A 72089-nucleotide genomic window follows, 5' to 3' on the forward strand; every position below is an offset into this window, starting at 1 on the left:
CTCAAGTATTTATTTATACATTTACTTTTGACTGGTAGCTTTAGAACAATTGATTTTATACTTTATATTTTGATTCTAAGTAAATTCAGTATGGATATAATGTCTTTGAAGCTATTTTCTTTCAAAAGACTATATTTCTTAAAGCATTTTTGTAACAAAAATCCAATTTTTATATTTTTGAATCATATTTGTTTAGAAGCATAGTAGTTTATTCATTTAACTTGAATAAAATATCTACCAATGTTACATTTTTTTAATTCTTTCTTTTAAAGAAGTTTACCAATATTTTCATATTTATGGTTCCATAGTTTTTGTTTGTCATTTCTAAACATAATACTATCTTATATTCTTATATCTATTGTATAATGCGCTTATATAGAATTATTACATATTGAACAATTATTTTCGAGCTTTTTCATTTTACATTAAACAATTTTTTTTGTTTTCTATAATATATTGCATGCTGGGATATTTTAAAAATTTAACCTTTCTTTTTAACTAGGATAATGCTTTGTGAGGGACACTTTTTTTTTCCATATTTTATAGTGGTCCCTAAATCAATAAATAGGTAAGCAAATAAAGTTTTTATGAATAAAGACTCTTAATTTTTATTAAATATTTTGAATGCATATGAGTTTATTACCATTATTTTTATAGTTATGAATACTAAAAAATCTGTATGCAGATTCTGAAAGTTTTTTGGACACCAGCTAGGTTATGAAAGCTTTAAAGAAATCTTATGATGATATTTAACTTAGTCCAAGTAAAGATTTGATTTTTACTTTTGAAAATTTATAATTCCATTCATATGAGCAATGTATAAATTCATATTTCAATTATTCAAGTTTTGATCATGATGATTATTAAGCACATAAATTTAACTTTGTATTTTATATTGCAACAAATAAAACTCTGGTTTAAATTTGATAAATTATATTTTGCCTATCAAGACATAATTTCCTTAAGATAATAATCCTATTGTAAATGAATAAGCAATAATTAATAAATGTAGTTTCTTTATTTTTTAAAATTGAAATGGTAATTGTATTATTTAAATTTTAAATATAAATATTTTTGATTTCTTTATCATTTAAATTAAATATCATGTTTCTAAAACTATACTGTTGCAAACTAAAAAAAATTGTTTCCAATTTAAATCCTCATGAAGTGAACTTGAAATCATACTTGCTTGGGTTAAAAATATGATAAATCTATAGTAACTTGTTGATAAAGAATTTTAATACTGTCAATCACATGCTTCTTTCTTCTTTCTACTGTTTACTTTCTGTATATTACATTCAAGTATGTGAGAACGATAATAGCAAAATGTTTTGTAGTTCTGCAACAAGACAAATAATCATCATATTGCATAATACTTCAATATCTTAATTTGAAAGTTTAAGAAAAGATTGAAGTCATTGAACATTATTAAGACATGCACAAAAAACTTTGTGTAAACATAACACCAAAATTCTTTTCATTATTTCAAGTTTACTTACTGTGCACCCAGGTATATGTAAACAGTATGAATGCTTTCATTAATGAAGTTGCATATCTCTACTATTAACAAAGGTGAATGTATGTGTGTTGGCATTCTGCAAGCAAGACCATTTGAACCAGAGTTACCAAATATATACTTTAAAAGATGTTTCACTTCAGGGCGATGTTTCTGAGAATTTTAATTAGTTAAAAATTTAACACTTTCTCTATAATTATCCTGCAAAAATATTATAGCACAAAAATTATTTGTATGTCATCTTAATTTTTTTTAAAAAAATGTCTTTTTAATAACACTGATTTTTGCAATATATTTTTTTCCATTTAAAAAATTTTAAATGTTATTTTACAACAATATATTTCAATGTTGTATTGAAACTCAGATTGCTTCCATTGTTGTTACTAATATTTCAGCCTCGTTTTCCCCTGTTGTTGATGATCAAGATATAAAAATTTGGCTTATTTAACCACACTGAGTAGATTTCAGTATAATGTATGCTTTTGATGAAATTTTATAGTGCTTGCTAATAAGATTTAACTTCAGAATCAAGTACTGGTGAAAAAACTTCCCATACAAATTGTTCCCATACAAATCTATAAACATTTTATATATCTTCCCTAAATTCTGCTGTTCTTTCTTATGATATAATTTTATGAAGATTTAGATAGAAAATTAGGGAAATGCAAAGCACAGTGATCAGGACAGTAAAGCTTCTAAAATAGTATAAATTATATACCTATTAAGAAATTAAATGTTTAGAAATATTTTGATGATGAAGCCATTAACCTTGGCAAACCAACTGGGGCAACTAGTCTGTGCTAAATTTTAAATCAAATGAGAATTAACGATTTATCATAAAATCTATTTTTGTGTATGCGAATACAATAGCTTAATTTTGATATATGATATTTACATATAGAAAATCTAGGTCAAATTTTGATGTAAAAGGGAAGAGATCTAAAATGTGTATATATTCTCTTCACTTTACTTCAAAACTTAACACTAAATATGCCATATTATAAAAGTATATATGAAAGTCAAAGAATGGACCACTAGTTACTTTGGAGCCCATTTACATATACTTAAAAAAAAATGTATGTTTAAACAGAAAGCAAGAATACTCATGTACAAAATTAAAATTATTTATTCTACACTTTTATATAATTTATTTTTAACAAATAATTCCCATAAATACAAATAATTTCCGTAATAAGTTTTCAAACATAAGGAATCACAGTAGAAAAATATGTATTATATAATTAAAAGTCTATAAAATCAGAAATATATTATGCTATAATTGTAATTTAGTTCCACACAGCTGTAATAGGGGAAAAAATTAAACTCTGAATTGTTTTTAGACACTGCACAGAAATAGATAATGAGCATCCAATACCCTTTGACTACAATTTTTTCCTCTCTTCATTTTCTATGCAAATGAAGTTAATAGATTCTAAATAAAAAAAATTTGCTCCCCCCTCCCCCACCAAAAAAAAAAACTTTTACTAAAAATTATTTTTAATTAATCTTTTTAAAAATCGCTGGGATTTGTATATCCTGTTAGTAGTCAAAGGGTTAAGATATTTTTATCACATTTCTTTAATATATTAGGAACTGTAATTACAATTTTTATTTAAGAATTTGATAGTAAAAAAATTTTTTAATATAGTTTTCAATCTTTTTCTAAAGATGAAAAATGTTTTTTTGGACTAATTAATATATAACATTAATACATCCTAATACAATTGAAAATATGCATTTGTACTTGGCATGTAAAAAAAATAAATCTATAAACAAGTAAAACATTCTTTAAAACTTTCTTCTTTAAATGAACTTTCTTTGTTTCTTTTAACAGTTTAAAGACTTTGTGAATAAAATATAACAATTACATAACTACTAAAACAGATATTCCAACTTTGCATTCTCAGAATAACAATAATTTTGCTTTGGAAGTGAAAACTCTATTGAAATACTTTACTGAAAATATCACACACCATGTTTCTCTTTCCAATGATGTAACATGTGTTTCTTCAAACTTTGATTGCTTTTGTAGGCTTTGTTACAGAAGTCACATCCAAAAGGCTTCTCTTCTGTATGAGACAAAGAATGCCTTTGCAAATTACGTTTTCTTTTGAAACCTTTCCCGCATATCACACATACAAAAGATCTCTGATTTGAATGTGCAAAAGAATGAGCTTTTAAATAGTACTTACAAGGAAATGCCCTATTGCATATCTTACAAATATAAGGTTTTAAATTTGAATGAGTAGCTCGATGTCTCTGCAAATCATATTTAGCAGAAAATGATTTGCCACAAGTCTCACATGCGTGTGATTTTTGTTTCAGATGAGTGAGGGAATGTTTTCTTACCATATAAATTTTGGAATATGCTTTTCCACACACCTCACATGAATAAGATTTCTCTTCTGTATCAGTTTGTAAATTGCTTTGACAAAGTAATGATGGATTACCTGTTTCATGAACATGGTCATCTTTCATGGAAATATGTCCATTTAACTCGATGAATGTTTTGCACATGCTGTTGTTTTCAGTTGATTGAATTAATAAATATTTTCTTAACATTTCACTTTGCTGAAGTAACTCATTTCCACATGTATTGTCTTTGTGTAGAATATTTACTGCTTCTTTATCATTCATATTTGTCAGACATCCACAAATATTTCAATTTCATTAGCAGTATGTAGTTTCTGCCTGTAAAAAAAAACTTTTCAATAGGTTTTCGTCAAAAAAGTTTTTTAAGGAAATAGGTACAGAATTCAGAAGATTTAATTATTACACAGTTATTCAAACAGCTAAGTAATAATTAAATTATAATGCAAATCATAAATTTAGTGAATCAAATGTGATATTAAATCTTTTATAACATACTTTGATTTCAATATTAAAGTATTTAAAAAAAGAATAAACTCTTAGTCCTCTCTGAAAACTACTAAACATCCTTATCAAGTAAATAATAAATTTACTTACTTTAGGACATCACAGTAAAATAAACGAATTTTCATTATTCTCATGTGTCTTTAGCTTTTCTCACCTATGTATTTGTAATTGAAAATCATCAAACATTATGACACAAGTATTTTGCTTTGATGCAGCTCACTTATAAGCATAAAACTGGTGAGTTTCCAAGGTTTCTTTACCTCTAAATTGTATTGTGATAGAATATTTTATGCACATTACCATATTATGGAGGACTGATCATTTTGAAATGCAACCACTTGATGAAGTTAGTACAAATCAAACCATATTCTTCCAACAGCAGCATCAAAGAAGACATATATTTCAAAAGGTTTAGTATGCATTAGGCTGCCCTTTTGTAGAACATAATCTAGGAAATTCATCTCAAGACATTGTTGCTGCCATTATGTCGAAGCACCTAGAAATCAGAGTGATTATCAGAGATTATCAGACCTAATTATCAGAGTGATATGGAAATTTGTAAAAATGCATTTTGATCATTATAACATATTCAACAAATAAACAACATGTAAGAGTATATATATATATAGAGAGATATATATATCTAGAATAATAATTAATGACATATATATGCTGATAATTTGAAGAAAAATTCTATTATATAGCATTAATCATGCAGTATTGCAGATTAGTATTAATCAATAAATTAGCACAAAAGACATTTTTTTTATATCTTACTTAATTTTTAAATAATTGGATACTTGCTAAGCAATATGTGCTATAATTTCTGATTAGCTGTAAAATAAGAATGGAACTGAGGAAATGCAACATTAAGAGAATTTATCTGTTTATTTACCTGCATTTTTAAGAATGAAAATAAAGTTTATTATAACTGTAAGAATGCAGATTCACACAATAGAGTCGCAACAAAAGTACACTTATTGAAGCTGCTGGATCATAATTATGCCAGCAATCATTTCAGAATCATGTCTTAACCATATTAATCAAAATTTTCTTACTAGAGTTCATGTTTCAGAATGATTGTCAGATCGAGGTTGTATATATTTAATTAAAAGTTTTTTAAACTTGCCTTCAGCAGTGTATTGAAAATTTATTATGAAACCCTGAAATATTTTTTTTCATTAATTCACTACTAGATGGTGGTAGATGATTTGCATGGCATTAAAATATAATCAAATTAGCCGAGAATTAATTTTAGAAATATTAAAGTATTTTATTGTTATTAAGAAACACAAAATGTACAGAATTTCGAAATTCTAATACATCAATAAATCAGAGAAAAAATCAATTTCAATACTGCACCTTTGAAAATATAAAATAAGCCAAGCTAATAGAATAGAAGTATATAAATATTAAAAAGTCATTTATATCCTCACCCTGCCATGCAAGCTGTAAGCATCCCAATTCATTCTACATTATAGAGAAAACCATCAACTAGGTACTTTTTTCAACTCAACTAAGCAGCGTTTTTTAGCCTCATTTTATCGAATTGAGAGATGCATATTATTAAATCTTCAAATTGTTTTTTATTGCAATCAGGAATCTAGTAGGATTTTTTTTTAAGCTAATGAGAGGGAAGTAGTCTCAGAGTGTATAAATATCAAATAAACAGCCTACCTGACCTTAAATATAATCTTTGTATTTTATATTATTTCTAAAGCTCTTTTAAATATTGTTCTGATAATTTTTCAAAGAGCACGATCGACAAAAAATATCAGCTCTAAAGTTATTTAACATAAACGGAGTGTAATAACATATGTCTATTCGGGGGGGGGGGAAATTAAGTATTTCCAGTCGTGTGGAAAATACGAAATACATACTCAAAACAAGACAGAAAGTACACACAAAAATATGATCGAAGATACTGCTTGAAAAATTTATCCATGATCTGTTTAATATTATATATATAACTTATGCATATTGTTCATACCATTATTGTATTGTAACGGAAAATAAATTCAAAGTCTGTCTGGATATATATGCGATGAAAAAAGTTCAATAACAAATAACAATCCTTAATTCTACATGAAAACACGCACACACAGGCAACAAAGACATACACAAGAACAGCATTTGTAACAAATCGGTAATATATAACTGTAAAATTACACAGCGCTCGGAAATTCTTCGCTCAGTTACTCTCGACACTCCTGGAACTCTTAATTGATTCAATACTAACTGACTTCTCTTTTGTCTCCCGCCATTTTTATAATTTCCATGACAAAGCAAAGAATTTTCTAGAAAGAAATCACCGAAACTCCTAATGATGCAATGGCTAAGCTTCTTGTAGTTTCTAGAATCTTCGATTCCGTCGCCAATTCTGGGGTCACTGACTCGTTATCGATCGGTGGTATTTGTAAAGCTATCTTCCTTACCAGAAGACTTGCTGTACTGGGAAGCATTATTACAAATTCGTAACAATATATAGATGTATCTGATTCACGCACACATATACTATGATTTTAAAAGTGAATCCAACTAAGTTATTTCTTCTATTGCTAGTGATTTTTATGTTTTCCCCACTTTTTTTTTATCAGTGATTCTCTTTACATATCTAATAATTAAAATGCCTGAAAAATTATATAAATTAGGTACTCGGGAAAAATAGAGCCAATTTTGCCTTGGATTTCTCGTTTTTTTCCAGATACTTTACAACAAATCTCACACATGATGATTTTCTTTTGAATGAACCAGGAAATGATTCTTCAAAACTTTTTGTTACAGAAGTCACATACATAAGGCATCTCTTTTGTGGGAGGTACACATAATGTATTTCTAAATTACCCTTAACTTTAAAACATTTCTCACAAATTTCACATGCATGTGATTTCTTATTTACATGAATTAAGAAATGAGTTTTTGAATTGTATTTCTTTGAAAATGATTTGTTACATAGCTCACAAACATGAAGTTTTATATTTATTTGTCAAAGTAAATGCCTTAAATTACTTTGAAGCCAATTTTTTCCACTTTTTTCACAAATACGAGATATCGCATTTGTATGCAGATGATAATGCTCTTTCAAACCACTTCTCTGAGAAAATATTTTTTTTTCTTCACAATTTAAAATTTTGTAATTATTGCTTGTTTGGCAAGTTCAATTTTGCGGTTTGTTCTCAGTTGTTACGTTTCCTAATTCCGCTGATAATCAGATTTATTGTATTGTTGAATAAGAGAAAAATATCTCTTCCTTCATCTTTCATTTTATCCCTTCTTTGGTAAAATCAACGCTTCCTGGCGCATGCGCAAAAGCAAAGAGGATTTCTATATCTCAGAAAGAGGATATATGAAACCGATATTAATTTACAAAATTCATTCATTTTTATAAATCATCTTTTTAAAAAAAATGTTCTGCTTCTTTTTTTGTTCAGCTTTAAAAAAAAGTTTTAGGAAATCATCTTTTATGAAATAAAAAGAAAAAATTGATGACAAATTTTAATTTCAAGTGTTTTTTTTTGTATGATACAAATAGGTTAAATATTCTCTAATATATAGTTTTTTTGTTTTATTTTTTTCTATGGTTGACAAGCTATAAATTAATGCAATTTTCCTGTCACTGAATAACTTCTTTTATTTTGATACAATACCACGTTATTTTAGCTTAAAAGAAATATTATTGCTGATATTTTCCATCAGCTATTTTTTACTTTGTGTTCGTAATTAATTCTTTTCTGCTAGTGGAATTATCGTTCAGCTATGTTTTGAGTGTTAGTAAATAATATAAATTGGGAAAATAACATAATAAAAAAGACAGATTATTTCATTCTTAAGCTGTTTACCAATATGCATGTGATTTTACACTCTAAGGGGGGGGGGCTCTCTCAAGTGCACTTCGGAGTAAATTTTTTTAAAATTTTAATTAACTGAAAATTGGACGAGATTATTAAGTTTTTCTGAGATAATTTTCTGAGATAATTTAAATTTAATTTCACAAAAATTATTTTTAAATCTATTACAATTTTTAAAAAATCCTTAATGAAATCAATTAATATGTTATTTAGTTTTTTGTCTAAATTATAAAATATTTAAGAAAATATTATTGCACAATTTTCAACAGTACTTTTTATTGTTGCAATAAAATACAAATGGTTTATATTATTCTATTAAATATTTAATCCCGTGATTTTCTTCCACTGTTAAAAGCTAAAGAAGAAGAAAATGTCTGTTTATTGCCTATCCAGTTCATGTAAATAACTAAGAAGATGAAATTATATTGCAGCGAAAGGCGACATGCAATTAGAGGATAGATCACTCGGGCAGTTATATTTTTCATGACACTTGATTTCATTTGAAACATTCATGTATCGAAGAAATGGTACAAAGCTATTAAAGTAATGTGGCTTTAATGTCAACCATAATTTGATACTTAAAATTATTTCATTGAGAAAATCATGGATATTAAATTATACATAAGATTTTTAATTGAAATGAAACAATTAATATTTTCGAGGTGCAAGCTGATCGCCAACGGCAGATGTTAGTAATAAAACAACTTCATTATTAATTTTTTTTTTTTTTTTTTACATATCCCTTAAACAATTATAAATATTGATTAAACAAAAATGAGATTTTAAGATGGACATTTTTTTAAAAAAAATTGTTCTTAGATAAAAGATTAAGAAATATACAACACAAATGCAATATAGAAAATATATTTTATTTTTAATTATTCAGATAAAAATAAATTTTACTGCCATCTACAAAAAACAATACTTGATAAAAGTAATAAAGTGAAATTGAATCATAAGAATTTAAAATAAGATTACACAAACACGATTGAAATTCTTTATTCTACACTCTTAGGAAAGATGTCATTATTTTAATTAATTCATTTTTAACAACAAATCATTTGCATTAGTTATAACATTGTAAACAGGAGAAGTAATTGTAAAAAAAGACATTGTTGAAAACCATGGATAATTTTGTTGGTTATCTCAGATAGATAATGTGCAATTAGAAGACAGATTAATCGGACAGTTAAGTTCTTTATGATGAGGTAAGATTTAAATTTAATAAAAAGATTCGTTATATTAATTAGAATAAGTGAATGTTGTAACATTCCCCGTTTCCCAGTACTGATAAGACATTTACAGCCAGATGTGTCGTCGCTGTTATTTACTAAACTCCTCGAGATAGCCAGATGGTGGATCTTTTCACCTGGGTGGTCTCGCATCTGTTCATTAGCGACTACAGCGAAAGACCACATGTGGGAATTCCTCGTCCAAGAGATATTGAGAGTACCTTCAAAGAGAAAGGGGTGTCCAAACATCTGGATGCTAAATGCTTCTTATTGTGAAAGTACCTTCCCATGACCCACTGGCGCCGCTGAGGGAGCATTTTTGGCCCGATTGGCCGAAAGAGAGCTCAAATGACCAATGCAAATTAAGAGGCAAAGATTGTCGCCGAAATAAAGTGCGGAGATTTTTTTTTAGGAGAAGAGAAGAAACGAATTGCAGGCGGACTGTTGGACTACGCCCACGAGTTCTGAGTCCGAGAACCAACGGATTTTCAAGAAAGCCTTGACTGTTGTGTCTCCTTCTATAGGTGTAAATAACTATTTATTTAACCAAGATTAGAACAAGTTGTTCTTTTGTATATATAGGGCTGTAAAATAAAGAATTGTCTGGAAATTCTGATTCGTTATTTGATCAGTCTAGATCAAGACATTACAATGTTCTTAAAATAGCATGATCGTAATGTCTATCGCAGTTTGATGCTTTAACCCTTTATTTACCCGACCGGATTTAAAGTACCGTTTAAATCCGGCTGATATCTTCACGATATGGTTATTCTTTCTAACAGTATTTGAAAGAACACGAAGAACGTATTTCTAATAGAAAGCAGTAGATCTCAACTACTAAATAACATTAAAAAATCTTATTATTAGTTTAACTAATTAAATTATTTTAATTAATCAAAAAGTTTTTTTTTCTTTCTTCTTCCTGGGTTTATTCTGTACCAAAACTTACCTAATGGTTCAAAAATAAATTTGAAAAATTGATGGTAAAATAATTTGGTAAATAAAGGGTTAAAAATACTTAGTTGTAGGAATCACAAGGTAGGAGAAATTCTAAAAAATTTAATATTTATTCGTCACATTTAGCTTTAAAGTACTTTTTAAATAATTTTATTTTATTTCTCACCCTCCCCCATTTTAGAAAAAAAGTTAGTACTTGTCGGTTGTAAAGGCGACCAAAAAGCGCCAAGAAATCATTTTGCTAATTTTCAGTCGCCAAACTATATAGCATATTATTCGCACGTGATTTGATCTATATTTATTAACATATTTATTATATATATATTTATACACTTGAGTATATTTTTATAATATGGCGAAATTTTTTCGTCGTGCTTTTTGGTCGCCGTTAAACTGACAAATACCAAAAATGTTTGCATATTCTGGTCAAATATACACAAAAATACAAGTAAATTTTACATGCGATTTGAAATATATTGAACGTTGAATCTGCATCTTTGAAATATATTGAACATTGAATAACTGTACAATAATTAAATTACATTGAAGTGCCAAAAGTCATGGGGATAGCAAAAAGCAACTGGCAATAGCATAGTGTAAGAAACGCATAAATAGGTCGAAAATTAACAGGATTTCCATTTTTATAGCCAGCAAGACTTCCATCTATATTGTCACAACAGGAGATAAATTCCTTCCGGGGCTAGGCGTTCCATCGACTCATTCTTAGCAAGGTTTTCATTTTTACTCAAGATATTCGTATGAGAAATTTTCTAACATGGTATAGCTTCACAACAAGGATTAATTTTTTTGCATTTCGCAGACACCGCTACGGGATGTCGCGTTGGAAACATATTTTAAGCTAAAGAGAAATATAATTTTATATTTAAATAATATAAACAGACCTTTATTGTAATTGTAACAATTAATTTTGATTTCTAATCAAAATACCTGCTTTGTCTTTTAAGGGATTTAACCGGCTAAGGCGATAAACATATTATTCTAAGCATCTAATTAGTTTTTGGATAGCAAAAGAGTGTTAAAGGTTAACAAACTTTGGACAGGGAATGCTAGTTGATGGTAAATACATAGAGCATACCATTTCCGAAATTATCAGGGAATTCAACATTTTTCTATTCACAGTATCAAAAATATGCTATGAATGCATTATGTCAGACATTGCCTCCCACCATAGACAACGCAGAGACCGATCGCGTCTACTTAAGGACCAAGATCAGTGCCAAGGACCATGGATCAAGATCAGTGCGAGGAATGATCAGTGTTAACACATAATAAACACTTGTCAAATAATAATGTGGATCATACGAATACATGTCCTCGAAGATAGATACAGAGAAATTCGGCACTGAGAGGATATCCTGGATTCAAATGACCAACTTGAGTGCTTTTATTAACAACGTGCCATCGGCAACAGCACTCGGGAATATAGAGGGTTAGTCTAAAAAATTAAAAAAAATAAAAAAAAATGGTACTTGATAGATAAGACACGATTAAAATTTTTAAGAGCTAATGGTAGGGTTGGAGTGTCCCAGGTTGCTATGGACCCAAATTGTCAATAAGGCACTGTGCAAGCTCCAGTGGATCCATAATAGTGTGGGCTCTTTTTACGTGCCATAAGTTGGGTTCTCAAATAATCTGAATCACTCATTCGCTGGAAAAAATTTTTTTTAGCTCCTTGAAGACCAGCTGCAGCCATTCATGTACCAAAACAAAGATGGAATTTTTCAGAATCACAGTGCATTATGTCGACGGGCCAAAATCGTTCGTGATTGATTTGTGGGACATTTTGAACTATTCTAGTGAATACTTTACCCTTCTAGGTCACCAGACAAGAATCTCGTCGAATATATATGGGACACAATCGAAAACACAGTTCGTGGCCAAACTTCTGCACCGGCAACATGCTACAATCGTGGACGGTCGTGGGGGCATTATGGCTTAATATTTCTTCAGGTGTCTTCTGGCGACATGCTGAATTAATGCCAAGACAAACTGCGGCATTTCATTGGACAAAAGGAGGACCCATATGATACTAAGAAATATCCTATGATTTTTGGCACTTCAGGATATTTTTTTAAAGCATCAGTAAAACCTGTTCTGCTTATTTGTAAATGTTTTCCTGAACATTTTTAGAAAATAACATCAGATAAAACAGATGCTCCCAAGATATTCAAAATTGACAAACACAAAACACTATCAATCTTGCTTTGGAAATTAAAACTCTCAGAGATATGTCAAAGATATTTTTACACACGATTTTTCTCTTTAGAATGAACCAGGAGATGATTTTTCAAAGTCTGATTGTTTTTGTATGCTTTGGCACAAAAATCGCATCCGTAAGGCTTCTCTTCTGTATGAGACAAAGAATGTCTTTGCAAATTACGTTTTCTTTTAAAACTTTTCCGGCAGATTGCGCATACAAATGACCTCTGATTTGAATGCACAAAAGAATGAGCTTTTAAATATGATTCACGAGGAAATGTCTTGCTGCATATCTTGCATATATATGGTTTTGCATTTGATTTATGCATATCAGATTTCTCATTTGCATGTATCTGCAAATGAACTTGTAAATTAGATTTTTGAAAAAATGATTTTCTGCATATCTCACATATGAAAGTTTTTATATTTTTATGAATAAGTAAGTGTTTATTTAAATTGCTCTTTGAAGTAAAAGCTCTACCACAGCTTTCACATATATAAGGCTTTTCCTTTATATGAATAAGTAAGTGCTGGTCCAAATTCAGCTTTGAAGTGAATGCTTTGCCACAACTTTCACACACATAAGGTTTCTCATTTCTATAAGTAAGTAAGTGTTTATTTAAATTGCTCTTTGAAGTAAATGCTTTGCCACAGCTTTCACACACATAAGGTTTTTCATTTATATGTATAACTAAGTGTTGATCCAAATTCATCTTTGATGTGAATGCTTTGTCACAATTTTCACATATGTAAGGTTTCTCATTTGTATGAATAACTAAGTGTTGACCCAAATTCATCTTTGAAATGAGCACTTTTGTTATACACATGAGATTTTTTTTTATTTGTATGAAGATGATAATGCTCTTTCAAATCACTGCTCTGAGAAAACGTTTTGCTGCATAGTTCACCCACATGTAATTTTATGTTCACATGAATTAAATTTTTTTCTAATTTATATCTAAATTATATTAAAATTGTTTCTAATTTATATCGTTCATTGGCAATAAATGAATAGTATGGTCAGAGATTTTACATCGATGCAGAGCAACAAATTTGATCAACATGAAATTCAAGAATTTTCAGAAACTTTCCATCATCACCAATTAGTTTTTTAGTACGATTTTCTTACATTAATTTCACACCTGATCGAAGTATGATTATGGACAAATTTTCCTACATCACAGTCAGATAACGAAATCTGTATAATAAATATTTCATTCTTCCACCAACAACACTAAACATTACACTTAGCAATTACTAGTTTCTCATTCATAGAAGATCATTTCATGAATCCAAACTTTTTTTTAAAAACCGAGATCAAAGCATTGGAACTCTGCCACTATGTCAAAGTAGTGCTAACCTGCAAATGCGACGTATTATGAGAAGGATACAGATAAGAAAACATATTTACATTCTAATTGCAGAACAATTCGGTTTTAACGGCGACCAAAAAGTGCCTAGAAAAAATATACTCAAGTGCATTATTATATTTGATGAAAAATTTTGAACGTGCGTATCACATGCTTTATAGTTAGACGATTGAAATCGCTAAATTGGCGACATTTTTTCTTGGCGCTTTTTGGTCGCTGTTACAACCGACAAGTTCCCTCGTTACTTTAATTCAGCACATACATAAATAGAAACGACATCAAACACAGTAAGAAAATAATATTAAATAACAAACGTTCCAATTAATTATTTTGAGAAATTTGAAAAAAGTTATACATTTATGATAGGTTATGCAATTTTGTTCGATTAGATACATTCTGTTTGTCTTAACAAATGAATTTCAACGAATTAAGGCACAAAAACTAATAATTAGCTAAATTTATTTATCTTATATTTAGAACAGTCCTATCTTTTTTTTTTTTTTTTTTTTCCCTAAAAAATTAGTCTTTTAGATAGATATTCGATCTCTAGATTGTGTAATACAAAAATTATTCAAAACCGTTTACCGGACAGATTATTAGATCTTGAATTACCAAACTTGACACATAATTTCTTCTTAAGTAGTAAAATTCTCTAAAAAATATTATTTTTAGAGAATAGATATTTAATAAAATCAAAATTAATTGAAATTTAAATGTGTTGCTTATTAACTTTGGAGCGGCCCAAATCAAGCCTAAAATTTCATGCTGCAACTGTTCAGCGTTTTTTTTTTTTCCCCCTCTTTCGGATAAACTTTGATATACAGTCATTTGGTGCCTTGCGAAATTGGCAATTTTTCGGTGGCACTTTTGCTACCGTTATGTTACTACTGCCGCTCGCGCCACATTTGGCTAAATTCGTTAAAATTTGGCGATAAACTATTAGACGAAAATGACTGTATATCATAGATGTTCCTCCCTTTCTTAAACTGGTTACTTGTTTTCAAATTTTTTCCCCCTAGCATAGTCTAAAACTCCTCTAAACAGTAACGTCTTCAAATCTTTCCATATATCCCCATATGAAAAATTCTCTGAAGAGCAGAAATGGAAATATGATTAATAATAATGCCCATTTTAGTGTAAAATGTTCGTTTTCAAAGACCAAAGCAAAGCTAACGTAAACTGGAAAAAATATTATAAATTAGCAATTTGAAACAATTGCATTGCCTCTTATCAGCTTTTTAAAAAGTTTTGACTTACAAATCATTTTTATGTCAAAATGATAATGATTTGTTTTTATGATAATGAGAAGATATTTCTATGATGATGATTTGTTTATGTTTTCAAACCTGCTTCTTCTTTTGTTTAGTCTTCACGTAGAAAAAAAAATATTCTATTAAAAACATTGGGAGAAAGATCTTTATTGAATTATTTATATAGTTAATGTTAATTAGGTACCATGTTTTTCAGGTATTTAGTTAACTGTCTTTTATTTTAGTAGCTAAAAAGTTATAAAAACATAAGAAATTCAATGATGAACTACAAATACATTATAAGGTTGTTAATTTATCAAATATAAATTCAAACTGTCAATAGATTTAAAAAATTTCAGAAAGTTATTCATATAGTTTGAGCTTTGTCCTTTCTCTAACACATATTTTGATAAACTAGTTTTAAAAACAGAATGGCTGTTTTTCAAATCATAATTATATTTTTATAATAACTATTTGCTAAAAACTGTTTACTATAGAATTTAACTCTAGAAATACCCATGAAAATGAAAGGTGAAAAAGGTAATTTTCCTAGTGGTCACAAAACTGATTCTAAAAATAAATACCATTATAAAGAATACCAAGATTAAATCATTTTAATTAATTCCTGCAATGTATTACACTTGGATGTTTGTAACAAATATTATCTCCACAAAACAGTAGGGATATTTAGAAAATTTTTACAATTTATACTGTACTTGTTATAAGTGCTTCAAAGGAATAAATTAATTTATTAGCCAATAAATTTAGGTTCATCAATTTAGAACCATTTAAATAAATTTAGATCCATCATTTAGTTGTAATTATTAAAAGTAGTATTAGGATATGATTCAGAATAATAAAAGCTTGATTTAAAATGAGAATTTATCAAATATAAAGAATGAATATGTCCCAAAGAAGACTGACACTTTTTCAAGTAGATTTTCAAACAAATTATGAGGACTATTTAAGCTATTCTTTCAAAAGATTCATTTCTGGAATTTTTAAATGAACTTTTTGTGATAGTATTAAATGTTTTCAATAGGATAATATTACAGATAAAAAAGATTATCAATGAATAGAAATCTCATAACTTTAAAAACAAAGATTACTATATTTCAGCTGTATCCAGCAAGGGCAACATTTTATTTATTACTGTAGTGAATATATTTAATTTAAATACGAATATAAAAATTTTATGCCAATTTCTGATTTTTAATGACTTAGATAATTTATTTCAAAAATCAAATTTATGTAAGATAGCATGCCAGATTTTCACTTGACAGAAAGGTTATTTTTTACACCTGCTTTTCATTAGCAAAGGTGAGTATTAGCCATTACATCCTTCAAATCTTGATTTTTTTTAACCATGATGTCAAGAGAAATAGAGCAAATCCATGAATGGATAGTCACACCTTTAGTAACAATGCAACTACTTACTTTCCCTATATTATTAATACTTTATTTTCAATATATTACTATCAATACCATACTTTGCTTTCAATATATTATTAATGAGGATGATAGACATTTCAAGATCACTGTCATTTGATTTCTATTAACTTTAGAATGACAAAAAGTTTCTGAAGCTGAAGTATATTTGGAAGTTATAAATCCATGCAATTAAATATTTTATAATGCATTTTATAAATACACAAAGAATAAAATTTCTATCTAATTCATTAATCTGCAAGAATAACTCAAATATCTGTTGCACAATACTTATTGATTCATTTTACAAATAGGATATTTTATGTGTTTTCAGATGAATATTTTCTATTTTCCTACAAAGCACAAATGAGACAATATTTTATAAAAGCATATTGCAGAATATATGACTTATTTCACTATAGTATTTAGAGTAATTCCACTTATTACAGAGAGACAAAAGTTAAACTAATTTATATATTTAAGTTATTTAAAAATGTAATATTTAAGGTTATGTGACAAACTATCAATTTAAACTATATAATTTGTTTATTTTTACTTCTCTAAAACATTTTATACATCATTTCATAAAGATCCATTAAAAAGAAAATCTTAATCTCAGTATAAAATCCTTTATTCTTGGAATGCTCAATAACATCAAGTTTATAGTTTTGGAATAATAAATCAACTGTCTTTATAAAATTTTTCTTTTAATCAAATTGTTTTAAAATATACAATTCATGCATGCACAAAAAGTCAGCAATCCACAGAGCTAATATATATAAATGAAGTAAATAAGTAAGACCGTAAAATTGCCTTTTCAAAACTTAATAAAACTTGAAGTAAATATCTAGTTTAGTTTATGCTGTGCAAAATTAAATAAAATATAAAAAATTCTGTTTAAATGAAAATTATTTTTATAAAAATCTGAACGTTAACAATTTATTCTGTTAAATTAATTTTTTTTTTTTTTAACCAAAAGATCTATATGTAGAGAGAGAGAAAGATTGAAATATTGAAACAGAGCTGTTTTAGGTACTAAATTTGTCACTAATAAGCTAAACCAAAGATAAATATTGGTGGATAAACATAACAGAAACGAAGTTTATAAAAAAAATAATCTTGCTCTTATAATTTAAAAAGGAAGTATACAAATTCTGATGAAGGGGAAAAAAAAAAAACATAGTGGAACAAATACCCTGATGAGCAACGCATATCAAAGTGCGACCATGAAAAGGAATGGAAATATAAGAAATAAGGTTTCTATTTATATATAAATTGAATACTGAGTAATTTAAGTTCAAATTTAAATGATGATGCAATGTTTAGAAAGAAATAAAAGCTGCCTTATACATCAATAAATAGTTATTTAACAAATTTCAAAAGCAATGTTTATTACAAAATAATTAAATATTTAAAAATAAAACTAAATAATAAATTTTTTCACAGGATTAAGAAATATATTAAATGGACAAGTTGAATTTTGCAAGCCATTGTAATATTAAAGCCTGCAAAAACATAGAAAGAATACAATTTTAGTACAGTATTGAAATTAATATTACAATACTGTATTAACTGTACTCCAAAAAGCTTATACCTCTCAGTAGAAAACAAGAAAATAATTTTTATAAATTTGATATTTGGTTAGAATTGCAAAATAAAATCTAGTAATAGTGCAAAAACTTGTACACGTGCACACACAAACACACATAAAGGAACTTTTGGGAAACTTTAGTTCTTAGAAGTGAAAAAAAGTTTACTTTATTAATATATCACAGGAAGCAGTTGCTTAAAAAAAAAAGTCAGAAACCTACAGTTTGAAAAATAAATTTCCTGATGTCAAAATAAAAGAAAGAACTTTTTATAGTTTATATAGGGAGCATTTTCGCATATATTGTAATTCCGAATGCAGAAATACATTATGAAATGAGTATAAATTAATAAAACATTTTCAAAGACTACTAAATCATTCTATTGAGATAAAAATTCCAAACATGAAAATAAGTAAATAACTTTTAGTCTACATTTTTTCTTGCAGAAAAACGATTCTATTTACTTCATTCAAATATCATTAAGAATTTACAACACCTTTAAACTAAAAATGAAATTTGTGCTTTTAATTTTAACTATATATAAAAATTCTTTAAAAAAATTTTCATTTTCAAGAAGCATTTTATTAGATGTACAGCAAGAAAATTATTAGTTATTATCGGCAATAACAATATTTTCATCAATATTTGACTTTGAGATTTAATCATATAATTAATCTTTCTCTTATTTCTAAATAAAACTTGATTATTCTTAGCTAAACATTAATTTTATATAATATAATTCTGAACTAAAATGCTTCAACAATTCATAAAATATGCTTTTTAAGTTTGCATTTAATTTATAAAAATTAAAAGTGTAGTGTTAAACAAAGTGATTAAATATTTTTTCCACAGTATACATATATAAAACTGACTTGGTATATACAAGGAAGAATTGGAATGAATAAAATATTCCTTTTAATATATTACATATATTTCACAGCAGTTTATTTTAGTTCATAATTTTTGCCTTTATTATTACTGTCCCCCCCCCACACAAAAGCTAACTTTTACAAATGTATCAATGAAGTAAATTCATTTAAAATAATAAATTTAAAAAAAATATTCCTTGAAATATTTTATTTAAGCAGTATTGCAAAAATGAATTGAACAATTAACAACGATACAGTTTATGAGATATCTACATTTAACAGAATTTCAAACAAAGTAAAACTATTCATTTATAATTGTAATATATTAAGCCCAAATACAATTTGTCTGCATTAATTTTTTGTTAAACAAAGTGCAAAGACACAAAGTAGTATCAATACTTCATGAAAAACTTTAAAAAAAAAGGAACATTTCAAATGATAAGTAAAACAATTAGTAAATAGACTCACTTTTAATTTTCAATCACATATTATCTAAGTGGATCTCGGATGATGGAATGGTTATTTGCCAAATCGCCATACAATTTCTATATTAAACTGTTGAATATTCGATTAAACGCCAAATCACAACAGGGTAAATCGCCAAATTTTTCGGTGTTTTCTTTTTTACGCTTTGCATTGAGTTGAGTTAATGCTGCTGGAACGGATATTATTATGAACCCTTTCGAATCCGAATCTTCTCTACCAGCAGAAATTTATTCACTTGCAGTTTATTACGATTATCTATTTATATTTTTTCTAGGAATATAAAAATAAACCCTAACATTTCAAAATACAATGTACATTCAGTTACATATGCAAATTACAATGTACTTCTTCAGTTTCATGATAATTGGGAATAATTCTATAGTCCTTTGAGTGGGTCATTAAAAAAATAATAGAGATCTAGCAAAAAGATTTAATTTCATTCTGCATTTTTTTTTAAAAACAGAAATCATAAAATAAAATTTTGTTAAAGAATGTAGATATCACAATAGAATCCTACAGTATTAATTTACTGATTTCCTCAATCAGAGACAACTACTGCAGAGCTGCCTTTGGTAAAGATGGCAAAAAGCGTATACAAGTCGCATCAATCTTTTTTCTCTCAGAAAACTATGACGGGATATAGAGAAAGAAAATAAATTTCTTTTCTATTTATGGAATGTTAATTATTCATGGGTTTGCTTTCTAAGAAAAGTTTTAAAAATATTTTAAGTCAGAAAACAATGGTGGTTAATAATTAATTTAGTTTCACATATTAGCACATTTTTAACATGCTAATGATTTATTCTAGATCAAAACATGATTTATATTTCACTAACTTTGAAAACATATATTTAGTTATTTATCTATTGAGAATTTAGACTGCCTGGCATTCACGCTTGTACACAATCTTGTGTAAAACATTAACGTACGTGGCACAAAAATCGCTGTAAAATAATAATAATAAAAAAAACATGACTTTTAGTCTGTTTTATTGAACCTTCTTTCAGTTGCACTGAAATTAAATGCTTCGTTTAACTAATTAATAAAGGCACAAAATATTATTAGAAATGTTCTGGCGGGTGCTCGCTATGTCATCAAAAAGCCCATTCAATCAGAGGAAAGAAAATATAAATGAAATCAAGAAACATGCTTCAAACAGAAAGCTTAATCGAGATCAAAAATGAGTTTATCCATCGCCAAATGGTAAACGGTATGATTTAATGTTAAAATGAAAATTAATATGCATATCTTCCAAAACGATTATCTCACAAAAATGGTCGTTGTATTAACTTAAAACTACAAAACATATTGATATCAATTTCATTTGAGCATAATGGTTCCCTGACCTTCAATAATGCAATCTGATACGCAATTAATTTGCACAATGTTTTAAAAATATTATGACGGAATTCAAACTCATCAACTGCATGGTTTTGCCAATCATTAATTTCGTAGTAAAATTTCCCCTTCTGCTTATATTTCGTAATATGCACACTTTTTAATTTTCAGGTGTATCAAATAACAGGTTGATTTTTTTAATATATACATTCTATGTGAATAATCTAACAGTCTAAAAAGTCAATTTGAGCAGACAAACTGGACCCCAAAGGCGGTTATTATTATGGAAGCAATGTTTGGTTTTATTTATACTCTAATAACTAAATGAACTCAAGGAAACAAATATGAATTCGACTAACTATATATGATAACTTGTTAATATTATCCTAATACTTTATCCTTCATAGAATGGTATATTTTCCAAATTTATTTACTTAGCAATAAAAAAAAGTGCGATGTTTGATTGAAATTCGCCCAGTTGCTTAGGAGGAGATATGGAACATACATATATAATCACAATGCCTTTTATTAATACAAAGATAAATCGGGTCACGCATGATGAAGAAATCGTTCAAAATACTTTGCCGAGCAAATTGTTGGATCTAAACAAAATAAATAAGGCACGTAGTTGTTTTCTCAGTAGTAAGTGTCAAATAAGAACGATTTAATTTTTTAATTTTAGCGTTTTAATTGAAGTTTTTTTTCTTTCAATAACTTCAGAGAATATTATTCTACAAAAAATTACTGCCTTGAAAATTCAAAAAATTAGTTTTCCTGTAATATGAATTTTATTTCATGCAATTTTTCTCTAACTTCAGTAAATTTAAATTTTTTTCCTATGCATTTTACAATAATACTTTTCATTGTTTTAAATGCTGAATTGAAACTAAAGAGCGTTGAGATAACATTAATTTTTCATTTCTAAAATCATTTGAATAGAGATAGCTAAATACTAAATGAATACTAAAATGTTGCTACTTTGAATACTAAAATGTTGGAATTTTTTCACCAAAAAAAAAAAAAAATCCTTATTCCTTTAAAAACTACAATGACAGTCATGTTCGCGAGATTCATACATAAAAGAAGATTCCGCCATGTCGGAAGCTACTAAGCAGAGGTAAGTTTAAACATCCTTTGAATGCTCTCAGAAAACCTCCTAAATCTAACTGGGCTAACGTCTTTGATAAACAATACAGTACCTCAAGTATTTCGTCAATCAAACATAAAGAAAGAGTTAGAAATTTCGCCGTGATTAAACTTGGGACCCTCCGGTCATGATGCCATGAATCGATCACGACACCGTGAAAATCTAAGGAAACCCCACGAGTTATTAAATTTTATACATATTAAAAGTATTTGTCAATAAAATTCGATATCACCATTTCCCAACCTTCCTTTGAATCATATTCCAACCTTCCTTAAAATCAAGAATCATATTTAAAATTGTTTCTAACGAATTGACTCCCACAGAAACGTATTTCAGAAAATTATGCATATTACATTAATTAATTTACTTCTAAATTTAAATACATAAAATATTATTTTAATGTAATTCAATTTTCTGTTAAGGAAAAAGGAGAGAGAGAGAGGATAACAATAAATCCAAATTCAGCATTTTTCATAAAATTACGATCTTTTATATTTATTCCGTCCAGGAAGGCATTAAGAATTTGACAAATGACATATGCATCATAAGTATATGGAATAAAAAAATTGGACAGAATATTTTTTTAAAAAATGACCTTTTTTTCTGGGTATCATTAAATCATTCATGGCTTCAACTTTTTGACACATGTGCTCAAACTCAAATCATACGTAATCATGCTCAAACTTAAATTATATGCACTCATGTTCAAACTTAAATCTTTAACACGTTCACGGCCACGACTCACGCCTAAAATCCGGGTCGTCTATCTAATTAGATGACCCCTACTTTGTTATCTCTTAACTACAGTAGAAACGCAGTCATCTAATAAGACAGATGGTTTGGTACAATTACATATTATCTGTAACTCGCAGGCGCGTTTGTGGCAGTCAATGTGTTAACCTTGCAGGCGAGAATGGATTAATAACTATGTTGCGAGTTTTTGTATGGATAAATCTTTTCCTCAGACTTTTATCATAATATTTTACAATACTGTTAAATATCATTATCGCACAGGTTAAGAACTTAAAAATTCTCGAATTTAAAATTATTCTGTACGTTATTATGTTTTATACAGTCACGGATTTTAACAATATAAAGGCACAGGCGCAAAATTGGCTCAATCGCCGTCTTCCTACACAAGTTTAATGAATTTTCTTTTGGTTTAGCATTGTAATATATGAAGAATAAATCCCCCCTTTCCCTCTCCTCAGGGTTCTGAGATATAAGCCGAGCTCGTCTGAGACGCTTTTGCCTTCTGCAGCGAGCCCCCTCACCCTCACCACCAATGGCAACCAATGGAATCACTCCATTTTTTACCACTCACTTTTTTGACCAACCACAATCCTAACTTCGTGTAAAATCCAAATAAATTTTTTTCTCATTCTTCATCAAGACTCTATTTAGCTCATGACATTTGACCGAAAGCCATCTTAATTATCAGTCACTATCATGAAAGAGATAATGCTTTGCTCTAAGGACGGGTGCTCCGACAAGATTGTCATCGAACTCGAACCTGCTAGAAAAACCGCCAATGACGTTATAACCAAAGAAAGAACAGTTCAGTTCCATTTTGAAGTAAATTGCAATAGTAGTTTGAAAGCAGCATAGAAATTAAAATATATTAAATTTCTTAATGTGTCAGTTTAATAGGTTTAGTCTTTAAGCATAAATATTCAAATAAGCAAATCAATAAATTATAGTGTTAGGCTTAAAAAAATATAATTAATTAAATTTCTAAGAAACTTTATGCTAAATATTAATTTGGAAACGGCATTACTGTGGTAAAAACGGATTAAGATGACAATATTAACCATGTTAATAAATATTTTATTTATATTAATACATGTAAAAATTTTAAAAATTCATCCACAAGGAAGCAATTACAGGATAAAATAATAAATAAATTACAAACAGATAATAACAGTCAACACGTTAAAACCAAATAAGAAAACATTTGATTGTATTTTTTAAATATACATTATAAAACAATATAACATTCCTTACTTTGCTTTCAACATCATATTATATGGTTAAGGAATTGGAATATAAATATTTTTTATGAAAAAGAGCATAAGTTTTAAGATTTTATAACAAAGTTATACGATTGAAATAGTATAAAAACTCCAAGAAGTTGTAACATAATGTACAAATCTTAATTTGTGAAAGCAATGAAACCGTACCTTGGAAACAACAGGACTTCGAAATTGTTAATGATCAGGAATATAACTGTTAATGATCGAATATATGAATATAATGCAACAATATTTTTAATATACCTTTTTCTTCAATAAATTATTTATATTAAATCAATTTTATAAATTCATAACAATAATGAATATCTTCAACTCGATCCATTATGAGTTTTCTTTCATGTTCGCCCTTTTCACATTCTTTTTGCAATGCATAATCGATACCATGTTTTTTGATCAATATCAAATTATACACTAACTACCAATAAGTATTTGGACAACCATGCAAATGAAGATACATGGTGCCCTGATCTATGTCATGTTTTCTGTACTTAAATATCGTGTAGGAAACAGCACTGCATTAATCGCATGCAAGATGCCACGAAATTCAGAGCTTCTGACTTCGAAAAAGACATAATTATCGGATGGTATAGAAATGACCGATACTTAAGAAACATTTCTAGTGAGTTAAATATTCCAAAATCGACAGTGGCTTTTGTAATTAAGAAGTGGAAGGTGAGTGGTGATTGTCGGAATGTGCTTCGACCCGGCAGATCCGAGAAACTAAGAGATAAAGATGCATTATGTCGACAGTAAAGTTTGGAAGAATTATGGTTCGGGACGTTTCTCACGTTTTGGATTGGGATCCTTGATCCTAATTCATGGTAAGCTCAACGGCAACTCATACTCCACTATTCTAGATAATAATGTGCTTTCTACGCTGTGGCACTTTCACGGATTGGATCATTTGTTAATTCCAGGATGAAAACGCCACTTATCATGTTGCGAGGTCCGCCATCGATTAATATGATGACAATAGGGTGAATCGACCGGACTGGTCTGCCCAGAGTCCAGACTTGAATCCTATAGAAAACCTCGGGGATCGCAGAATTAAGGATGTAAGATCTGTCCAAAATCGGTGAAAACTCTACAGGTCTTATCCAAGCTGAATAGAAGAAAATATTACTGTCCATCATCAAAATAATTATGGAGACCAAGCCTTCGAAGGATTAGGACTGTAATTGCCTCAGGCGGAGGCTCTACCAATTACTGAATATTAATAAATTGTGTTTATCACAAATGTCTAATTACTTATTGGTAGATAGTATATATATATATATATATATATATATATATATATATATATATAAAATAGAGTGAGAGTGCATACTTTTTACAAATCTAAGGTTTCGACCAATCTAGAACATGAGAAAGATCACCGACAGATTTTCCAAACCCAAAAGTTAATAAATTAGAATTTGAATTAATTAAAAATCAAATAAAATTTGGACATTTTTATGCTAACTTTCGAAGACATTATTTCACAAAAATAATTTTTCACAATCTTAAAAACTACTTTTTTAATGATACCAAGTTAACTGTCATTGAATTTGTCCCTGTTAATTTGTCATGGAATTTGTCCCCGTTGTTTTTAATAAATTTTTAAGAATATGCTTTTAAGTTTTGCAAGAATATTTTCATTGCTATTATCAAATGAAAATATTTTATTGAAGAAATCTGGTACGAGCATTCTTTAAATTAAAAGAAAGATTATTGTTAGATTTTTAAAAATCAAAAGTTAAAGTTTCATTTAATTAAAAATTACCCACATTATCCTTTTAATAAATTAATTATAAAATAAAATATTTTAATATGCAATCTTTTCACATTCTTAAATCTATTAGCGATATACTTTTACATAAAAAAAGCATTAATTCCAGTCTTTCCAGTTTGATACTATATGGTTTTTAAAACATGTTTCTCAATTCAAAATCATTAAATGAAAAAAAAAAAAAAAAAAAAAAAAAAACTTTTAATGCATATGATAAGTTTTCTTTAATAAAATGTATTCCCATTAAATTAATACTTTTTATTAAGTGGCAACGGATATTTGATTGGCTTTCTAAAAACAGATTTTTAGTTTTATTTTAATTACAAAATTATAAACACACGAGTTACTGGCCACAAATTTTTATTATTTGGAAAGATATGACTGTTAGTTCTTAAAACATTTATCTTGATAATGTTTTGGAAATATAAGTATTTTCTCAGGTTTATTCCTTTTAGTTTTTCTAAGCATCAAATTATTTTGAAGGATCTCGCATATATGTATCCATAAAATGACGCTATTATTTTGATTTTTTCATCAATTAATATTTATTGTTAAATTTGACCATGAGCAGACAAAGGTAATCTATTTCCACATAATTCATATTTTTCTATCTCATCAAATAAAAAGTTAGAATTTAAAACAGAAGGTATTTCACATTAATAGATAAATAGCAAGGAAAACCAATATTTCGGATTAACAAATTGGTATTTAAAACGAATTTTTTTTCAAAGAAATTTCAAGTCTCACAACGTTTTGATACAAAAAAAAAAAAAAAAAAAAGTCAAATAAAGTTAGATATCCTGGTAATTCGATAAAATATGAAGAAAATTTTTGAATGGATTTTTTTCACTCTTGTGAATGTTCCATCTTATTTACTAAACATCATGCCGGATTTACACTCGGCCAATTATAAGAACAGCAAGTACTAGCGCATGCGCAAAAAGGGACTAATTTATGTTTGTGACAATTTCATAAGATAGATTCAGGCATTCCATGCTTGGCTATAAATTGCTGTTTTGGCTTCCCTGAATTTTTCTTTTTTATTGTGCATTGTATTAAAATGAAGGATATTTATACAAAGAAACATGGTAAAATAAACCGCCAAATTAAACAAACACATGCGCAGTAAAAAAATAAATAAATACAGTAGAGCGACTTGTAGTTGTCCCGTCGTTACAATTATTTGCCATCAACTAAACAGCATTTTCAGCCTTTCTACGCATGCGTTGCCTACTTGCCGTCTTATAACTGTCCGAATGTAAAGCCGGCATCAGATTAAATAGCTGCTTGAGGAATTTTGATCTTCGAGTTAAATTTGACCTTTGAAGAAAAACTTTGTCCGATCGATAAGATATAAGATTAGTGCACGCTTTCTCCCCAAGTGCGACAATATAGTGCCAAATCTCCAAACATGTGCCAAAATTTCGCCATCAGGGATGGCTACAAGTAATTAAATATAAGTAAGTATAGTAGAAATGGGATTTTAGGGTTACCATAAAAATGAACAGGATTACATTCAGTAAGAATTTCAATTATTCAACTTTGGAGATCGGACATTAATCTTAAGTCTAGCCACTCGATTTTCACCTATACTTAGAGATGCAAGTCTTACACAAGATGCTCCTTTTTTGAATGAGCTAACAAATGTTTGTTCAAACTGAATTTACTTTGATAAGGCTTACCACAGATATCACATTCAAAAGGCTTTTCTTTTGTATGAGATAGAAAATGCCTTTGCAAATGAGTTTTTCGTATGAAACCTTTTCCACAGATCTCACATATATGTGTTCTCTCCCTCGTATGAGTGAGAAGATGAGCATCTAAATGGCCTTTCTGAGTAAATGCTTTCTTGCATATATCACAGACATGAGCTTTTTCATTTGTATGAATAAGTAAATGCCTTCCTAAGTTGCCCTTTATATTGAATGCTTTTCCACATATCTCACATTTATGAGGTTTCAAGTTTAAATGAAGGAAAGAATGCTTCCTGAAACTAGCCAATACAGAAAATGCTTTTCCACACACTTCACAAATATAAGGTTTTTCATTTGAATGAGTAGAGAAATGCGCCTGTAATGTACTTTTCCCGGCAAAAGCTCTATCGCATATCTCACAAACGAAAGGCCTTTCATTGGTGTGAATAAGTAAATGTCTTCTTAAATTGCTCTCAGTAGAAAATATTTTCCCGCAAGCCTCACATTTTTCATATAGAAAGCGCGCCAGCACTTCACTACAAGTTTCATGCAAGTTAGTTTTCCTTTCTGAATGATTGTATAAATGCTCTCTTAAAATATCATTCTCCTGTATCGATTCCTTTTTTATGATATCGTCTATAATTAATTTCTGCGATTCTTGCCCATCAGCCATGTTTCTTATAGTCACGTAAACCTCTAATTAGAACAACGTTTCACGTTTGTTTGAAACAACACATAATAATGAGGGGAAAAAAATCGAAGATGAACAAATACGATCTTCCAGTATTTTGGAAATTTTCAGAGGAGTTGTTTTTAAACAAGAGTGATATAAACGACAGAATATTGCATTCCAAAACTCTTGGCAGCCTGAAACAAAGAAAAAAAAATTAAATTTCTAATTTAAAGCGAATAAAACTTGCTGTATTAATGCAGCTTAGTTAATAATTAAAATTTCTCATCTTCCGTTTTAAAATACGCAATAATCATTTAAAAAAATATTTTATTATATCATGTCTTTAAAACGGAGTAAAATGTATGAAATAATTTTTTTCTAGTCCTATACAAATTTATAACCCCATATATATACAATTTGAGATCGTGAATTTTTGATATTCACAATCAGAAATTTTCAGACAATCAGTATAGGATTATAAAACAACACAATGCTCTGATAAGTTATTTTATGCCTTTTAGTCCATTTTAAAAATGGTATACTAATTTTTTTTTGTGCTCAAATAATTATTTTCTGCTTTTTAGTCTTGTATATGCGAAATTTTGCAACTTACTTTAAATGAACTTCCCGATGAGCTAACGATGCGTTATGGCGCCATCTGTCGATGATGAAAGTTTTTAAACAATTAAAAAAATTTTATCGAACGAACAGACAAAAACTGCCAAACAAAAAAACGAGTTAATATTGCATTTAATTCTACGCTATGTTCAAAGTTTCGAGATTCTAGTACATCGAGATGTTAGTTTAAAGGATTGTAAAATTTGTACAAACAGGTAAACAGAGAAGAAGGCGCTTTACTAAAAATGTGTTAAAAGACACAATAAGAGACATTAAGAGTACCTATTCAACGAAATTTTCTATAGAATTCGGTATAGTATATTTATATGTTATTTAACTCTATTAAACGAAAAATGTTTTTTTAAAAAAGTTTTTTCCCTTTCTTTTTGCAAACTTTCGGAATTTCTCATTTACTGAAATTACAACGGAATCAATTACTATGAAGAACATTCAGCATCAGGAAAGTCATTGTTCTTTCTTCTTATTTTTATAAATTGTTATTATTTAACTTACAAATTTCTATTGAACGAATTATATTTATGGCGAAGTTTTAAAGTAAAACGATGAGATTTAATTAAATTTATTTTCGCCAAATAACTAGGAAGTTAAAAAACTCAAACATTATTTCTTTTTTTCTATTCCGTGTAATAAAAATGTTTGAAAACAAAAGACATACGGTATTCGGTTTTGCAAAAGGTTCTCTCAATAAAACATAATGTTTCTAGTATGCAATATGAGAAATAAACTCTGTAAAAAAAAAAAAAAGTTATAACTTTTGTCAATAGGTGGCGCTATGCCGCCAATAACTAACAAAGATGATTTATCCAGTTTGTTTTTGACTGCAGCAGAATTAAACAGCACATTTGATTTTTTTATCACACAAAATCCATTGAAGAAGATACATTATTTATTGAAATCTTAAAAGAACTACACAATGGCAGTGATGTCAAAATTTCGAAACCCTTAAGTAAATTTCCTTATCGTGATTCTTTTGGTACCTGGATAAGTTTATTGTTGCTGAAAAGCATTAAGACCTCATGCTTTGGGAAAACAGTTAACTTCACAAGAAAAGGTTTCATCTTGTAAAATTATTTTATCAAAATAATTATAATACAGTTGCTGCTCTTCGAGAATCCTGAAAAAGAAAAAATGTTACATGTGGACCAATATCAGAATGTGGCATTTACAAAGTGATAAAAATATTTGAGGCAACAGTTATCTTAACATAATAAATCCTTTTACAAATGTGTCTTTTGATAATTATATAGTTGAAAAATTTGAATGAAATTGACAGAATATGTTCACTTGCAATTTCATTATAAAAAGAGATTAAAAAAGTTTGGTTTTAATTTATCATAGGCCATAATGACAAAATATGAATAACATATGAGCAATTTTTTCTCCTGTATTTGAGCCTTTTTTGATGAGGATGATCCCAACTATTCAAATACTATAAAATATTTTTATTTTCTGCGAAGGATCAAGCTGTGCACAATATATGAATTTTAAGATGAAAAATTCAAGTACTAAAAGATTATATGCATATCTTTAACACACATTTTTGAATTCCAAAGATCTACAGAATTATTTACAGATTGATGGTTATTCACTCTCCCAAGAATTATTTTATAAATATATATACTGCAAAACAGGTTTTAATAGCAGCTTACCTTTAAAATTACTTGTAAAGTAAGAGGGCATGGAATTTAAATTGAAAGCTTGCTAAACTTTTACTATAACAGCAGACTACTTTCTTAGCAAAAATGTCTTGAAGAAATCACTGGTACAAGTTATGACTCAGTATTGTTAAACTCCAAAAGAATATATCATTATTATTAGAATATATCATTATTATTAGAATATATCATTATTATTAGAATATATCATTATTATTAAAATATATCATTACTATCCAATGTCTGGTAATCTAACTCATAACTTTTCTGAAATAGAAGCTACAATAGAAGAAAAAATTGCTATAGATTTTCAAAATAAGAATAGGATATTGTTTGAAATATTTAATACAGATTTTAAAGTAATAAGACTTTTCTTATTTAATTGCTTATTAAATAAGAACATTTTAAATACTGTATTGTAAAATAAATAAATATCTGCTACACCAAATAGACAAAAAATTATGGACGACAAATTTGAAAAAGATTGATTAAATTATTCACAAATAACTATTAGTATGATGATACTGTGTTCATAAATAAAAACATAATTTCTAAGCTTTTAGCCTCCTTCAAATAACATAACTAGATTATACAATTATTTTTAATACATGAATTAAATTATAAAATTCATCAAAAATGTTCGGCAATAGCATTAAATTTAACTCTCCCCTTCTGTTTTTCTGGTAGTATTATTTAGTTACACACAAAGATTTAGTCTGATAATGGATGTCACATTTCAAACCTAGAAAATGGTTTTAACCGAAATACATGCATAGTGTTATATACGCATATGTAAATTCCGCAAGCATGGGTTAAGAAAACAACAACTACAACAGAAAAGAAATAAATCAATACAAAGAATTTTAAATGTAAAATATTTACATAAAGCAAAATATTTATTTTATAAATTAGAAGAATTTTGGTGCTTGTAACTTCAAAATGCATAAGAAATATATGTCCGAATAAACTAACATACAAAAAAAAAAAAAAAAAAAAAAAACATAAATATGTCAATAAAATGTTGCATTCTTTTCAAGAACAGTTTTATGAAGCAAATTGTTTAGATATGAATCATTTGGTTTCCTGAAACAAAATAAGAATGCTAAGTAACAGTGTTAAAGACTACAGACTAAATAATTACATATTCAGCATAAAGCAATAGGTTTCCACAAAAAGCAGATGTTTATGTACAAAGCATGTCTAATACAATATTAAGCAAAGGTATAACTAAATAATATAAGGATACTAGAAAAGTTTAAGCCCCATACAAAATTAAGTTTATCATTAATTATAAGTGCTTTAATTTTGAAATACTATGCAATCTTTATACTACTGTTACATGGTTTTAAAGGATCTAATAATTTACAAGGAATAAAGAAATATCTAACATTTTAATTCAGCTTCACTTTTTTTAATTTTTGTAAATAAACAATATTTTAAAATGATTTATTTCAAGCTTTAATTTCAACAAAAGTATGAAATACCACCCAAACCTAATATTCAGATCAAAAGAGTTAAATTAACAAACTTCTCTGATCTGTGAAATTCGTCAAGAAGGGATTTATTAATTTTAATTTTGAAAATAACATTCACAAAAGAAGGTGCTTGTGCAGTAACTGCCCATTGACTAAAGGTTTCATATTAGCTATAGTAAAAATTTGAATATGTTTTATGACATGTGGTTGTTAAGTTACGGTCAATGTCAATAACCGAATTTTATTAACACTAACCAGTCATTATTAATACTAACTGGTTCGGTTGTTATTAATGATGACCAGTAATTATTAATACTATCTGGTTTACTTATTATTAATAATGATCGGTTAGTATTAATAATAACCGATTATTTACATTGTCCATAATAGAGGCACAAGTAACAAAAGTAATTTCACTTGTAAAAGTCAGAACTACGAATTATGCATAAATTTAAACTAATCACACTAAAAATAATAAATTATTGATGTTTGCTTACTTTAGCACATCAGTTTTACAATATCAAGATTACCAATTTATTATATATATATGATTATATCAATTAACAATGTATATATTCGAAATTGGCATCATTAAAAATTTTTCAATAATTATCCAGGAAAGTGACATTTTGCCATACTCAATGCTGATGTATAAAAAGTAGTTTAAAAGTAATATATATATATATAACAGTAATAAGAATGAATATTAATTGTTCTATTTTAAAAATGATAAAAAAGCATATAAAAAAAATCTATCAAACAAAAAAATTTCGGGTAGACTCTGCCTTTAGTTGTGTAAAGCAAAAATTTAACAACATTTTCAGAATATGCACAGAAACATAAAACCAAATTTATAGATAGTAATTTCAGTATAAAAGAAATATTTGACAAAATCAAAATAGTAATTACAAAGTATCTACCAATGATTATTTCTTAAAGTAAAAAAATTAACTCTAAAAAGAAAAAACAAAGTTATAAAACAATGTGAATTACATTAAAATTATTTTGTGTTACCTCCAATATTAATTATTCAATTCTTCCTCGTAACATCGCGCTGGATTCAATGTCAAACTGAACTATCTTAAGACCGAACTGTGTTTACAAAATCTATTTGTTTACACAACTCGCAGTTAGTCACTGTACAACTCTTTTGGCAACCATACCATGTGATTCTAATTCCTGTTAAATATTAGTCGTTAATCACAGAACGAAATGATCCGGATCTTTTGAATGTCGATTCTAGATTCCATTCCATGCCATCCCCAGACTGTAGATGATTTTCTTAGGAAGGAAGCACATTAATAATTATCAATTGTTTTAAATGAAAGCAGCTGAGTAAACTTATTCAGCTGATTACAACGGTTGATCACTTTGGCTGCGAATATAAATACTGCAACTATGATGCATGGATTACAATCGAGCTGGAATAAAAAGAAGTACTCATGACTCATGGGTAAAGTAATTCGTCATTCAAAAACTATGACGGCATATACCCCTAATCATATATTAAAAAAAAACAACAACAAAAAAAACGAGCTCCAATAAGCTGATTCTTTACAATGCAGCCCAAATATTTACCACTAATAAACTCTACATTGCGCGACGGCATGTTGCTTTAAGAGTTCCTGTCCAGATATGAAAAGAAGTTCTAGGGATGGGAAAATGATTGAAACAGAAACTTTCGTGATCGTTCAACATGATCTACAATGTCAGAAAAATCTTTCTGATATCGTCCTACAAATAACAAATAAGATACTCTCACGATACTGTGCGACATTAACGTTGGGCATAATAGTGATGATACTGCATAATACTTTTTACTAATATTGTGTAAATTTACTTAATTCCAAATTGTCTCAATGTATTTAACTGTCCTTACAAGTTTGTATTGTTACCTTATATGTCTTGATTTTCTTTACTCATCATCTCGATTATATTCTACCACTCATAGAAATATTTATGGCAAAGTGTTTTCTATTTCATGTAATAGGCACATTCTCTCAAAAACTGAAATAAACACGTCAGAGCATAAGTTTATTCTTTTGAGCTGTACGAAAGTATTGTTACAAAAATTTTCTTCTACTACAAATACCGTCAATTAATCGTAATGACGCAGCACAATTAATTAATCATTAGTTCAGCAACTTGCTTGCTTGCTAATCCTTCAGTTTCTCTACGTGTCGACTCCTCTCTCACACACCACTTCTCACGATACACACGACTTCTTCGCAGCATCAGATTGCTCGTCTTTTATAGTTCCGGGAGGCGGGGCTAGAAACTGCAGACCAATCAGGGCGTACCTGGGTGTATCTCTGTTATTACTGGATGGATCATGAAACTTCTCGAACTTTCTGGTATTATCCATTTAGTCTCCAAGCTCGCCAAATTCAACGCCAAGTCGCCAAATGGTCGCCAAGCTCTCAGGTCATTGACGTGGCAGCCGCTCAGCACAGATCTTACAACGGTCTTTCTTAAGGTGATACTAGCCGTGATGGGAAGCAAATTACAAGTTTGTAACAGTATCAATTCTAACGTTTAGTTTTTGTTATTTGTCTATTTGCATCTTAAAATTGTTTACGTTTAATTTATCAATATGCATACAGGTATTCGCTCTTAAATTAGAAATGGAATGTTGAGATGTATGAATGACATTTATAAAATTAATTCTTCAAATTTTGTCAGGCATAATAAAAATTTTAAAGATTTAAGAAGCTTTAAATCTTACATTTCTGTTATAAATTTATCTTTTCAATCCTGTTATATGCAATTGGTGTTAACGTAAAATCTTTTATGGAAAGCGTTTAATTTGCCTGTATTTGACTATCACAAGATAATATTACAATTGCATACTGACTGCATTTATACGAGTACGAATATAAAACATTGAAACAAATTTTGGGATTTATGTTAGGTGAATGAAACAATCACTGCTTTCTTACAAAAATAAAAATTCATATCCTTATAAAATTATCTTGAAAAAATCTTATTTCTCTAATAGAAAAATCGGCTTAAAAACAAAAGACGATTTTCACAGTTAAAACTAATCTCTCTCTGAAATAAACGACTCACACGAAGATTTCAGAATATAGAGGAAACCTCCATAAATCACTTCCAGTTTTAGCCAAAATCAAAGCAATTTTTTTCAAACTGTCTTTTAATTTATTACATTTTTTTTTGTTTAGAAGTTTTAGCGACAAAGGAGCCGAATAAACGGGAAGATGTTGGAATTCTTATTTATACTTACTATCGAAAACATTTAATAACTTTGTTTCTAGTATCTTAAGACAAAAATTAGAGTGATTGTTATGTGATAAAGAATTAAGAATACTCATTCAAATATAAATTTAAATAGCATAAACGTTAATAAAAGGAAATATTCCAACTCGTTGTATCCGCTAGATTTAGGCCAAGCACATATCATCAATGCTTAATCTATCAACTATTCAGTTATTTGTTCAGATTGAATGGGATCAGATCGGAAACTTCATAACTTGTTCCATAACAAATAAATAAAAAGGTCGCACATATTAATTTAATCAATGATCGAACCACTATAGTGCAGGCAGCAGCTTATTATATATGATTGTGCACATACGCTGGACTAAATAACCATCCTGCGTCTGTCCTTCAGAATGAAAAATCCTAATTGTACCTAGAAAATAAAGTGTTGTGGTGGTAACATTATAAGCCAGTTAACAACTTCCGGAGGAGAGTGTACACTTTTGTCTAGTGGCTTTGTTACTTGGCTATGAACCCTAACGTTGCGAGTTCGAACCTCAACCTGCACATTGGTGACCCTGGTTCTGAACAACCGCATCCTTCGTTCTGCTGTCGTGGCTCCATCTACCGGCAGCAACCACTCACACACGCTCGCCGTCGCCCGCTATAACACTTGGCGCGATTACAACGTTCGTCGCTCGCCATGATTGGCGCGATAAACTCTACCGACTCACTGGTAGGGGACTATTGTGGTGGTAACATTATAAGCCAGTTAACAACTTCCGGAGGAGAGTGTACACTTTTGTCTAGTGGCTTTGTTACTCGGCTATGAACCCTAACGTTGCGAGTTCGAACCTCAACCTGCACAGTGTATTATTGTTAACAAATGATAATATATTTTATTACTTCGAATAAGAGACAATACGATCTTAGAACGAAGATACAATACGATGCAACACAAATTAAGCAACTTCTTAGTTTCGTTAGTGGTGCTATGGCTGGTTTAGGGCCTCATTGCAAATGGCATGGTGTATCTCTTCTTGAAGGTTTCATGCATATTCGCAACTGAGCGAATTTAACTGGCTCTCAGAAACTCTGTTGCTATCCCTATTAACACAAAATCTTTAACAATATTGTTATCTTAAAATATTGTATAATACTCAAGATATCATATATAATTCCAGGAGATACCGTACAAAATCTTGTACTAATAGGGATGAGCAGTGGTCCATTAAATCGCAAGAAATAGCTCTCCCCTTCACTTCGACATACGGTAAAATTTAATGGACTGCTGACACAAATAATAATGCCGAGGCTGTGAATCATATTTAATAAATCCTATAACAATCGTCAAATGTACGAAACTATTCCAAGGATCTACGCCTGTCATTTACGAATCTACGTCCACTCACAACACTACTATATGGCAATTTTTTATTTTCGTGATCCGAAGACAGTCATTTGTACTTGATGTCCAAGTGACAAACCAGCTTTTTGCTTCAGATTTGACTTGCAAATATCAAGTCTATTTCTTAATTCGTTTAAGTCGTGTGAAAAGAGTAAAATATTATAAAAATCAAAATGTTCGATCTCAAGATTTTCATTTAAATGCAAAATTTCTTCCACAAACGCAGAAATTCTTTCCAGGAATTCCTACATTTCAGACCTGTATGAGAACGATAATACATTTTTAAATTGCCAATTTGAGAAAATGATTTGTTGCATACCTCACAAACATGAGGTTTTGGTATTAATGGTTTCACTGAACTAGTAGATGAATGACAAAGAATATGCTTTTCCAAACTAATTTTATGTTTAAAATCTCTTTTGAAGATCTCACAAACATAAGGCCTTTCATTTATATGAGAATAAAACGGCGCTCTAAATAATGTTTTTGAGAAAATGCTTTGTTGCGTATATCACAAACATGAGCTTGTTCTTTTGTTTGAATAAGTAAGTGCATACGTTACTGAATGTTTTTTCACATGTATCACACTTATGTGGTTTATAATTTAAATGTATTCGATAATGTTTCTTTAAACTACGCTTCTCGGAAAATGCTTTTCCACATATCTCACATATATAAGATTTCTGGTTTGAATGAATTGCTAAATGATCCCTTAAAGTGCCTTTTTCAGCAAATGCTTTATTACATACATCGCAGACAAAAGGTCTCTCATTTGTATGAACAATTATATGCCTTTTTAAACTCTGACTCCATGTAGATGTCTTCCCGCATAACTCACATAAATGAGGTTTTTCTTTTGTATGAGTATGCACATGACTCATTAATAAATGTTTATCATCAAATGCTTTGTTACATATTTCACAAACATGAGTAGTTCCACTTGAAAAGTGTATTAGTGCATCACCACAAGGTTTGAGCCTTTTCCTCCTAAATCTCTAAATAAATGCTTTTGTAAGATGTAATTGTTCTGAGGTAACTCTTTCACAAGTAAATTTTTTAATATTTATCTTCAAAGCTGCTTGCATTTCAATCATATTTCCTGAGATATCCACAAATCCTTCATCACAATAATCATATGAAAAACACTTATCAAATCAAATATAAATCATGAACCAACACATTACTTCCATAATTTGGATATATTATCAACATGATGACCTTAGGCTGCAGCCAGTAATTTGGACATTCTAAGATCCAGGAATATTTATTCAAAATGAGATTCATAAACTTCAGCTCCAGAATTAAAAATATACACCAGTGTGTTCTAAAGAATGTATACCAGAAAATGTTATTATACAAGTTAAATAGAAACAAACAAACAAAAAAGTACATTTCATTTTATCATAATATAAGTAAACAGAACTCGTATGAACTTTAAATAACTAATATGTATAATTCTCAGGTTTTAATTGATAGTTTAAATGAAACACTAAAATCATAACATCACTCAATCCTTTTTGATAGATTCAAAATTCTTATTAAAATATGAGCCTTAAGGATAAATTGATGATGCAGTATTTGAATGACTTTATTAGAATATAAAAAGTTATTTGTTAAGTTTTAGATAACTGCTTTCTTCTTAAGTAATATAATTTCTGTGTTTTCTTTATTTAATACCTACAATAAAAAAGGGACTCTTATAGACAAGTTGCCAGTTAATGAGACAACATGTCTAGTATTAATTAATAGGGATATCCTTATTAGTATGCTGAACAACATTGTAAAGATATCTTTCTGACATTGGCCGGCACTCAGAGCATTAAACAACATACTGGGGATATTATACAATAACTTATGCTAATAAAGATTGTACAATTCCCTGATCATTATGCAAGATAGAATAGCATAATATACAGATAAAGATTTTTAAACCTTTAATAAAACAGCAACAAAGTATATAAATTATTGTCAAATATTTTTAATAAAGCATTTTTTATGCCTTATATAATTTTTAATTATTGAAAATTGTATAAAATTTATTTTTTGAAAATTGTTGAAAATGCATACAGTAATCAAAAGCAACTTTATTAATTTAATAGATTATACATAATGTAAAAAAAAAAATGGTTATGTATACTAAAGAACTTTTAAGTGGAAAGCACATTATAAAAATAATTGTATAATGGTTATATTTTAGCTTTAATGGATCACTTAATTCTTAAATTAATAGGCAATACATTTTGCCATAAATATAACTTATATCATATACCCATTAATTGTATTTGTATCATATATATATATATATATATATATATATATATATATATATATATATATATATATATATATATATATATATATATATATATATATATATATATATGTGTGTGTGTGTGTGTGTGTGTGTGTGTGTGTGTGGGTGTGTGTGTGTAAACATATTTTAGCAGTTGTATGGCTGAAGAAGAAAAATCTTTGGAATTTTAACTTCAATTTATTTCATCCTAGAAAGCATAATTCGAACAAGAAAAATAAATAAATAAAAGATGCATCTGTCTACACTGCAACACAAGATAAAAAAAGAGAGAGAAATTTTTCCCTACATTGATTTTATTCTGAGATTTTGAGAAGGATTTCTTTTACACATGTCGGCTTCGACAAGAGAATCTTAGGTATCTCTAAAAGAATGTTGTAAACTTTAGGGATTTTTATCCTTTCGCTTGAGTGTGAGAAAATGCAGAAGTCAACAGTTTTATAGAGCACATGTAGAATTAAATAAATAAAAAAAGTGGAATTGTATCAGGAAATAAAACATTTTAGAATGAAATTAATATGGGCTAAATTAAGATAAAAATTAGAAAATGAATTAATATTTAAATTAGATTTAAAAATATCATTATATTATATTATATATATATTGACTAAGGGTGGCAAGGCCTTTTAGATAGAATTATAAATTCAGCATGAACACTGAAGTTTTTAAGATTAGTAACCAAAAAAGCAAAATTTTCCAAAAATTTCACCTTTTCACATCTGATGACGTATTTTTTTAAATCAGCATTTAGCATCCCTCCCATCAAAAATTTGTTATAAATAGCAGGTTTGTACAATAAATGTGCAAAAAACTTTAAATTATACTCACCATCCTACTCGCTTTCACTCTGGATACATAATAAGTTGGAGTTTTGTTTTCGCTTTTTACTCTTGTGGCACAATTCGGGCGTACGAAAATAAATGACAATTATCTTTCACTTCCATCATTGTAACTGATAAGGAATGATGATTTTGCTTAAACAATTCAATTCACCCAAATAGCGAGTAAAAGATTTTATGGAATAATTGTCAATATTGAATTTTATAAAATATAGAATTGGTATTTCTTAAGGAAAATCCACACAAAATTATTTTTAAATTAAATTTTAGTTTATGTATTTATTCATTCGTTACTGTCACCATTAATTTCCTATTCTTTGAAAAAGTTGTTATTTTCAAACAGGAAATTCTTTATTTGAAAATTAAAAAGTGTTGAATCATATTTTAACTATAAACTGGAAATTCTAAAGAATGTTCATAGCCATCACTTCTTGTTCTTCGGATTATATTTCAATAGAGTTTTTTGCTTTTATAGAGAAACTTAGATAGCAAATTTGGAGAATGGATAACAAGTATCTCTTAAGAAAAATTGTTAATTAAGCATTCTTTTAGATTCATTGGTACTTTTACACACATCAAGAAATGAATATTTGGTGCATATTTGATAAATTTTCAAAAATAAAAAAAAATAGTCTTGATTCTTTTCTTTTTTTGTTCAAATTCTTGAAAAAAGAACAAATTGAAATACAAATTTGCTTCAAAAGTAAAAATATGCAGAAATTAAAACATAAGAAATTTGATTAACTTCAAAATAAAATTATAATCCTTTTACAAAATTTATTTTATATAGTTAAATAGAAATAGCCTCTAATTTTTTTTTTTTTTTTTTTACATGGTAGTACATCTAAAACATTTTACAGTAAATTTATAACAATTATTATCTTTGAGATCCATATGTCTTGATCAATGATGGAATTTTGACAAAATTTACAAGCATAAATGTTCTGCTTATCCCGCCCATTCTCTTTTACACATAACACATGAAAAAAAGTGCTAAAGAATGTTAGCTCATTCTTCTAGGAGTCAAATTAAACCACCAAATAAAATCAACATTTTTCAGTTTTACAATAGCATCAGTTCTAACTAACATCCACACATGTCAAATGCATGCTGTTTTTTCTTTTAATGAGCATTTGAGACCTTTAAGTATTGTCAGAGTTTATATATATAGATTAGAAAGAGATTTTTGAAATCAGTGAATAATTTTTATAAAATTAATCATCAGATTTTGCCATATATCTTGAAAATGCATGTCATTAAACATTATCCTGCTGTTGTGGTGCAAAAGTCTGAAAAGGGTGTGCCGGTTCTAATTCTACTCTGACCATTAGAAATTAATTAGTTCATATTGGATAAAATTATAATTAGCTAGACATTGCTGTACAGATTTTATACTTGTTGTGTTATGCTAATTCCTACCCAAATGGAGGCAAGAATTGTTAAATGTAAAATCAATTATTCAAAACTTTGATATTACTTTCTTTTACAAGAGATGATGAGTGTAGTTTTTAAAATAATTGTGCATTTTTATTAACTACAAAATAGTCCAAGATAATGTACTGCATTATATTGGTAAAAGGTTATAATACCATATGCAGAAAAGTTAAGCAGACACAGTAAATGATAACTATGTTTGTAAATAATTATTTCTTATTTTATAAACAAAAAAGTTACTTAAATATTTCATTGAGGGCTATATTAATATAGAGACATCTTGCTTCGGTTTGGGGTAAACATATCAAGTTGAATAATTTACAATTTAAAATAAATTTATCTCTGGAAAAATAGTAAGAGATATGATATATTGCAAAACAGAAAAAAATTCATTAACAATCAATGTTTTAAAAATTGGATAGTTGCCATCTGTGATATACATTTTAGTGAATGAAAAGTGCACAGCAAAATAATTATAATTTTTTTTCTACATTGAATATTATGAACATAAAAATTTTCCTTGTTATAAGAACCTTGATAAAATAAAATTAGTACTAATAATCTTAGGTAAAATAATGAGCACATATTATTTTTTAAATAATAAAGATTTTTTTTTTAAATTTTAGAAATAGAAATTTTAAAATTTTACAGTCACTTTATGACTAAAATGTGTTTGTTAGAAATTTGTAGAATTTATTATGAACTACTTTCAATGATGATAAAATATACTTTATTTTAATCTGTTTACTTATCTAGTATTTTAATTACATTTTAAAAAACATGGTTAAAAACATGATATTTATATTTAAAAATATTGTCATTTGTACATGAGTACTTCTATGCAGTATTATGTATCAATCTGCATTTCTCTAGGGAAATCATCTGCATCATTTTGTTCTAGAATAAAGTAAGAAATTCATATTGTTCTAGAATTAAGTCTTGGAATTCATATTATGAATTAGATCATTCTTTCATGTGGGCATTAATAAACAATTCTAAAATTTGTGTGTCTTGATATGCTGCAGTTATATCTTCTGTTACAGTTACAAGATGAACTGCTCAGCATTATTCTATTTTCTCACCAAAATATAGAAGAAAAAAGCAATGCTAGAAGCTTGCTACAGAAAATTTGGTAAGAACTACATTCAGCAATATATATTGAATATTTTTAATATTTGCATTAAAAATTTGAATGCATTACCTTCAAGTACATAAATACAGCAACTACCAAATATACAGAAAAGTTTCAAAATCAAAACAGTTTTATATTGATTTATCCTTATTTTACAAAGCTGAAATAAATAAATTACCAAACAAAATTTTTTTGAAAAGACACAAGCAATATAAATGGAATTGTAAAAATTCTATAATAATCAATAATAGGTATCTTATATATATATATATCATATCAACTTCATGAGATAATTTTATTAGAAATATTGATTTAAAACAGACTTGTTTTAGTGAAAGATTTGAAAATTGTTGGATTTGCACAATATTTCGCCAATTCTGGTTGTGTTTGGCATTTTGTTTCACCATTGGCCAGTATATTTTGTAAACTTCTATGGATAGAAGTTTACAAAAAAGAAACTTCTATGTTAGATTGCCGTGGTCCAATTTTTAAGTAATTTTTTTATAATAAATGTTTAGTCCAGATATCTGATCTTTATTTTAATCTCAAATGCTACTAAAATTTATCAAAAACAGATATAGATTTTTTGGACACATATATATAAATAATCATTGAAAAAAAGAAAAGGAACACAAAAATTTTAAATAAGAAGAGTGAAATAATTTTCTCATTAAAAATATGAAACTGTTAAAAATTAATGCTAATTAAAGTCGAAGTGATTTTCATACATCACAATGATCCAAAATAAGCAAAGAAATTTCATTATAAAAATTGACTGAAAAATTCATACTTTTCTAAAAAAAAAAAAAAAAAAAAATTAAAGAAATTTTTTTTGAAAATAAACAGACAAACAGAAACAATAAAATTAATAATTAGAAAAATATTAAAGTTTATTTTAATTTTAAATGTCATAGAGCTTTCAGGGGGGAAAAGAAAGCCTACAAATATGAACAGAACTCCATCATGAATTAAAAAGATATGATTCTCTTCTTTATATACCAGTAAATTGTAATGCTTTGTGAAAAATAGTAATTTATAATCAACATTTTCTTCTGTTCATTCCATAAAAGAACTCTTAACAATAAATTACATTTTCTGGAGAAATACACTGAAAAATTCAGTAGTTAAGAAACAGAGATTAAAAGCATATTCATATAGAAATGAATTCTCATGATATAATATAACATTCTTTAATTAATATATTTGAAATTGCCATCGCAACAATTTTACAATCAAAATTATATCTAGCAAAACTGAGATAAAATTTTAAACTTGCCATTATATTTAATTATTGAAACAATTAGAAGTTGATATTTAGAAAGATTTTTATGTGTTTTCATTTTTGATATTAAATGCAGACATTTAGGACAATGCATACATCTCCCACAGCTCTGTGTACAACTCTGTACTTTGGACATTAACTGCAGATATTTCTGAAAATTAGCATTATTTTTGTGAGTTAAATATACTTAAGTATGGCAGTCCATGTGAGTTCGAAAATGTCTTTTCAGATTTCCACTCTGAGAGAAACCTTTTTTACATACCTCACACACATAAGGTTTCTCTTTTGTGTGAATAAGCAAATGAGTTCTTAAGTTGTTTTTAAGAGAAAATGCTTTATTGCATGTCTCACAAACATGAGATTTTTTCTTTGTGTGAATAAGGAGATGCCTTCTTAATTTAGATTTGACAGAAAATGCACATCCACATTGTTCACATGAGTGAGGTTTCTCTTTTGTATGAATAAGTATATGTCTTTTTAAATCAGTCTTGGTGGAAAATGCTTTTTCGCAAGACTCACAGGCATGAGGTTTCTCATCTGTATGAGTAAGTAAATGAATTCTCAAGCAATTGCTTTGAGAAAATGATTTAGAGCATATTTCACATATATATGATTTTTCATTTGTATGAGTAACTAAATGTCTCTTTAATACAGATTTCCCACTAAAAGATTTCTTGCATATATCACATACAAAAAGTTTTTCTTTAGTATGAGTACGAAAATGGGTCTTTAAAGTGGATTTCTGAGTAAATGCTTTGTTACACACCTCACATACATAAGATTTTTGGTTTATATGAATAAGCATATGTCTTTTTAAATTGTACTTGCCAATAAAAGTTTGGTTGCATTCCAGACACACATGATGTTTTCTATTAATCTGTGTGTGAGTTAGTAAATGTCTTTCAAAAGAACTATTCAGATGGTAAGTTATTTTGTATGTTTCACATTCATAAGGTTTAGATTTTGTACAAATGTTTAAATGCAACTCTAAAGAACTTAGCAGTCCAAATAATTTACTGCATATGTGACATGCATAATTACTTTTTGTTAAGCAAGCATCTGAATTTGATACCAAATTCATGATTTTGCATCTCATTGCAAGATTTATACACAATGGCTTCCAAACCCTTTTCTTCTTTTCTCTATTTTAAATACTCTTTTCTGACTCATTAAAGCATTACTTGAACCAATGAAGTTGTAGAAATTTAGAATCTTTGTTAATACTGTAATAACAATGAAAATATTCTCTGGTTATTTATAATTAACAGAAAACTTTACATAGAAACAATATGAAAGAAAGCTTTTTAATAGAAACAGTATGGAAATCTAATCATTTGTTTTCCTACATGCAAATTCATTCAAGTGTTATTCTAAAAAAATGGTGCAAGAAACAGAAATATGTCACTGAGAAAATTTTCGAATTATTTTTCCTCAGGTTACATGCATATGGCATTCTGAAACAAAAAATGAAATTTAGATACACTTTAAATTGCATATACGCTACCGATTTCATTAAAATCTGAATTTTCGAAAATAAGATATAATCGTTTCATGAGATGGAAATCGAAAGAAAATACATATCAGTTTAAAATACCGTTATTTATCATAATTAATTATTAGCTTCATCTTTCATATAATGCAGCAAAATCCGAAGACGTAACTTCATGTATTTTTGCTTTGAAAAGGTCGGAAACTGTAACATGGTTTTGTTTAGGATACACAGCAGAACGAAATGAACCGACTCTTGTCAGTATTTTTAGTCCAATCATACGCTTGCTTTCTGCATCTCTGTTGCTTATTCTTTAAAAGATTTTCGTTGGTTAGAGAATTATTTGTTTGTTTACATTATGGCCCGAGGTAAAGAAGCAAGTTAGTTACTGTTTCCTTAAAAAAGTTTGAAATGAATTATGGGATTTCTTTTCTTTCTTTTTTTTTTTGGTAATGTTGGAGAATCGGACACCAGGTTTCCCACCAAGGTGCAAAAATATTCTTGTCAAATTTAATAAAATTGCTAATATAATAATAAAGTGGGAGAAAAATTTAAGACATGTGGCGACACATCGTTTAAAAAAACTGCAATTTGGCGTCCTACTTTACCATGTGCCTGATCTCCTGTATGGTTTTTTTTCTTACACTTTCAATACTTTAAGCTCACAATTCAGGTTTTTTTTTCAAAATTCTTTTCATAATGTGTACGATTTTCCAGAATATGATTGATGAATTTAAACAGCAATAAATTGAGAATAAAAAAATGAGTGGTGCTACACGTAATTTTAGATTTCAAGGATTTTTTCATAGGATCATATATTTTTTCAAAATTTTGGACCAATAAATATTGGTATAATTGGAAAGATAATTTTTTACATTTTGAGATGGCAACATTTTTTTTTTGCTGTCATTGTTACATTAATTGAAAATAAAAATTAATTAAGAAATTAAAAAAAATCACTAACTTTTTAATTAGTTAAAATTTTAATCAAAATCAAAAGAAATCGTTGTGATATGCAGATTATTCATCAAGTAGTATATATATGCCAAGTTTGATAGCTCTAGATCAAATTAGCTGGCTTGTAGAAGACCAAATACACACACGGTTTACATAACAAATCATATCAAATGATTTAATGATTTCTTTTATTGCTATTATCTTTTCCTTTATGTCTGATATATCTATACAAATACTTTTAAAATCATACTAACATCTTTAAATAAAAAGATTTGCATTCTTTCTCACTCACTCACTCACTCACTCACTCACACACACACACACACACACACACACACACACGGTCAACAAATACCTAGACGTGCGGTGTCAACCTCAGTATGTAACTCATTCAACCGACAATTTGAAGGCATTTTTACTAAATAAAAGATTCTTTTAGAAACTCTTGAGGCTCTTTACAATGAAAGATGCACAAGAAAGTATTTTGAATGGGAAAATAAAGTTTATTGGGACAAAATAAAGTTCATTTTCTTCACATGAAAACATGGTTCAATCGATAATTTTTTGTGGTAAAAAAGGACGCTTTCATTAGGATGGCATTTATTGGCACTATAAAGGAAGGGAATAAAAGGGAAATAAGGAATAAAGGGAATAAAAATATAAAAAGAGATATTTTAATTAACCATCTGACTGACACCGTACTTGAAAAGACTGCATCTTAATTTGGTACTTTCCAAGAAAATGCTTTTAACCCTTTAAGGGACCCCCCCCCCCGTTAAATGACAAACGTAGATGGTGCCCCTCTGATCACTACAGTAACGTTCACAAAATTTTTCAAAGCATTTTCCTCTTAAAGGAGGTGATTTAGTATTAGTTTCCACCTGAAATGGAGTCTGAGCAGTTTTATTCGAATATTTCCATCAAGGCATTGTTTTTTTTTTTTCTTTTCTTCGGAGAGACTGCGTGATGGATATTTATTGGTTTATTGTGGTTCCGAAATTTTAATAATGATGTTTGATTTCACTACTTTAGCATAATTTGCACTGGAGGCGTGACCGGAAATTCTACTTATAATCACTTTTGACTAATCTGACACGCCACTAAATTTGAAAGACTGAATCCCCACGACAGCGATGATGAAAACTGAATTGTATCCAAAAGGTCATCACCGGTCACGGTACAACCCCTATCGTAGAAGGTACATCCTGTCATGGGTAATGGGTAACCGACTTCATACCATTTTTGTGTCCGCCCAGGTGGTGAGAACCAACCACTATACCAGAAGCTTCTGATCCTCATATCTGAGGTGTTCCCAGGTGGGCTTCTGTCCTTTTATAGGATGCTTATTGGAGTTTAACTATAAAATTTGTTGTTTTTCGATGTACCTAGGACATGCTTTAGACGTGACAGGATGCGATCCTTGACAACTACTGCACTTCACAGGTCTTTTACATGGACCAACGTGAATAGTACCGCGCAAGTGGCAAGAGGAGTTTTTTCACAAATTCCGGTTGGATATAAAAAAAAAAGCTAAAAACCTTATTTATTATGACTAAGCCGGTCTATGAACCGATTGTTTTTTGATACAGGAACCAAATCTTAATGGTATTTGTCAGACAGGTGCCAAGACTATTTACAAGAATTGATAAAGTTTCATAAGATGTTTTGTTTTGCAAATTTTTGTATATGAGCAATAACAAATCCCTCATGAGCTTTACTTCTTTACCAGTAATTAAATTCCTTTACAAAGAAAAAAAATTATCAGGGATACAGAACAAGCAAGTACTTGAACATATATTATCCAAATAAATGTAAATATAAATGGAAAATTAAATAAAATTTTACAAGACAACATACCGTCGCTGTTAACTTAAAAGGTAAGCCACAATTACCAAATTGGAACAGCTTCACGTTGAATAGCACTCTCAGTAATCTATTGTTTTAATAGAACAAAAAAAGAAACGTGTATACTTTATTTTATATATCTATACAAAGTTTGATGTTACGTTTACATAATTTGTAAATTTCTGTATGTGGAACAATAATCCCCAGTAGACTACTTTCTTTAGAAATGACCATTACGTTAAATGAGGATCAGATTTGCCTAGCGTGGAGTAATTGTGAATGACTTCATTAAGAAAAAAATGTTTCTACACCTGAAACTGAAGGGTATATTTGTAACTTATTTTCTTGCTTGAAAAATATACATTGCTAAATAACGACATAATATATATATGTAACGAAATCTCTTAATCTAATTTAAATTCTAATTAATTTCCTAATTTTTATCTTCAATTCAGCCCTTACTAACTTCATTCTAAAATATTCTCTTATTTCCTGATCCAATTCCACTCTTTTTATTTAATTAATTTTACACGCTCTCTATAAAACTGCTCACTTCAGAAGGTGCTCAGAGCGAAGCGATAAAAATCCTTAATGATTACATCATTCTTTTAAAGATACCTAAATATCCTTTTCCTAAGACTACACTTTTCAACGAAATTCCTATCAAAATCTCGTAGTTAAACCACTGAGGTCAAAGGTTTTGTCTCTTATGCTCTTGTGTCTCTATATAAACTGACGTAACTCTTACCTCTTTTTGTCTGTATAAATTATGCCTTCCGGGACGGAATAAATTGACGTTTTAAAATTTTCAAAAGTTTCTTCTTCTATTCGGTCACGTAACTTCTAACACACGCACGCACGCACGCACGCACGCACACGCACACACACACACACACACTGTTCAGGGTTAATATTGCCTTGGAATAAAGATAAATATTGTCAAACCCCGTTGTAAAGAAACATCAAATACTGATTCAGATGTCTATTATACAGAAACGTTTATTGTAACCAAAATTCAAATATTGCCCCACGAAATGTGCTATACTTAAAAAGCATATTTCTGTTTTGTGCAAATTAAATACACTTAATTACAAGAAGCAAAAGAGTATCTAATGTATATTTTTTCTTAAATTTAAGGAAATTAATTGTATTCTCCATTTATTTCTTTAAAGTATAAAAATAACGAATGATTTTTTGTTGAAAGCTTCTAAATTTCATATATATTTAATCTATCTTCTTATGCATAATTAAACAGTGAGGCGCTCTCCGTCTGGATTTTGTCGTATGCGTAGACAATCTTGAACCTTTTTTTCTCCTCTTCTCCTCAACTGCATTTTCTGAACTTACTGTAGAAATGTGACAGAACTGCAAACCCTCGAATGTCACAGCAATCAGCAAACTGACAACTCTTCCTCCTGATTTCTACTTATAATAACACAGTTAAGCGAGTTTTCTTCTTCGCAATAAATGATCGAAACTAAATATGTATTTTGTATGCCTTACGTTTCGACACTTGTATCCAAAAGTTGGCACAAATTGTTCCGAGATGCATTTCTTCAACCCCCCCCCCAGATATACACGTTCCAAATTTACACACACACACAAACAAACAAACTGAAAATCATTTGCTGTATTGAATAGTTTTGAATTAATTGATCTATTCCGAGAAGAGATATCATAATATTATTAATGAGAATCACCAGAACGAATCTTAAAGTTAGTTTATAAATTAAAATCAGGATCAAGTTATCGAAACTGGCAAACAAAAAGGATTTTGAACATTTCTTTCTCTTTGTCTTAAGAACTTTAAGTAATCAGTTAACCCATGATATTTTATGCGAGAATATAAAAATAAATAAATGAATAGACATCCAGCATTATCTGTCTTTTTTTTATTACAGTTTTCCACTTTTTTTTCTGAATAGGTAAGCATGTTTTACTTGCTGGACTAAAAAATCTGGACATTTTTACAAAACTTGTAATCAGTTTTTCCCCATATGATTAATTTGTATGAGGGCAGCGAACTCTACCACTTTGGAAAAAAACAGAAATTCCTTGAATGCAATAAACAAATTTATTTATATTTATTATTTAGCCATAAATTTTATAGTAAATAATATGATATGTGATGACTTTAGCAAAGTCTATATGGTTAATTCCTGCTTTTATTTATGATGGAAAGAGAATAATTGTAGAATTACGGTTTCGAGTTGTTAACTCAGATTCTGTTATTGGGTTCGTACTTACTAAGATAAGTAATTACGAGACAAAAATCGATCTACATAAACTGATGGGGGAAAAAAGGTAGTTCTAATACAGATAAAGGTAGTTCTAATAAAGCAATTAGTGCTGTAGAAAAGGAAATAAAAGTGAAAACTTAAAAATTACGTTAGATAAGAAATGCTAACTTTCTCCTAAGCAAGAAAGCTTTCATGGGGAATGAGTTTTCATGCACAAAATTATTCTTTGTAATTAACAATAAAGAATGCGTGCTTGTGTGTATGTCTGTGAGAATAGGAATTTTCAACCCATCTGCTTTGTGATTGATACAAAAATTAAAAATTTGCAAAGTTACAAAAATCAGAATTTTCTATTTCATTTTCATTTTTCGCTAGAAAGTGAAAAATTTCCTTCTCATATGTATGATATATTTGATCAATAAATCTCGATATATATATCTCAAATATTATATCAAAAACAATAAACTCAATATATATATCAAAAACAGAAATATCGTAAATATTTCATATATTTAATAAATATAGTTTTAGCGGTAACTGATTCTAATTACATTGATTTTCATAAATTCTTTCAAATGTGAAACGTGTCAATAGATGGCAGCAGGATCGTGGAATTGGAGAGTACATAGTGAGAACCATTTATTACTATTAATTCTATTACTTACCAGATCATTTGATTTAGCTACCAAATTTTCATTATTTGGAGAGAAGAAATGAGCACCTTGAGATAATTTTTTGGAAATTTTAGTTAAAAAAAAACAGTTTAATTGTGAGACAGTTTTTTTTTCCTGAATTCTGAAAATTAAATTTTTTTGAATAATTTTCAAAAATAATTTTTTTATTGTTGCAATGAAATTGAACCATTTTCATTCTTTAACCAAATATTTAATCTTGAGATTTTCTTTCGATATTGAAGGCCAAGAAAGAAAGATTCTTTTTCATTATCTACCGTGCTTACATGAGGGGTCAGAAAATGAAGTCGCATTAACGCAAAAGATATCGTGTAGTTTGAAATAGAATACCTAGGCACGTATGTTTTTAATGACTATGTCTTAGGGAAGGTTTTATCTTTACAATAAAGAAAGAGCAATGAAAAGGCATTAAAATAACATTGCCTTAATGTCTGTTTGAAGTTGAAATTTAAAAATGCTTTGTTTAGGGAATTAGGGCAAATTAAAACAAACTACAAGAGATTTATATTAAATTAAACACAATTAACATTCCTGGCAAATCAGCAAATCTCCATACAGGTAGTATAAAATAAGTTAATAATTATATATTATAAATACAGTCATGATTGAAACTAAAAACAAAGCTTAGAATAATTGAATTTAAAAGAAAAATTTTCTTGATTAGAGGTTTATTCTGCGTTGATTAGAACGCAATTGATTAGAATGTTTTCTAATCAATCCAAGGACTTCAACAAAGCAAAAATGCCTTCAAATACTTCTTTTTAATTAGAAAAGTTTGCAAATCTTCAACAAAAGAGAGACGTAATAATATTAACTTAATTACTTAAGAACGATCTTACACTTACAAATAATTAGATTTCAATAAATTAACTGCAAAAAAAGAAGCACATTGAAAAATATCTTGCCTTCAAAGTAGGCTTCAAAAGTTGATTATGTCTACTGCTGATTTTGATTATTTACCTTTTATCGCTTAATACAGTTCTTTCTAAAACCTTATTAATATAACAGTTATTAAACATAGTTTGCACAAAACTTTTCTCGACGCTTTTAATGTAAAAATCGTTGCATAAAATGTTTTCTCAAAGAAGTTGAACCCTTCAACTTATTCTCCTTCGTTTTCGAAGCATAGTTTGTTTAAAAGTAATAAGTAAAAAAGGTGAAATACTGTTTTGATACAGATTTCCATTATTGGTCTGGAAACAGTCTACATTTAATTAGAATCTTCAGAATATTTAATTATGATAAATGAAATATCATTGACAGTGATAATATATATAAAAAAAACTTCCTTACAACTAATGAATCAAACGCATATTCATAAAAATTTCGAATTGCTTATTCTTTTTGTCTAATTAATCAAATCTTTCCTTAATTATATTGAATCTTCAATTAGAACTTAATATTTATCATAACCTAGCGAATCCCTGTTTTTACCCTCTATGAGGAAACAAAGGAAAAATATTGCAATTGACAGGAAATCATTCACATTAGTATGAATTAGACAGGATAAAAAAAGAAGTAAATGTTTCTCAATTGTGCATTTAATATTGTTACAATTTGTAATATCGGTTCCCAATGCAGTTAGTACTTTAATAAGGAAGACAGTTTTACAGTTAACTGTTATGTTTGCTAAATGGATGCCGAGTGAACCCCCGGCCTTGGCGACAAATTTGGGGACCATTTGACAACAAAATCGAAAGTTTATTAGATTGCTAAAATTTTGGAGATATATCAATTAATAGCGAAGATACGACAAACGTCTAGAACATTCGATGGTATATCACGGGAACTATGAAAAATGGTATGCACAGAAATGAGGGAGTCAAACGAGTCGAGAATAGTTGAACGAAATCATTTTTTAGAGTTCTGATTTCCTGCGAATTCTCTTTGAGCACTTCGTGCCTTTGTGTTGTTATTTCTGCTTGTGTGTTGCTGTTTACTGCAAGTGCCATTTTGCGTAAGTTTCATTTGTATTTTGCTACTGTGAATTTGTGTTTTCATTTGGTATTATAAAGATTCTTTATCGGTTATTGAGCCTGTTGGACTTTTCACTGTATACCTACTTGATTGGATTCTTCATTTTTTTTCTTTACAATATCATATAGAAGAGATTCCTAAACTTTTTTTTTTTTAAATCGAAACTTATAGTGATCCACTTGATCCTTGGAGCAATGAACCTTTTTAGAGATGAAAAGTGCACTTTATTTCCGAAAAAGTTTTTAAAGGCCAAGCAGCGTTTGCAACGCGTTTATTTTTAAACATAATTTTAAAAAAATTATTTCTAGTATATGATTTGATGAAGATTTTAAACGCATACGACAATCTTTCAAATTATGGGAAGGCACATATACATTGGAGATCTTGCCGCTACTCACCAAAAAATGACTCTCGGCCCACAATTTGGTAACTCTAGTTCGATCTTATTTCTATTAATAACCACAATAAATATTAAATGCATATTAATTGTTGATTCTGCTCTGAACATTGTAATTCTCCTTATCCAAAGGCTTGGAGAAGAGTATCTGCGCATTATATTATTTTAATTTGTTTATATCTCGTAATACGGAATATGTAATAATTTAAGATTAATATACACTCTATTTATGTATAAACTATGAAAATTTCAATAATTAATATTATATTTTTTCCTATTAAAAATATTCATTTAGATAAAATATAAAACACAATTACTGTTTTTTACAGAAATGTGTAATACAAAAAAGAGAGTTTTGTTAACCTCTCAAGCCTTATATCCTCTATTTGTTTTTCTCGTTTGTAAAAATTATCAAAATTATTTTCAATATTCATCAGAAGGAAAGCCTTTGTAAATGAAGTGTTTCTATATGGTTAAGACACTATTTTATATTGTTTCTCCTTCGCTCGAATTGCTTAACTTGATGCTCAAACAGATTTATATTTACATCTATTATTTATTATGTTTTGTATTTCTATTTGTTCACAAATATTATGAAAATAATTTTCGAACCTTCTGAGAGATGACACTACATATAAATGAAGTGTTTCTGATTCAGACAATATTTTACATTAATTTTTCCTCGCTCGAATTACTTGGCGTGCATTGTGCACAAAATAGATGTCTATTTATGTTTCTTATTTCTTATATTCTCTATCTGCATTTCATCTTCATAAAAGAGACACCATAGTTTATTGAACGCTTCCTGTTTAGCTGAGAGACCATTTTACGTTGCTAATTTCTCGTTCAAAAGGCTTGGTGTGGTGGTATCCATTATAGATTACCATTTACATATGTTTTTGCTCTATATTCCTTACGTCCACGTTCAAAAAGATTATCAAAATAATTATCAATCTTTTTCAGAGATGATGCCAAAGTTAACTGAAATATTTTTGTTGGTTATGGCACTAATTTGCATTCATTTCCACTCGCTCAAATTTCGTGGAATATAAACGACAGAAGGAAGTTAAAATTTCATAGACACAAACTTGGAGTTTTTAATACTGCCGCATTGAAGAAAGACAGTCGAATCTCCATGGCCGAATGGTCATGGCAGTGGTCTCATAATCAAGAGACCTGGGTTCGAATTCCGCTAGAGACAATGCAATTAATAGTATATGTAAATATGTAAATACTTAATTCCTCGACTTTATGTTTCCCTTTATTTCATGTTCCAGAAGATACTGGACGTTTCTTTAGTTTACCAGACAAGTGTTCTGGACTTTTCTTACTGTCTCCAGAAGAGTATTCTGGAACTTTCTCTGCTTGTATAAAGGCAGAGGATTTGTCAGTTACTGTGTTCAGAGTTCAATCAATAAATTGGTTTAGCCCTACCTCTTGTGTGTGTCATTGAGTTCTATACTATAGTTCTACGTGACAATATATTGTGAACATGGGAAATCTGAGAGACCATAAAAAAATGTTGCGAACGAGTAGAAGAAGAGAAAGAGAAAAGGGCATTAAAGAAGGGAACGTAAAAGCAGGTAATATTATCTTTATAGCTTATTTGTTATAATAAATTTAGTTATTTTTAATGTTCACTACTAATTATTAAGATTAAGAATGCAAAATATTTCCAATTTATTATTAGTTATACTGTAAGTCATGATTTTCATATAATGTGAAAAGTAATAGAATATAAATACAAAATTAGCCAGAAACACAAATACAGGGTGATTCAAAAGGTAATATACAGTTTGAATGCCCTATAAATCAAGAATAATGTTAAGATATTATATGCCGATTGTAATAGAACTGTATGGGATTATTCTAAGTTTTGTTAGAGACAGTCACAGATGTTCGCACGACGCACTTCCAGCAGGTAACCCATTTCCGCCCAAACGCATGTTAAAAGTATCTAAATCAAGTCCATCGATACTGGCAGTGATACGTTGTTTCAGCAGGAAGATCAACAGGTATGTGAGGGACGAATACCTTGTCCTTTATGTACCCCCACAAGAAGAAATCACAAAATGTTAGCTCCAGACTTTTGGGTAGCTATTGAGTAAGTGACATGTTGTAGTACGCGATTCGTCCAATCTATCACTGATGAGAAATCTGCATTTTACGTCTCACCCTCCGTATTGATTTTTTTCGGGTTTCATTGAATGGCGATGTAAACTCAATCGGCGATTTCTTGCGATAGAGTCAGGATTTTTACCTTTGCATAAATAGCTCGCAGTTTTAAATTTTTCATGCTGTTGGTAGATAGGTTTTCTTATTGGTGCTTTTTTCCGAATCATGATATGCCGGTGCACAACTGCTACGGATTCCGTTTTGCTAAATTGAAGAACACTGCAGATGCCATGATTTCGAATGACTAATCACATGATACTCACACTGTTGCCCACGTCAGTTACCTCAGGGGCGAGGCAAAAACATTAAGAGTATATCTACATCATTAAGATGGTGAATGTATTTGATTGTTACTGTTTTACAGCACATGGGAAGTGTTTACTTCTATATGAATCACCCTGTATAATTTTGTAAATATTTGCATAAAGGAATTAATTATTAATTATTAACTGATTCTGTCAATTTTTTTTAGTTTCAACTCAGTTAGATGCTGATTTCAGTAAAATATTTCCTATTTAAAATAAACTGTACAAATACTTTTAAAATCATACTAAGGCAGCGGTGGCCTGGTGGTAAGGTCTCGGCTTGTGAGCCGTAGGGTTTCAGGTTTGAGACCCGATTCCACCGAAGAACCGTCGTGTAAGGGGGTCTGTTGCACGTTTAATCCGTCATGCCAAACGTCCTCCCACTGGTGTGGTGTGGAGAGGGGGATGCCAGCTCAAGTGTCGTCCTCGTCATCTGACCGCGGTTCAAAATGACGTGGTCCGTCCCTAAGATAGCCCTAGTGTTGATTTACAACGGGACGTTAATATAACTAAACTAAAAACTAAAACATTAAAATAATATTAACATCTTTAAATAAAAAGATTGCATTCTTCCTCTCTCTCTCTCTCACACACACATGGTTTGCATAACAAATCATATTAATTATATATCATTTTATTGCTATTATCTTTTCCTTAATGTCTGATATATCTTTTTGACCCGTTATTTGTTGCAATTTCTTCGTAAATCTCCTCCCCCTGCCGAATGATCTATCTATTTTACTACCCTCTCCAGTAAGAAAAAATAGTTCTTCCAGCCAGTAATTTAAAGGTTAATTTGTAAAAGGCAGTGCATTTCATTATAATTTAAAAACAACAAACATTTGCTTCACACATTTGATCAGTTTCAATCTCAACAAGTTAATGTCTGTTACAAAAAATTCTGAGAACTTTAATCGATTTTAAGTCACTAACTGAAATTCAACTTGCTACTTCTTTACATACATCGAAGTAAAATCTTCCTCTTTTTAAAAACATCTTTATATATATATTATCGAATCGAGGAATTTAGGATTATTCCATGTAAACATTACATTATCGAATATTCAATTTATTCATTTTATTTCTCGTTAAGAACTAACATTCTTATTTTCAGGGATTACCGCGGTTTAATTTAACATCGATGAAATAGCAATTTAAAACAGTTCTGAATGAGCTAAACATGACTTTGAAAAAATAACAAACACAAAATGCTTTATGTAAAAGTAATATTTTAATCCCTCTTATGTACTGCTGGTGTTTTTAATTCCTAGAAATTTATTTAAAAGGATTATTTTTCCTCAGGAACAATCAGAATGTCTAATAGGGAACCAAATTTTCTTTAAGAAACTAACTCTTTATCTTTATTGAGATATTATTTCCTTCTAACCAAAAAAGAAAGCCGCTGTTAATCTTATTTCGATGAAATATGAATTTCAAACATTAAGAAGCTAATAGATCATTTTGCATTTTTTTTTGAAAACATGAATTTACCCCGTACATTTGCGCGAGATTTGATTAATTTGTAAATTTGTTAAATTTGTCATAGCATTTATTCAGTCGAATGATATTTTGATATTGAAAGAAACTATATACCAGATATTTTAATGTTTAATTAGTTGGATTTGCCATCCAGAATAGACCGCTACATTTATTTCTAAATAAGAGGGGCAGGGAATAAGTTTTCTCTCCATTGCCGAGTAAACTATGCTTTTCAAAGAAAAGTCCTAGGTATACCAGATACTGAGCCCAGGTATCACGAGATCTTATACCTAGAGTCATTTGTGGAGTTTTTAAAAAGAAGCTTGGATTATACAGAATTTATTATTTTAATTATTTATGATGATTCTAATAGGATGTAATTAGTATATATATTGTTACAAAATATTTCTTCTATTACAAATACCGTCAATTAATAGTAGCACATTTAATCACTAGTCCTTAGTTCAGCAGCTTTCTTGCTGTCTAATCCACCAAGATCTCTACGTGTCGGCGACTCCGACTCTCACCACACACCGCCTCTTTTTACGATCCACACGACGACTTCTTTCCTGCAGATTCAGATTGCTTGTCTTTTATAGTTCCGGGAGGCGGGGTTGGAATCTTCGGACCAATCAGGGCGTACCTGGTTGTATCTTGGGTCTTAGTGGATGGATCGTGAAAGTTCTCAAACTTTCCAGTAGTATCCATTTAGACGCCAAACTCGCCAAATTCGTCGCCAAGTCGCCAAATGGTCGCCAAGCTCACAGGTCATTGTCGCACAGGACAGATCTTACAAAGGGTCTTTCTTACGGTGATACTAGCCGTGATGGGAAGCAAATTACAAGTTTGTAACATTGCTCCCCTCTTCAAAGACTGACGTCCCGGCAGTCTCACTTCAATCCAGCAGCTGGCGTAGGCTTCCGAACGATGTGATGATGTTGATTCATTTGGCGACTTCCGCACTTTCGAAGATGGCATCATTCGCTAATTTGGCGGCGACTAACGATCCATCCAAACTTTCTCAATGCTTTTGACACGAACCTCTTCGCCGTTTCAGATTGTACATCCAGACTTGACTCCGCTCCTTAAAATGCAGGATGTCCCAAGGAGCCACTTTTTGTGTCCTAACAGGACTCTCCGCAACAAATTCTAGACAGGATGGTCGGTTGCTCGCTTTGAACTTCTTCCGTCGAATCAATCGACTATCCGGGTGGTCCAATAGTGTCTTCAGGTGTCCACTTAAAAGCCAGGGATTCAACTTTGTCGGCAGAGCTCTCACGGGAATACGTCCACTCTTTCCCGGTCCATTCTCAACACTCGAGAATTGTCCGCCGTCCTCCACACAGGAACTTCTGAAGAGCGCATCTGTCTTTGGGGGAAGGGTTCTTCTGCGGCGACGTAATTTGTCCATATACACAGACGATTCTTCGGCTTCTATTTGCATCACATCCCTTTGCAAATCCACAGCAAAGCCGAATTCTTGAAGGAAGTCCAGGTGGAGACCACAAGGATCAGCGATACCAGGCATGTAATCTTCATCCGTATCACTCTGCAAGGAGCTACCAAGATGCTTGAAAAGAGGTTGTCCAGTCAATCTTTGGGATGAATCCAATCCGAACAGGGTCGCATTAACACCTGCATTCATAGGCATTGAGCACGGGTCGCCACTAACAGACCCGTCCAAACAGAGTTCATCTTCTCCATCCCCAAGTGTTTGCACCTTCGATTCCACTTCAGGGGACTCGTTCGGAGAAGCCTGTTTCAGCCCTGCAGATATTTGACAGTCTCCCTGTTCGTGCATCTCCTCATTGAACTTCGGTTCATCCTCCGGATGGCTAAGCTCCATTTCGGTGACACCGGTCTCCATTCTATCCTCAGTCTTTTTTTCTTCTACTTGGCTCTCGCTGTTTCCTTCAATTTCTTCTGTGATATCATGGACGTCTTCGGTTTTGTTACTTTTATCTTCTAAAATTTCTATCTTGAATTCATTCTTCATTTTCTCATATCCGGCTTTCAATTCATCTTGTCCTTTCTTTATCTCTGCCATCATGGCAAGTAACAATGCGAATTTTTCATCCATTTTTCTGGTTCAAGGCATACACAGGAAAGTCCAACTAATCCCACTCCTGACACCAAATGTTACAAAATATTTCTTCTATTACAAATACCGTCAATTAATAGTAGCACATTTAATCACTAGTCCTTAGTTCAGCAGCTTTCTTGCTGTCTAATCCACCAAGATCTCTACGTGTCGGCGACTCCGACTCTCACCACACACCGCCTCTTTTTACGATCCACACGACGACTTCTTTCCTGCAGATTCAGATTGCTTGTCTTTTATAGTTCCGGGAGGCGGGGTTGGAATCTTCGGACCAATCAGGGCGTACCTGGTTGTATCTTGGGTCTTAGTGGATGGATCGTGAAAGTTCTCAAACTTTCCAGTAGTATCCATTTAGACGCCAAACTCGCCAAATTCGTCGCCAAGTCGCCAAATGGTCGCCAAGCTCACAGGTCATTGTCGCACAGGACAGATCTTACAAAGGGTCTTTCTTACGGTGATACTAGCCGTGATGGGAAGCAAATTACAAGTTTGTAACATTGCTCCCCTCTTCAAAGACTGACGTCCCGGCAGTCTCACTTCAATCCAGCAGCTGGCGTAGGCTTCCGAACGATGTGATGATGTTGATTCATTTGGCGACTTCCGCACTTTCGAAGATGGCATCATTCGCTAATTTGGCGGCGACTAACGATCCATCCAAACTTTCTCAATGCTTTTGACACGAACCTCTTCGCCGTTTCAGATTGTACATCCAGACTTGACTCCGCTCCTTAAAATGCAGGATGTCCCAAGGAGCCACTTTTTGTGTCCTAACAGGACTCTCCGCAACAAATTCTAGACAGGATGGTCGGTTGCTCGCTTTGAACTTCTTCCGTCGAATCAATCGACTATCCGGGTGGTCCAATAGTGTCTTCAGGTGTCCACTTAAAAGCCAGGGATTCAACTTTGTCGGCAGAGCTCTCACGGGAATACGTCCACTCTTTCCCGGTCCATTCTCAACACTCGAGAATTGTCCGCCGTCCTCCACACAGGAACTTCTGAAGAGCGCATCTGTCTTTGGGGGAAGGGTTCTTCTGCGGCGACGTAATTTGTCCATATACACAGACGATTCTTCGGCTTCTATTTGCATCACATCCCTTTGCAAATCCACAGCAAAGCCGAATTCTTGAAGGAAGTCCAGGTGGAGACCACAAGGATCAGCGATACCAGGCATGTAATCTTCATCCGTATCACTCTGCAAGGAGCTACCAAGATGCTTGAAAAGAGGTTGTCCAGTCAATCTTTGGGATGAATCCAATCCGAACAGGGTCGCATTAACACCTGCATTCATAGGCATTGAGCACGGGTCGCCACTAACAGACCCGTCCAAACAGAGTTCATCTTCTCCATCCCCAAGTGTTTGCACCTTCGATTCCACTTCAGGGGACTCGTTCGGAGAAGCCTGTTTCAGCCCTGCAGATATTTGACAGTCTCCCTGTTCGTGCATCTCCTCATTGAACTTCGGTTCATCCTCCGGATGGCTAAGCTCCATTTCGGTGACACCGGTCTCCATTCTATCCTCAGTCTTTTTTTCTTCTACTTGGCTCTCGCTGTTTCCTTCAATTTCTTCTGTGATATCATGGACGTCTTCGGTTTTGTTACTTTTATCTTCTAAAATTTCTATCTTGAATTCATTCTTCATTTTCTCATATCCGGCTTTCAATTCATCTTGTCCTTTCTTTATCTCTGCCATCATGGCAAGTAACAATGCGAATTTTTCATCCATTTTTCTGGTTCAAGGCATACACAGGAAAGTCCAACTAATCCCACTCCTGACACCAAATGTTACAAAATATTTCTTCTATTACAAATACCGTCAATTAATAGTAGCACATTTAATCACTAGTCCTTAGTTCAGCAGCTTTCTTGCTGTCTAATCCACCAAGATCTCTACGTGTCGGCGACTCCGACTCTCACCACACACCGCCTCTTTTTACGATCCACACGACGACTTCTTTCCTGCAGATTCAGATTGCTTGTCTTTTATAGTTCCGGGAGGCGGGGTTGGAATCTTCGGACCAATCAGGGCGTACCTGGTTGTATCTTGGGTCTTAGTGGATGGATCGTGAAAGTTCTCAAACTTTCCAGTAGTATCCATTTAGACGCCAAACTCGCCAAATTCGTCGCCAAGTCGCCAAATGGTCGCCAAGCTCACAGGTCATTGTCGCACAGGACAGATCTTACAAAGGGTCTTTCTTACGGTGATACTAGCAGTGATGGGAAGCAAATTACAAGTTTGTAACATTGCTCCCCTCTTCAAAGACTGACGTCCCGGCAGTCTCACTTCAATCCAGCAGCTGGCGTAGGCTTCCGAACGATGTGATGATGTTGATTCATTTGGCGACTTCCGCACTTTCGAAGATGGCATCATTCGCTAATTTGGCGGCGACTAACGATCCATCCAAACTTTCTCAATGCTTTTGACACGAACCTCTTCGCCGTTTCAGATTGTACATCCAGACTTGACTCCGCTCCTTAAAATGCAGGATGTCCCAAGGAGCCACTTTTTGTGTCCTAACAGGACTCTCCGCAACAAATTCTAGACAGGATGGTCGGTTGCTCGCTTTGAACTTCTTCCGTCGAATCAATCGACTATCCGGGTGGTCCAATAGTGTCTTCAGGTGTCCACTTAAAAGCCAGGGATTCAACTTTGTCGGCAGAGCTCTCACGGGAATACGTCCACTCTTTCCCGGTCCATTCTCAACACTCGAGAATTGTCCGCCGTCCTCCACACAGGAACTTCTGAAGAGCGCATCTGTCTTTGGGGGAAGGGTTCTTCTGCGGCGACGTAATTTGTCCATATACACAGACGATTCTTCGGCTTCTATTTGCATCACATCCCTTTGCAAATCCACAGCAAAGCCGAATTCTTGAAGGAAGTCCAGGTGGAGACCACAAGGATCAGCGATACCAGGCATGTAATCTTCATCCGTATCACTCTGCAAGGAGCTACCAAGATGCTTGAAAAGAGGTTGTCCAGTCAATCTTTGGGATGAATCCAATCCGAACAGGGTCGCATTAACACCTGCATTCATAGGCATTGAGCACGGGTCGCCACTAACAGACCCGTCCAAACAGAGTTCATCTTCTCCATCCCCAAGTGTTTGCACCTTCGATTCCACTTCAGGGGACTCGTTCGGAGAAGCCTGTTTCAGCCCTGCAGATATTTGACAGTCTCCCTGTTCGTGCATCTCCTCATTGAACTTCGGTTCATCCTCCGGATGGCTAAGCTCCATTTCGGTGACACCGGTCTCCATTCTATCCTCAGTCTTTTTTTCTTCTACTTGGCTCTCGCTGTTTCCTTCAATTTCTTCTGTGATATCATGGACGTCTTCGGTTTTGTTACTTTTATCTTCTAAAATTTCTATCTTGAATTCATTCTTCATTTTCTCATATCCGGCTTTCAATTCATCTTGTCCTTTCTTTATCTCTGCCATCATGGCAAGTAACAATGCGAATTTTTCATCCATTTTTCTGGTTCAAGGCATACACAGGAAAGTCCAACTAATCCCACTCCTGACACCAAATGTTACAAAATATTTCTTCTATTACAAATACCGTCAATTAATAGTAGCACATTTAATCACTAGTCCTTAGTTCAGCAGCTTTCTTGCTGTCTAATCCACCAAGATCTCTACGTGTCGGCGACTCCGACTCTCACCACACACCGCCTCTTTTTACGATCCACACGACGACTTCTTTCCTGCAGATTCAGATTGCTTGTCTTTTATAGTTCCGGGAGGCGGGGTTGGAATCTTCGGACCAATCAGGGCGTACCTGGTTGTATCTTGGGTCTTAGTGGATGGATCGTGAAAGTTCTCAAACTTTCCAGTAGTATCCATTTAGACGCCAAACTCGCCAAATTCGTCGCCAAGTCGCCAAATGGTCGCCAAGCTCACAGGTCATTGTCGCACAGGACAGATCTTACAAAGGGTCTTTCTTACGGTGATACTAGCAGTGATGGGAAGCAAATTACAAGTTTGTAACAATATACATACCAGTTTCACAATTTTTAACTGGTCAATAACTCAGTACATGTACACTGAATAAAAAACCTACGTACACAGGTACCTAGGGTGGAACCTGTGACCCTAGGTACACAGGTCTCCCTTACTTTTTATATTAAAAAATTGGTAACTAATATTATATTTTAATACTTAGGAAGAGCATCCTTAAATATTATATTTATTCAAGGGTGTTTCCATTATTTTGATTATCATCAGTATTGTTAAGAATTTATAGCATTGCTTTCCTGCGCAGGTGATTTTATGGTAAGAGATAAAATTTTATGAGTATTTTAATGGCTTTTGAATAGAGATCAGGACAATCACCCCGGACCTTGGTAACCACTGAAACTATTGGAAATTTGGCAATATCTTGATTAAGAGAGAGGATATGATATCTCCTTCTTCGCCCTGTCATGGAAACCACACACACACACACACACACACACACACACACACACACACACACACACACACACACACACACACACACACACACACACACACACACACACACACACACACACACACACACACACACACACACACACACACACACACACACACACACACACACACACACACACACACACACACACACACACACACACACCTATAAGTAGAGCCCAAGTAATTAAAAATTGCAATTATATAAAATCTGGTTCGTAATTTTGTGATTACCAGTGCGATTTTGTACCAAATCTTTGTTTCAATCGGGCGAGAATAACATGTCTAAAGTTCAAATTCAATTTTTGGATACTTTTGATCGTATGCCATGAATTAATCACCAAAAAACTCACCAAGGATGATACAATAGATTCAGTAAAAATGCTAAATTAATACCAAAAGTTAGCATTTCGTAATTATTGTACGCCAGCGCTCTGCAAGGCGCTCTCTGACACAAGTTTATTAGTTAGTATGCGAGAAAGTTTAGGTTTTAGGCACAGGAGAAGTCAATTTAAATGGAATTATTTGAAGAAACAAATTTTTTCTTCTTTTCCTTTCATATCATTGGCTTTTAACAAGAACTTAAAAAAACAAGCAAAAAAAAAACAAATAAATATCCAAATGTATGCTTATTAGTGAAACTTCGGAGAAAGATTCAGCTTTTTAAGAAAATAACAAATTGGCTTTTGTTTTCCTTTGAAAAACTGAAAAGTTCTCGAAACCTTAAAATGGAAATCTCGAGTAATCTTTCCATTTCTTTGTTCCAACATTAAACGGCCCCTTTACAGTTTTCGAAGAAAAGTCAGCACACCTCCCCTCAGAGACAAGCCTTTGTTGCATTTCTTTTGCTAAATCAGGCATAAAAATATCTTGGAAGGTTACATTTATAGAAGGCTAAATTTTGTGTATTTTTCGCTATAGAAGAAAGATAATAAAAGCAAATGTGTTTTTCTTTCAAAATAGTGAAGATCCAAAAATATATGCATTTTTTTTTCTTTCTGAAAATGGCAAATTGTTAAGACGGAATAAAATAACAATTGTATTTCTATCTTTTAATAACATGAATTGCTGGATGTAAACGAAATGGCAATTTATTTTACTGTTTTTTATGTATTCATAATGATTTATCTAATAATATTCTTTGCAGTTTTAATCTCAAGTTAAAAACAATTCGTTGATTTCGTTTTAATAATCGTTTGCAAATGTGATCTTAATTCATTTTTTTTTTATTTTTCTCAACTGCCATGGCATTTATCTGAAATGTATGATTTTCCATTCTTGCATATATATGAATTAGACAAAAAGAAAATATTATAATTTCAAAAAGACAAATTTTTATGTTTCTAACCGTGTCCAAAGGCTGAAAAACAAATTTTTGGAATTATGTCTATGTGTTTGCCTATGAAGGGCAATTTGAAAGTTATTTTATTGTTCGTTATACATTCATAGTGATTTATATAATAATATTATTTGTAGTTTTTTTTCCCAAGTTAGAAATAATTCCCTGATTTCGTTTTAATAATCGTTTGCAAATTCGACCTTAATTCTTTTTTTTTTATTTTTCTCAACTATCGTCTTTTATCTGAAATGCACGGTTTTTCATTTCTGAGTATATGAATTATACAAAAAAAAAAAAAAAAAAAATGTAATTGTCAACAAATTTGAAATTTTTTTCATGTTTTAAACTATGCCCGAAAGCCATATATATATATATATATATATATATATATATATATATTTGGAATTAGGTCTGTCTGTTTGCTTGTGAAGGGCAATTTGAAAGTTATTTTATAGTTCTATATATATTTATAATGAATTATATGATACTATTATTTGTAGTTTTATTCCTAAGTTAGAAGTAATTCGTTGACTTCGTTTTAATAATTGTTTTCAAATTTAGACAAAGAGGAAATATTGTAATTGTCAAAAAACTTGACCCGGAAAATTTGACAAATTTTCACTTACAGATCATGGTTGGAAGCTGAAAAGCATATTTTTGGAGATATGCCTATTTGCCTCGGATCATGCTAATTTAAAAACATTTGAAACTGAGTGAAAGAAATTTAACATGTGGTTTTTTGCACTAGATTTACAGATTTTTATCAAATTTTGAATATTGTTCTTTCATAGGATAGGCATTCAAGTACAAAAGAATTTGATAAAAATAAAACTAAATAAAATTTGGTACACAGATTTATAGTTAAAATGCAGTTTTATATCAAATTTTGGCATAATTCCGTCAAGGAGTTGACCTACTTTCCTTTCACATGTATATGAATGTGCTAAGACCGGGATAGTCTGGTTGGTAGGGCGTTGGATTCGTGTCCCTTGGGTTGCGAGTTCGATCCCCGCCGACCGAAGACTCTCCGTGTGTGTATGGTGGCTGGTGCACGTATACATATGTCATGGTCACAAAGTCCTCCATGTCGAGAGTAATACCACTGGGGGTACTGGATCAGGGGTGATCGTTTTCTGATTCAGATCTAAATTACGATCTGTGGATGAAATGAAATGCATGAATGAAGTCCGCCCCGGAAAAAAAGGTTATGACGTGAATGTAGCTAAATCGTACTCTTGTCCCTAGATGGCGCTACTGAAAAAAAAACAAGAGACGCACCCTTGGCTTAAAATCACTGACTTCTAAAGTCAATGGGCTTGTCTATGACTAGTGCCATTTGAAACAACATCAACATAAATGTGTTAACTGAAAAGCCCAATGAAACAAATAGTCTTTTACAACAATACTAATTTAATATCAATAAAAAAATGCTTCGTTTCAAAATTTAAAAAATTGTCTTTTTAATAATTTCAATTTAATAGCCATGCAAATTTTTCCTGAAGTTTGGCAATTTTACAAAACAGTCTTTGCCCAATTTTAAACAAATGATTATTACATCGTTGGAGTGAAATACAGATCGTTTTCATTTTTAGAAGATTTTCATTATTTCATTGAACATAGAAGGTTTCTGTTTAATATCTGTGCAGTTTACAAAACGAGTAAATAAAAACGAGGTTACATTACCGCGAAATTTAGAAAATAAACGAATTGGATATTTATGTTTTAAATTGCACCATGATGCCATGTGATTCATTTCCATTAGAAATGAACTCATACTGAATAATGTTTACAATGAGCAGATATAAGTCAATAAAAACAACATAACTTTAATGTCTGACAATTTGATGAAATCATAGAGATCAAGTTATATCTAAACGGTTAAATAAAATTAAATGTAACCAGCTGGTTGCCAAAGGCGGCTTGTTCAAAATACTTGGCAAAAGCAAAGAACTAATTCATCTGCTCTTCAATGGCCCGATTTTACCATTTTTTTATTTTATGTGAAAGATCAAGAACTTTAGTATGATATAAATGATTGCCTGCTTTATGTCATCAATACTTTTAAGAGAAATTTCAAAACAGAGATTCAATGTACATTCTCAAAAGGGGGAAATTTTGAAGGAGTTCCCCCCACCAGGCCTAGTTATTGTGCCGATTTTGCCAATTTTTAATCCATATGAGAGCTTGTAACTCCTATATGTGTTACCAATGATTACTTTCTTCTCGTAATGATTGGGAGCAGGCAACCAGTGATGAAATATATAGTAGACGTATCAGAAAAGAAAGATTAGAAATATAACAATTAGAAAGATATCGCAAAGTAAGTCTCCGACCTTAATAACAGGACCGATTTCGCCTATTTATTCAGCCACAAATAAATCAATCACAATACTTTGAATTTATTATCAAAATATAATGTAATTAATTTTTTTTCCTTTGGTATAGTAAAATGTATTTACTCAAAGTTAGCCAGCATAACTAAATTAATGAAATGGAAACAGTGACTGCATATGTGGTCGCCGAAAGCGGTAAGTAAAATTTTCCTTTTAACAATATATTTCTTCCTTTTCTTTACAGTCAACATTAAAATCTTTTGGAATTTTGTAAACTAAATATTTTTTGGGAAACATATCAGTTCATTGATAACTTAGCACTTCAAATGCTTATAAATATTTATATAATACTTGCATAATCAAACGTGTGATGAACAGCCTATACGACGGTATAAAATAAACAGACTTGTACAAACATACTTGTATACTGTATTTTGCAAAGTGCTACTTTTTAACACTGTTCCTTTTATATTTTCAGTTCATTTGAAAAAGCGTTTATTGACTGTACTGCAAATATTTCCTTTAGTGTAAATATTTCTTTTCTTGTACATATTTTCCCTCAAAAGAGGAACAAAAGTTTTCATATTTAATTTTTTTCAAATTTTCTTTTCTTTTCAATTCTTTTTCTTTTAAATTTATTCCTGAATTGTTGAAATTTGTAATGAGTACTTAAAGAAATATGAAATATTTAAAAAATGTCTTATATTTTCTTTTATTTACTAGATTCAATTAAAGGCAGAATTATTTGTCTTCTTAAATTTCGTTAAGGTTTCTAAATTAAATTTACTCAATCTTAAAAATAATAAGAGGCGAACATCTTTTAAGGTGGTTTATGTAACTAGCTAATGAAAATCTAACACAAATTTTGAATCAAGCTAATGAAAAAGGATGCAACGAAAAACGTAGCACTAAAAGTTAAAAACAAAAACAAAAACTGAAAAGTTGGTAAAAATTAATCAACAGTAACTAGAAGCTTGTTGTTGTTATAAATAAAAACGCTGTTTTTTGAATAGAATATTTATTCTGCTCAGTTGTATGTTTAAAGATATTGAATAATTCATTAACTTTTAATAATATTTACTGATGTGGCCTGCGTTATAAAATGAAAAATACAAAATTTTTTGCTTGAAATTAATTTGCTTGTCTATTTTGTATGAATCTTTGATATTTGCATTCTATTATAAAAATTTTATAACTCAGTACTTCTGAAAGTAAAAAAAAAGTAATGAAATATAATAATATTTTTTAAAGTAAAGTAAAAGTTAAATTTTTAATATTTTTCCCTATCTTCCTAATATTTTAGAAATAACTATGTGGTCTGGTCAATCTGTTTATTCTGTAGAGGATTTAGCACGAGTTCTTCATCACTCAGGTTGCATGAAGATACACACAGATAATATGAGGCGATAAGTATTATCATGTTTAAAATTGACAAAAAAAAATATGTAAAATTGTACATAATTTTTTAACATATAATGTTAAAAACAACAGGAAGTTATTAATTCGTAGGCAAGAAAAATTATCTCATTGTCGCTGCTATATAGCGATTCTTTATTAAATTAAATAATATTTCTTTTAATACAACTTTTTGTAGCAGAAAATTTTAAAGGTATTTAATACAAGAAAAGCGTATTTGCACACATTAAGCAAATTTTTCTGAATTTCCTTTCTTGAGTTTATTTATAAGAAAAAGATTCTTTTATCTTCTTTTTTTTGGAAACGTATCATTCTGAAATAACGAAACAAAACGACAAAATTTTTAATTTGAACTATTTCATTCTCAGCTATTTTTCGAGTTTTTATACATAACAGTGCTGGCCTCAGAGAAGGAAATACATTGAAGTATCGGAGCAAGACATGACAACTGGACAAAGGACAGGGGAATTCCTTTCGAAAGTTCAAATCACATAAGCTCCTTGGGCAAAAAGAAGGAAATTTCCTTTGGGGCTCAGTTGTAAAAGTGGTGGCTATACTTTTTTGAAAACGAAGCTCTGAAATGTCAAAGAAAAGAAGCTGAAAAGGCAAAAGAAGAAAATTAATTTTTTTTTTCACTCGGAACACATTTTCTGTCATGAATTCGGAAAAATAATTTATTACTTATTTTAGAGCCCCCCTTAAGTCACTGAGGTTGTTGGTAGGTAAACCTTTCCCACAAATTGTACTTTTCATTGGCAAAGATTTTGTTTTATATTAAACCTATTGTTGTCTAATTAGTCCTGATTGCCAGAGGTAATTGTTATATATTTACTAATTAATTAAATATTAATTTTGCAATCCTTGATTTGAAAATCAAGGATTACAAAAACATTAGAAAATCAAGTATTACAAGAACATTACAAAATCAAGGATTACAATAAAAGGTTCTACATCTTACCAATTAAAATTCTGCTAAAGCGGAATTAATGTACAAAAATGTTTGTTTATTTATTTTTAGAGATCAAAATAAAACCGTCAGATGTTGATAATTAAGAAATATAAATATGTAATAATTTCAAAATGGTTATACTTAAAAATAATTTGCTTGTCTATCGAACTCCGTTTTTACTGCAACTGTAAACTCACTATAAAATCCTGAATAAAATAATATAATAAAATAAAATAATATAGTAGGTTTTAAATAGGTAATGTAAAAACCAGAATGAAATAATAAGCTTGTTTCTTTCCTTTAAAACGTGCTATTTTAATATAAAATTTGAAAAATAACCCATTGGGAATGAAAATATTCCTATGTGATATCAATATTGCAAAGGAAGTAGATTATTATTTAAAAAAATGCAAGATTAAATATCGCCATGAGCAATATTGTTCGTATTTGTACTGATTTTTGAAATATCAAGAGCTGATTAATTTTTGTGTTCGTTGGAGATTTTTCTTCATCAACATTTATTGCTTACTCTTGCTCAGAAAAAGCTAAAAATTTCCAAAATTAAAAAAAAAAAAGATGTTGTGAAACTTTAAACTGCGATGCAGTGATGTGATGATTCTTTTTAGGTAAGCCTATCTATTCCTGTTAAAAATTTCCGTTTCATCTTTAACAATCAAATCAATTCATTTTAAATCCATTTTCATATTATAATTTAATCGTAGGTAGCAATGTTTTGTGGCGGTTCAGACTTTAACTGTCTCTGATAGCGTAGTTGTCATTTTAAATCAACCCAGGCAACTTCAGTCCATTTAGAATAATAAGAGCCCTATCCCGCGATGAAAAATGGCTGCCAAATGTATTCTAATAAGTGGATCGCGAAATTTCACGAATGCCTATTGTAAAACCTGGTTGAAAATGAAGTAGTCAATAAAGTCAACCGTCACTTCGTATTTGATAACATTAGATCATATAGCGATCACCTTAAACGAATAAATTTGTGTTCAACTGAATGTGTCGGTATGGGACCATAGGATTTTGATAATATAAAACAAATCATAACATTAATTGAGATCATATTAAGCGGCGCCCATTGTTTTATACGAAATAGCTTATATAGGATGTTGCTTTTAATCTTGAAATGTCAGCTGATTGTGTAAGTGTTTCAGAAATTAACTACCAGGTGGCGCCACTATTGCGAAATCAAAATTTAATTTGATTTTGCATAATAAGGATATTAAAATATTAAAGTGTATTTATTGTAAGCAAGAAAAGACAACTATATGAAATTTCAAATTTTTAGAACATTCAGACATGATGGAAAAATCGGTTACAAAATTCCATTTTTATAAATACGAAACAAGTGATATCAAATAATAGTATCTGAAAGCGGATAAATATTTTATGCTAAACAGAAGGAGCAATTACTGTTCTGTTTATGCTCAATATTTTATATTAGATTCGTAAAGTTATGAAATAAAAGTAATTACTCGAAGTGGTACAGTTGAAGTGGTACAGTACAGCTAAAAGTAACATTGTTTAATCCTAATACTTATTTAGAAAGGCTTCCCGAATTTCATCAAACATTTTAAATTAACTGAAGTTTAAAATTTTAAAAGTTATTAACTTAACCCTTTCTAGGGCCGTGGGAAGTATGCTTCCCACCAAATTTATCAATCTTTGTATGAAATTATGTAGGTTGGCATAAGTTCTGACAAATTTTTTTAGCAAAACAAAAACTAAGATACTTCAGTTCTTTATCTCACACAAAATGATGTGTCTTTATTTGTACTTAATTATTAATTAACTAAACTAATTAATTAATCAAATTAAATTTATCTAATAAATTAAATGAATCCCTTTCCTTATTCTAATTTCAAACCTAAAAATATTTTAACATAATCTGACTAATAAAAAATGGACCTTTAAAGGGTTAAAACAATTATAAAGCCATAAAGCTGGTTAAAAGGTTAATACTAAATATTGGAAAATATTTGTTTTAAAAAATCATTATCTCGAATTTTGAGTTACCATAAGCTGTCTTATCCAATAACGCTTCTATTAGAAAAAATCTGTGAAGAGCTCTTTGTTATCTTTAAGTTATCAGCTGCCAAGAAGTACTCCCTCGAAACTGAAAAATCTCTAGATTTTGCTCCAATGTAACTTAGAAAAAATCTTACCAAAATTTCTTTTATCCTGTAGTTTTAAGGCCTTGAAGAAAAAATCCTCCAAATGTTTCTGTTTCCAATTATTGATTCGCA

The 72089-nt window shown here is 30.2% G+C and overlaps 1 protein-coding gene across 3 annotated transcripts; it reads right to left on the reverse strand.

Moving 5' to 3' along the window:
* Window positions 1-2690: 2690 nt before the first annotated feature.
* LOC129975881 (zinc finger protein 233-like) lies at window positions 2691-33184 on the reverse strand. 3 transcript variants are annotated; one of them, XR_008785054.1, is made up of 3 exons: window positions 19625-19795; window positions 4484-4889; window positions 2691-4207 (listed from the first exon to the last, which is right to left on the reverse strand). XR_008785054.1 is itself a non-coding variant. In XM_056089144.1 (2 exons), the coding sequence occupies exon 2, from the start codon at window positions 28293-28295 to the stop codon at window positions 27537-27539; it is 759 nt and encodes a 252-aa protein (XP_055945119.1). In that variant the 5' UTR covers window positions 28296-28489; window positions 33079-33172; the 3' UTR covers window positions 26147-27536. The 3 variants fall into 3 exon arrangements, 1 of the variants encoding a protein (XP_055945119.1); XM_056089144.1 differs by lacking the exons at window positions 2691-4207; window positions 4484-4889; window positions 19625-19795 and adding exons at window positions 26147-28489; window positions 33079-33172; XR_008785055.1 differs by lacking the exons at window positions 2691-4207; window positions 4484-4889; window positions 19625-19795 and adding exons at window positions 29616-30048; window positions 33079-33184.
* Between the last annotated feature and the right edge of the window lie 38905 nt (window positions 33185-72089).

This window comes from Argiope bruennichi, chromosome 7, assembly GCF_947563725.1.
Source record: "Argiope bruennichi chromosome 7, qqArgBrue1.1, whole genome shotgun sequence".
Lineage (NCBI taxonomy): Eukaryota > Metazoa > Arthropoda > Arachnida > Araneae > Araneidae > Argiope > Argiope bruennichi.

Coding starts and splice junctions, on each gene's coding strand:
- LOC129975881 (XM_056089144.1), bottom strand. CDS start 28,295: ATGGCTGATGGGCAAGAATCGCAGAAATTAATTATAGACGATATCATA.